Source organism: Cyprinodon variegatus, unplaced genomic scaffold (genome assembly GCF_000732505.1).
Source record: "Cyprinodon variegatus isolate N-32 unplaced genomic scaffold, C_variegatus-1.0 Scaffold71, whole genome shotgun sequence".
In the NCBI taxonomy this organism is placed as follows: domain Eukaryota; kingdom Metazoa; phylum Chordata; class Actinopteri; order Cyprinodontiformes; family Cyprinodontidae; genus Cyprinodon; species Cyprinodon variegatus.
The window spans coordinates 60,892-132,295 of NW_015150524.1; the positions used below are offsets into that span (position 1 = coordinate 60,892).

The following is a 71,404-nucleotide window of genomic DNA, read 5'->3' on the forward strand; positions in this document are numbered from 1 at the left end:
ACTCTTGTCTTTTTCCTTAAATTTGGATATTTTTGTTGGACCTGACAAGCATTTTATTTTCTCATTCTTCTTCTGCTTTGAGATGCACTTGTGGCTGGTCTTTGTGATCCATCTTCATGAATTGGTGTGCCTATTCTCACCCTGCGGCGAAGAGTCAACAAAGTAGCCAGGTAAACGAGAGCATGCAGCCTGTTGAATTACATTCATGTTTAATACTGATCTTGCATGCTGCACACTTTCTTTTAAGTTAAATGTTTGTTTCTTCAGCCTACAGAATTGTTTTTATTGAATATTAAAAAGGTTTTGGGGTAAATTTGATAAATGCGGTCTGCATAGATCCCCAAAATTTGGATTTGAATGGCTTTCTTTGTTATCACTCCTTAGATTTTCTTGAGTCAGAGCATGATGAGTTGGGTCTTTAGATGTTACAGCCTTTTCCATGTTGTCAGACAGGCTGAACTGATCCTATTCAAAATAATTTCTATGTTCTAGAGTGAAACTACTGATTTACATGAATTTGCACAAGTGGACGAACTTATTTGGGATGTGGCACCAAAATTGCTTCAAGCCCAGGTGCCTTAATCCTCCCTGTGCAGCCGTGGATCTTGAACAGTCATCCATCTCCTCCAACTGCTGTTAATGGGACTTTTACTTAGCACACAAAACATTGCTCAGAGTGATGCAAGCTTCATCGGAGAGACAACTTGTAGCATCTAAAAAAACATTCCAGCAGTGATCTGTTGCAGAGATTGTAGCCTAAGGGAAGTTCATTCGAGGGAGCTTTCAGTCTCTCTTACTTGAATAGGTCTTTTATTTGCTTAGTTTTTTTTTAAGGGGAGATACTTGAACAAAGGCCAACAACAGGAGATTTCTTGTATGCTGATGAGAAACAAGGGAGAACAAACTGTATTTAAGTGTGAGTCAGAAAGCAACAATTTATGTGTTTTGAAGGAGGTGTTGTATAGCAGGGTCTTAGCCTGTCAACCTTCCTGGCAATGTTTAAGGTGAACTTGTAGCCACCTTAAAAAAAAGATGCTACGGTATGTATTTTTTATGAGGACATGTTCTTCCTGACAAGCAGATGTGAAGCTGTTTATGCTGAGACAATTTCGGAGCATTTTTTTTTTCTAAAGTCTCTTCGATCAATGATTTTGCTTTTAAGCCTGAATTGAGGCAAAACAGAAACCAAATGCAATCCAGCATTAAATTCACAGCACCTTCTTTTTTCTTTCTTAAGCTCTAAGTGACATTATACTAACAGTGATATGCAAAGGTTTTAACACTGGTAAGATTTGTTCGCATGGAAGTGGAACAAGAATTAGCCTGCAAAGGCAGCCTTAAATACTTTTTCAGTGAAGTTAATGAGTCATATTTGGGAAGAACAGATGGGAGCCATGGAAACGTTTTGACACCCTAATGCCATAAAGCTCTTTACTATGGTTGCCAACTTCCGGACGCTGAAAAGAAGACCACAGATAATGAGATGATTTTGAGAAACCCCTTCTAATACTATTCCAAATATCAAAACCATATTTATCAACATTAGAAAAATTACTTAGCATTAATTATCTATTAACATTTTATACCATGGTTCACTTCATTGTACAGCAAAAGACCGAGCCCTCAGACTTAAATGTGACATGAACTTTTTAAAATCTTTATTGAGTTTTTTTGTGTTGCAAAAAAATCCTACCTTTGACTTGATCAACTTTAAACAGGTTTACATTAATGCAGCCTATTGAAAAAAATGTGTTTCTTGTTAAAATATAGTTGGATATATCACAAATAATTTACCTACATTAGATACTATTCAAGCATTACCAATGCCTTTTGCCCGTAGACAGCTGGAGATAGGCACCAGCACCCCTCGCAAACCCACTTGGGATTAAGCATGTAAGAAAATGAATGGATCTTCTATGTCACATGTCATGTCAGATACTAATGATCTAACATCAGGGGCACCCTGAGGCACTATTCTGGGGCCCATTTCTTTTTTTACTGTACAAACACTCCATTGGTCAGATCATGATACATTACATAAACTCTCCAATTACTTTGACGCATATTAAATTCAGCTTTTCTGCATCGACTAAAATGCTCAATTATTTAAAATGTCTGAAATACTTCAGTTTATAAAACGAAAACAGATCTGATTCCTTGATTCTGAGGATTAACTGATAATTAGTCCAGAGAGAAAGCCTTCCCTCCAATCAAACAACCGATTGGAGCCAGTCTTTAAAAATGTGTTGTTTTCATCAGTTAACATCTTCTAGATTTAACATTCAACACCTTGTCTAAAATATTTCTTAAATACCAGTTTAATAATGTGTTTGTTTCATCCTTTTTAGACTATTGTAATGCCATCTGCACATTCATCAGCAAAAGTCCAAGTTGGTCTAAGACTCTTAGAAACCAGAGAAGAGTTTATAACTCTTGTATCTGTGCACGGGCTATTTGCTCATTTTAGAATTCATTCTAAAAGCCTATCCCAAAGTTTTGGGGCTCAGCTTGAATCAAACTCCTTTATAGATGACTAAGCTGATAAAGTTGGAAACCCACCTAACTAAAAAGATAATTCTAGCGCCTAGTGGGATCACATCTAAAAATCAATTTAATTCTCTCCTGACTGTTGTACCTTGAATGTCGAAGTAATTTCTCTCTTTAATTTCCCTTCACTACTTTTAAATTCAGTTAAAAGCATCTCATATTAAAATTTGTTTTTACTTAAGCCCTTTATTAATAACACCTGTGTCCTTTCAGAGGAGTGATAAAAGCCACTTTCACACTTTGTGTGGTAGGTCAAGCCGAACACCAGCTCAGGTTTTAACATTAAGTAGTCAGATATTCATCTGATGTCATCTTTACATTTAATGTGAAAGAAAAGCCAATAAATGCAATTTTTTGAGTCATAATTAATAGGCTCCTTTATGAACAGTCCCATATAAAAAAAAAACTTGTTAAGTGCCTCATTTCACAGGTTAACAAACAAACAAACAAAAAAAAAAATGTAAATTTAAACTTGAAGTGAAAAAAAAATGGACAAATACTGGACAAATCTTAAGTGCTATTTTCTGATGATAAGAGAACACACATTAAAGAAAGAGCAAACAAATATATTCATTTTAGGAAATACTGATCACCTTAGCTTTGACTTTGATTAGCTTAAAGCATGGCTCTTTCCATTAGTTCCTGTTTGGCACAATTAGACTTGGCTCTAATCGATTATTTTTGGTTACGGTCTTTTTCCATCCTAACGAAGTACCACCTCTGTGTTGATGGGGTCTTCATAGCAATACAGCATGAAAAGCACAGGTGTCAATTAACTAAATGCTGTATTTAAGTAGCTTTTGTACTTTGAGTTTTTATTTTTCTAAAAAGTTTTAACTTGTACTCAATACATTTGAACACAATAATCTGCACTTTGTACCACTTACTTTCTTAAAAGCATCTAATTACCACTATACATATCGATATCATTGTGACATCATAGCTGCAACAAAACAGATGGAAAATCAAGAGCACTGAGATAATCTGTCCCGTTAGAGCCCAGTTTGTTTGTAGAAAAACATTGATAACGACATGGATGAAGACAAACAGAAGGGAAACATTGCAGATGATGGATGACATTCAGAGATGCAAACCATTCCCCATCCATTCCCTTTTTATTAGATTTTACATTTACATGATAATTATGTTTCAAGTACTTTTTCAATTTTGATGCCATTTGCAACTTTATTGTTGTAAATAGCAAAGCTCTAAAAGTATGCAGCGGCTCATGCAGGACTTATGATTTGATTAAGAATGAAGTCAGACTAAGTCAGTTTTTTTGTTAGTATTCTCTTTACCAACACAGTTTGCAAAAGAAAAATAACAAATTTTTTGTAGATAAAGCAACTTTAAAGAACAGTTTTATTTCATGATCTTGGCGCTGATGACTAGCTTAATGGTTCATTTAATTCACCTGTCTAGCTCCGCCCAGTTTAATTACCGTTCATCTGATCCACCTGCTCCAGTCTATTTAACCTGCTTGCTCCCAGTCATCTGTGCCAGATTATTCAAGCCTTTGGTGAGAGTTCTCTCATATACCTGTTTGTGTTGTGATTGTCTTATCCTGACCTGTTCTGAATTTGGACCTCTTAGCTTGCCTGTTACTGTTCTGATGTGTTTGCCTTACACGTCTTCAGACTCCTGCTGGATTCTACTTGTGGACTAAACCTGGATCTGCCTCCTGACTTCCACCTGAATTTCCCTTTGGTTCCTCTTCAGATCTCTGATCTCCTTGCCTGGACTCCTGTGAACCTCTTCGGCACAGGCTTTGGCTTTGCTTTGAAAGTGCTGAAAAGTCTTGCCTTTCTTATCTGCTCATCATCCAGTTCTGCAGTCTTCGAGGCGTCAGCATCTGGAACACTGCTGGTGGCGTTCTCTGTATGCTGTTTGTAGCCATTCGGCTGGAATCCACTCCTTCCTCTGGGCACGGACTGAATTCTAGGACCAGCTTAGTGAGTCATGAGTTCGTCATCATCCTCCCTGATATTAACATGTTCACTAACCTGAGATTTCCCTCTGCAGACGTTTTTGCCTTAGATGCCCCAGCTGCTGAACTGCAGATTCGCTATTTTTTAATAAACGCTTTGAGAAGTCCACCAGTTTGTTTGCCTTAAGTTCTGAGCCCTTTGTTCTGAGCCTTGACATTTTAAAGGCTTATTTTGTATCCTTTTGTTTAATTTTTTTTTTTTTTTTACACAAATATCTGTTATTTCATCTACGTAAAGAATGTGAGTATTCTTGACATCTCTTATAAAAAGTGACGGGACTTAAAATATCATTTACATTATTAATATTCTCTTTGGCTAAGAGAAACAAACTGCTGCACCTTGTCATTGGACAACAATATTTCTCTTTAAAATTTTTCTTCAGGCTGAGAAAATGCTTTGCCACTGTTGTGATTTTGAAATAGAGGAATTTATGTTTGTAATGGGATCGCACTCATGACTCAGCCAATGATTCATACTCCTTAACCATCAATGACCAGAAGTCATCTGACTTCACATTTCTGATACTTTAAAGGAGCTGGTAACTAATAAGTACATAATGGAAATTCCAAAAAGACTGAATGCAATTGAATGGAGCCAAGTAGGTAATAGTGGAAAACAGGCTTTAATTAGCGTTTTAGTGTCTTGACTTGCTTGGATTAAAAGCAGAAAATTTAAACAAACTTGAAGTTTTTTTTTTTGTTTTGTTTTTTTCAAAAAACATCTTTAACTGAACAACAACATTTGAAGGTTAGACTGAGCGAGTCATTTCAGAATTTTTTTTTTCAGATCATACAAAAACTGCTAGTTTTTAAATAGCTGATATGCTTACCAAAGAGTAACCTGTAACCATGCAGAAATATTTCCTCTTTTTAAGCTTAAATGTATATGATAAAAAAAAAAGAATTTGAATGGAATAATGACATGAATTAAACTAAAATGCTCAGCATTTGTACATACCTGTAAGGGATTTTATATCCCATAATAGCCTTGATGTGTTTTGTTCCACCAGCTGCAGACTTATGACAGCTACATAGCACCTGAACAAACTTAGAGTCTCTAGATTTACCTTTTTTTTTTTCACCATTTTTCTTTTTTTATGTCAACACTGTGCAACATATCTCATGACCCCAGTGCCTTCAACCACTCAGCTTTGCGATCCATGACAGTCTGCTGATTTGTTGGGAATAGGAAGTAATGTCTTAGGTCAGATCATTTTCCAGATCTGGGTCTTGATGGAGTCAGAAGGGGGAAAACAGAATCGATGTGTGTGGAGAACAGATGGCTCCAGAGGCTGGATGAAACATAGTCTGTGGGAGGGGCTGACCATGAAGCAAGGCGGGGCCTGAGTGTGTGGCACTCTGGAGAGGGAAGGTCGACAACGGAGGAATGGAAGCAGCAGCGATGGACAGTTGACGATGAAGAAGGAAGGAGGCCATAGGTTTGCTCAAGTCTTGGTTCTTTCGCAGAGTAAGTCTTATCTACGGAAAAAGAGCAAAATAAACCAAAACTACCATCAAGATCTTATTTTTTGGCATGTAAAAGTAGAGGGGCACAAGAGAAAAGAAAATGGGGGAGTGGTATCAATAGTTCCATTGGCTGTTTGCTTACAGTGTGAATGCCTGTCCCATCATACTAAAGCAGGAGAAGAATGGAAGTACATTTTATTCGAAGATAAGAGAAAAAAGAAGCTAAAGACTGAATAAAAAAAAAAGTTTGAAAATGTCTATTGGCTTTATGGATCATTTAAGAGGAACTATTTGAACACCAAAGGGGGAATAGAAACCCACATCAGAGTTTTTATTTTATGCTGGTTTCAAGTCAGCAACGCAGACCCTGATTTTACACAGTGAGTCACAGTGCTTTATCATTAAAAAGCCAAACAAGGTCAGGCTTCCCTTGGTCCATCAGATTCTCCAGAGATGCTCCCAGTTTTGGGGACTGTGGCTAGCTTGTTCTCGCTTTCAGCAGTGCTTCAGTCTGACCAGAACCGTAAACTTTCTACTTCGACAGCTCCTGGGGAGCTTCGACAGGAGACAGGAGATCAGAGCGAGAACACAGGCAGAGAGTGTCCTAGAGCTGAGTAGGGGCAGCTGGCCTTGCCCCACCGGGAAGTAAGGGATGACATCGGACAGTGTGCACTAGTGCACTGCAAAGGCAGCAGGCAGCCGAGGCCATCACTAGAGTTACAAGATGTGGACGAGTTAAAGGTGTAGTGGAGGATTTTCGTGCATTTTTTTTTAAAAGACCTGCTCTCTACAAAAATGCACATGGACAACCATGTGTCACAGTCTTGGTTTTCCATTTGTTGTCCTCTGCTGCCCTCTTGTGTCCTCTTTCCCTAGCTCTGTTTTCTGCTCTTTCCTCACCTGTTTTCAATCCTCTCGTTAGCCCTCTCTTTGTCTCTGTCCCCTTTAAAAGCCTCCCTCTTCAGTTCCTGTTTGCTGGATCCTCGTCTAACGTCTGTCTGCTTACCTCGTCTCTCCCTGGCTCCTAGAGTTTGGTTTCCCCTGATGACTCCTTGGTCCTGGTTCGTTTGTTATTTTTGTTGGATCTTTGATTCCTGCCTCCGTACCTGTAAACCTCATTAAACCCACCTAAATTCACCTCTGCCAACTTGCCTCTGCTTTTGGGTCCTCAATCCAACACCAAACCTTGACACCATGTACCCACTCCAGACAGGGAATGCTTATTGAAAGCGTGCAAGAGCCAATTTCTTCGTTTCTCAAGCGTGCTCTGTTTAAAAGTTGCCGTTTGCATCGCTCATACAAGCTTTCTTTCCACAAGAAGATTTTAAATTTTTCCTCTATTACAGACTCACCACCGGTAAGTGAAAATGGAGACGAGCACGTAGGATGGCCTTATGTAAACATATCACCACAATGATAGACAATTAGGAGGACCACTTCTTTTGAAGATCCACCCAGAAAAAGAACATCCTCCACTATTACTTTAATGACTTAGCGGTCCTTCTAGGGCTAATGTAAAATTGCTTTTTTTAAAAGCCACCTACAAACATCTTAAGAGCATTCCTTACTTAATCCAATGTCAACATAATTTTTTCCATCTTTCATAGTCCCTAACTGAAAAAATGCTTCTGATGCTGCACATCCATCAAAGCTGTTCGTCTGTAATCAAAAACTATGCCTCTGCAGCAAAGGATTAATTTATTTTAACGTCTTTGTTAATATATATATATATATTTTTTTTTAATCAGAGGTTCCTATAATTGAGTAATCTGCTGCATTTAGTCACAGTGTCTTATTTTAAACATCAAAGCAAAGCAGAAGTAAATCAGTTTATCCTTCATTCTCATTGCTGATGTTTTGGTTCACTGAGTGCAGAGAGTAGAGTTTCCTAGAAGGGACTTCAGAGAATCAACTGTAACCAAACAATGATGAGAGAAGAAACAACAGTGAAACAGCAGAGTACTCACAGCCTGGAGACTTTGAAGCCTCTGGGTGGGAGTGTAGGGGCTGAACTTCGGCTTGGCTGGTTTACCTGCTGCTCTATCCTTGTGTCTTCTGCTGCTGATATGCTGGAGTACAAAGTGGAAAGATAAACATACAGGAAATTACATCCAGACACAGGAAAAGTGTTAAAGATTGAAAAGAAAAATAGGAACGTCTCCCTTAGTTTTAAAAACAACCATTTTTCTAAAAATGCTCATTTTTAGTATTCAGAGAGACTTTTTTTTTTCATCTGTTGGTTCTTTTTGATTCACAGTAAACAAAACGGGCTGATATGAAGGACCTTTTGATTTGATTGACCAACACTAACAGATGGCTGAAGCTTGCATGGCTGACAATCAGCACTAAGCTGCTAAATATTCATGAGCACCTGGCCAAAGTTAACTTTGAAACAGTTAGGTATGGAGACCAACTCTATGCAGTCATATCACGAACAGAGAGGGCAGCGTCAGAGTCAAATGCTCTCTGAAATAGAAAAAGCTCAGTAGCTTTGTACTCATTATCTTGGGAGATCGGTGATTTTATCTCACCTGCATCGACAGGTGTGAGATGTTCCCACTGAGATTTGGAATTAAATATGCAGAGTCCGACATATCCTCCTACATGAGTGTAATTCATGACGGATAAAGGGATGGAGCTGTTGAACTGTGTGGAAAGCAAATGTGGGAGACAGCTGACCTTTTTATAGAGATTAGAGTACATGAAAAAGATGTCTGATAAGCCAGGATCTCTGATGTCTGCTTGTGCTTTATTTGAATGTTATTGCCTAAAGTATAGTTACTAGAAAGAAAGAAAAAACAGGGTTTAAATTTATCAAAGATTGTGTGGGATCTATACTAACAGTGTATGCATACTGAAAAGCTTTAAAATTGGTTATGAAAAACATATTTCTGATTCATCAAAACCATGTACATTTAATGCAAAGTATAATCATTTTAAATAAGTTATATAGTTTAGATACTTTCACAGCTATACAGCACATAACCTCACAAAAAGAGCAGCAAACTTTCATGCTAAATAGCTCAAATATATACAAATGATAAAGAGTTAAGTGAATTAAGATATGGTTATTAAAACAAATACTGAATTATTTAGTGCTTTTAGTGGTACCATTTAGTACCATTGGTGTCTATTAAACATTTTTTTTAACTAAATGATGTTCGCAAAGTTACCGTGTTTCCAAAACATCAGTGGTATTAAAAAGCAATAACTCTTTCCCTAAAAACATGTTTTCAAAAGGCTATTTTCTATCCAGATGTTATACATACAATCATGAACAACTAATTGGAATTTGAATAGATGTAGTGCAACACTATAGCACTGATGGCTGTCCTAATTGCTCCCTCCACTCACCTGTCTAAGTCTGACGGGTTGTTCATTATTGCTCATCTAATCCACCTGCTGCTGCCTCTATTTATTCAGCTCAGTCCAGCCATTGTGGCCAGATTATTGCTCTTGTTCATGTTCTTGTTCCGGGGGAGGTGGCCAGTGGAGAGAAGGTTTTTTAGCCCTCTGTAGTGTTTCTGATTTCCTGATCATGATCTGTGTCTCATCCATTGAGCATCTCTGTTGCTGTCCGGTCTCAGTGGAGAGAGCAGTTTTTAGCGTCACGTAGTGTTCCTGATATCCTGACCTGTTCAGCCTCTCAACCACTGACCCTGCCTGTTCCCATCTGAACATTCTGCCTGAACCGCCTGTGGACTCTTGGAACCCTGAACCAGCCTGTTCTGGTTCTGATCCATTTCGCTGACCGGGCTCGGACTCCTGCATATTCTCTGGGGCTGCAGCATCTGGGACACTGTGGGCGGTGCCTACCACATCTTGTTGGCTGGATCCTACCTAATTTTCTGGAGATGCACTGAATTGTTAAACCTATTTAGTGACTTGAATGGATAAACATCCTCCATCAGATTATCATGGTCCCTAATCTGTGTTTATCTCTTAAACCAGAGTTTCCTGTGATGGGTGGTGCCCCATCCTAGCTGCTGATACTGCAGATCCACAGCCCAATCTTGATTTTAATAAACGCTTTGAGTTATTCCACTGTCTGTCTCGCCTTATATACTGTGTCCTTCTGTCCTGCATCATGCCACTTGGTGCCAACCTCTTAAAGCGCTGCTTAAATCCACCAGCTATGGTCAATTAAATAGCAGCATTCTTCAATTTGTTAACATAGAGCATGTTGCTTTATTTTGCTCTGTGTTCAAGTGTACCATATGAAACTTCTATAATAATTACTGTTTATTAAACGGTGTAGTATGTTCAGAAAGGAAAAAAATAACAGCTTCTTGATAGCAGGATCTAGTGGTAATATTCCTTTTTGTTAAACAGTGTTTTTTCTCAGAGTTATTTGGCATGAATTAAAATTCTTAATCATTATTCCTTCAGAAATATATTTCCATTTTAATCACTGTTATCAAATTACTCATGCTTATAAGTAGTTGCAGGTATGGGCAAGAAAATGGTAAGATTATGCCAAATTTCCAGCAAGAGTCGAAGAAAAACAGAGCATAAACCTACGTCATCAACAGCACAACAAGTCAAACCTTTTTTCAGGTTTCCTTAAACAGTCAAAATTGATTATTTTGATTGAAACCCCAATGATAAAGGCTTATTGAGCAGAGAGATACATTTTATATATGAAATAATATTGTGTAATTTTAACTGTTGCAGCTCAAAAGACAAAATTCTGTGAACAAGTTTATATGAAGGCTCAAATGTTACTACTTTCACCATCAGTTAACGTACAATTGAAATAAGGAGAGATACAAGAAGCTGTTTAAAACAAAATATGTAAGCAAACTGCTCATTAGTGGGTACATGTCTGCTGTTATTCAATCAAGGTTTAGGAAAAAACTTTGAAAGCCAGTGGCTAGCAGCTTCATCAATCCATTTGCCTCTTTTACCCTTTAAAGAAGGCAGTTAAATCCAATAAAGATTAAATAAGCTTCAATTTTGTATACCCTTTTTCTGATATAAGCAGTATGTAAATATTTACATAATGTCTGTATGTGGTTCTTTATAATTTTACTGGATTGTTTGAAATAATTTTTTTAATTTCTTCATCATTCATTCATTCTGAAATAATTCACAATTTAATCTTAAAAGTCTTTAAAGAGCATGCAGTACAGCTCACCTGTTTGAGCTGAGTCTCAGAGTTCACATGCACATCGCATATCTCACAATGAAATGTTTTGTTCTGCAGTCCAGTTGGTGGCTCAGATGGAGCAACCATCTTAGCTTTGACCCCTATCCTGGGAAATGACTTAATGGCTCCATCACCGCTTCTAGCCTCCAGCATGGTTTTGTGCTTGGTACCTGAGCACACATAGTGACATTGGTGAAGACCCAAACATAACACTCGTATGTAATGTTAGACGACACACTCACTATTTCCTACCGCTATTGTGAGCCTGTAGCTGAGAGGCAGAATTCACAGCCACCTTGCAGAGGGAGCAGTAGAGAAGGCGTTTTGCTTTCTCCTCCTCTGTCTCTCTATCTGGAGTCTCTGCTTCTCCATCTTTCTCAGCTGTCCTCGGACTGGCTGGCAGGGAGTGGTTGGTGGGCTCTTTCGATGTCTCAGGGAGACCAGTACTCAACGATGTGTCTGAAGAGGAGTTTGGGGCTGAGGGCTCTAAAATCAGAAATAAAATTAAGTGAACAGATGTCGCTACTCAAAGAGATGGCTTAAAAAGAAACAGATGAGGCAGCTTGAAGTATTAAAAGATGTTTACAGAAGAATAATGGGTCAATTTGACACGTTTGGCACTATTCATTACTTTGGACTTCAGTAAAAGGACTCGCCAGGATCTATACTAGTGTAGATGAGTGTGTACTCACAGCAAAACTGAAAAATCAAGCTGTGCCTCAGAGAAGTATTGGTTATTTCTGGTATAAAAATCAAGATTAAGATTTTAAGTTGGGCAAAGTTGTGTCACTTCAATAGCTTGAATCTCATGTGTAATTAATATCATAAATTTTTCTTAAGTTGATTAAGTTGTCCTTGAAGGCAGCTCATGGAACGTTGTCAAAACCTAGAACTAAGTTTAAGAAGGCGACAATTTGCTTTCAAAGTCATGATTGTTTTGTGGGAGATTTTAAAAAGGTAAAATTTGAAATGCAGCCCATAGTTGATTGTGCTTTTGGGGGGAACTGATGCTGAGGTGCCTGACAAACTGAATCAGTTGCACAAATTCAGCGGTTAATGTGACTTTTTTCATTCTGAATGGCTATATTTAATTTTATGATCAAAAGGATTTTGATAGACTCGTCTCTAAATATTTTTTCATTGGAGACAGCTGTCTCCTGCAGGCCCTCATTCAGCCTTCCAAAACATGAGCAAAGTAATTATGTTTATGGCAAGTATGTTGTTAAAAGAGCACACTGAACAGCATAAGTGATTATTTGGGTGAAGACACTGTTTATTGTTCTGTGTGACTCATAGATTATAATTAATAATTGGTTTTTGACACTGATAAGTAGAAAAATATGTCTATGCTTAGGAATGTTGAGTTGAGGTTCTTCCATAGACTGATACTGTAATCCTACTTTACCAGAATCACTCTGGCATCTTCCTTGAACTTTTATTTAGTTCTTAAGGGAATTAAATCTTGAATAGATCTGGAGAGTTATACGATTTGTTAAAAGTACTCATTTGGTCACAAAGAATAAAAATGAGAACCAAACAATGAAAAAAAAATGGAATTTGACTCTTTAAACAAATTATCTGTTCTTTGCCTGATTGTTAAAGTATGTTTTGCTCTGTTGGAATTTTTGTCTCCTTGTAATAACACTTCTCAACCTTTTTTTTTTTTTTCTTCAACATTCCTAAGACTTTATCTTTGCAAACATCCCTAAAGAGGAAATTTTTTCAGTGGAACGCCTAAGCTGCCTTGTTCCTTTCCATTCACTGGGGAACCTCCTGTCATTACAACCGGCAGGACATTATTTATCTGTAGTCATTGGAACATTGTCTCAGCTGGGAATTGAAAGTCATTCCATCAAATATCCAACGCACCTGCTGCTTCCTGTCATTCCTTAGAGGAGTAGGTTTCAGGGAGGGTAAATTTATTTGCATTACTTACACATTTTTAAGCCATTTAAAAATGTATAAACCATAACACTGATGACACCACACTGAGAGTTCCACTACTGAGGAAGGAATGAGACCAAAGAGAAAACAGGGAACCCAGAGGAGAGAAAAGCTCTGTCTGTGTGGAACAATTAAATGCCATGGAGGAGCATGTGTTAGGGGTAAAATCCACATTATAGTTTGCTTTTTTGTAGTTTCTACTGGTGCATACAGTTTAGAGAAGAGGTCCGTCCTCTTTTGGCTCACATGCAACCTGTTAGTTTAAATATTTTCGGTTTGGCCTCTGAGTCATTTCGACCAGTCCCTCTGTCTGACCAAGAAGTTTGCCAAATACAATCAAACCTTACTGAGGACTGGACCTAAGAAAGCCGGGTTCATTTCTGGAGACACTGGATAAGAACAGCTGTGGAATAGGGACCCTAAAATCCTTTTCCTTACCCTTTTATATCACATGAAGTACAAATCACAATGACTCAGAAATCTTTACAAGTTTTCACAAAGGTATACTAGCTGTCACAGCTTTGAGGTCCAGCCATCCTGACCTTTGCTGAATGTCTCCCCGCTCTCTTGTAACCCATTTTCTTGTCTACATTCTTCAAAAACAAAAACAAAATAAAGGCCACTAGAGCCTTAAAAAAATTAAAAAATCTAAAAAAGTTTTCACAAAGGTTTTTATGACCAGATATTGTGATACGTTAATTTATTCTTTAGTTCAGTCCCTTTTATTCTTTTTTAGAGGTTTATTATTTGTTTGTCATATTCATCTCTATGTTTGTCAGTTTTATTTATTTTTCAATTTTTTTCTCATAGATATCTTTGAATAGCACATCGTTTGATTTGATTAATAGTGATTTTAAAACTTATTTCAGTTATTAGCCGTTTGTGGTTATCTTGTAGTCAGTTTTAAGGTTACTTATTGGTAAATAGAGACTAATTGGATGATTAGGTGTGTAGTAGTATAATTGAATATCTGCCAAATCTTTAAAATAAACAAAGAAGTCCTTTTAGCCCACATTTAATGACTCGCTGTACATACACCAATACACTGCTAAAGCTCAAACCTGACCAGGCAACAGGTAATTATGAGTGTTACCAACTTGTCTAATCGAACAACACACATTATTTCCCCTTGGATTTGTCTGCAAGCTACTTAATTGACAGTCCTACATAAAGATTAGTTGGCATTGTTATCTTTAGTGAGAACCAGCTGGTCCTGGAGGAGCAAAGACTGATTGAACGCATTCACTCTTTGCTATTAAGAATGATTAGCTGTGTGGGCGTCTGGTTATTTTCACTGATCCCTCTTGGTCTATGTTCATCAAGTGCTCAACCTGAAACTCCATCCTGAAGATGCTCTTTAAATCATCCTCAGACATTCAGATCTACCCATTTTTGCAGGGTTAGGTATGGAAATACAACCTTTCTTGCTCTTAAGTTTGGTAAAAGCTGCTGCTTTTGTGTCTTAACACCCACACAAGGCATCAGCATGGAGAAAAAACCCCGAACAAATATGCTGGAACGCAGTTAATGCTTCGACACACCTCCACAGTAATGCTGACATGCCTCCAGATACACATACTCTTCAGGCGCACTGTACAGCTGCCTACAGACTGCATTCAAAGCATTTTTCAACACGCTTTTGATCTTAGGAGGCCACTGAATAAGGTTAGAAAATGTAGAGATGAAGCAGAGGAGAGGATAATGCTCAACCTTTAATCTCTTCACTGTGCAACCCAAAGCAGCAGGAGAATTCTCACATCAAAGAGTTAAAGTCGTGACTTAGGAGAGAAGGTTCAAGTCATACGTTCATATATCTAATGCTGTCATATAACTAATACCCATACACACAGACACATGAGCACAGAGGAGCATGCCTGCCTTCAGAGACAGACCTTCTGATGTCGTGTCAGAGCCAGAGGGCTGCAAGCAGGATGACGAGAAGATTTGCGATGTGGTTTCCTTGACGACTAGTTCAGAGGTCTTGATCTTTGAATCTGAGGAGTCCACAGCTTTGAGATTTTTCTCATGCCTTGTGCCACTGTAGTTAAAGGATGCTTCAGCCTGTATGTTAGAGAGAAAGATCAAAATTCTTAAAAGCAGCACAGAATATTTCACATTGCAACACTTGTACGTGGGAAAATCTTTCAACAACATAATTATAAGTCTGGTATGCTGAACTGAATAAAAAATAAAGGATTCTTCCCCTTTCATAGATAAATGCCTCTTGAACGTTTGGCTTTGTATCATCAATCAACTACAAACCTCAGTGTGACTTAACATAAATTTGTGTGGTTGACCATGGTAGTGTAGTACATATTTAATTACGATGGACAGTAAAATATGGTTTCTCTGGATTATTTTAGTTTCATCTGCCACTAAAATACATAAGAGATATGTTGTCATTTTATCAACCTCCCAGACCACTCAGATCTTCTAGTCTAAGTCTACTCTCTAGACCCAGAACTAGAACCACACATGGAGAAGCAGCATTTAGTTCCTAAGCTCCACTTATCTGGAAAAAACTCCCAGAAGACTGTAAAAACACAGAAAACCTACGGTATTTGTTTAGAGCTGCCTTTGACTGTTGAAGTCAAACTGTTAGCTGAAGTATAATTTATTGGATTTTATTTCTTTTACTGCCTGCTTTAATCATTTTTTTTTATTATCATGCATTTATATTTGCTTTTATTTTCCTTATCTTTTATTGTTAAATTCAGGTAAAGCACTTTAAGTTGTCTTTGTACTAATTGTTCTATACAAATAAACTTGCTTTGCCTCCACAATGCAATGGAACACCCTTTTGCTGCATTTAGTCTTTTAGAGTGTGTCTCCATTAATGTAAATTAGCTCAAGCTAAGTCTGATTCGATGAAACGTTGATTTAAAAGTCAGTCAGTGTATGATGTCCTTCCAAGTCCATCTAACCTTTATACCTGGGGCCTTGCAGAAGCACCAACATGCCCACTGTGCCCGGCTCATGGTTCCCTGGAGCACATCCTGAGCTGCTGCCCTAAAGCACTGGGAGAGGGAAGGTACACGTGGCGCCATAACCAGGTGTTGAAGGCAGTAGCAGACACCATCTGCACTGGAATCCTGGAGTCAAAGCACCAGTCCCCTTTGAGGCACAATACCTTCTTTGTCAGGGCAGGGGAGAAACCTGAGAGAGCAGGTAGGGGCACATCTGGACTGCTAGCCGTGGCTCGGGATTGGCAGTTGCATGTGGACATTGGAAGGCAGCTAAAGTTCCCAGAGCACATTGTAAGGACGTTACTGAGACCAGATCTGGTCTTAACATCTGACTCAACGAAGCAAGTTGTGTTGCTGGAGCTTACAGTCCCCTGGGAAGACAGGATGGAGGAGGCTCATGAAAGGAAGAGGGCGAAGTATCTTGAGCTGATTGAGGCATGCAGATGCCGTGGATGGAGGGCCCGCTGTGAGCCAATAGAAGTGGGCTGCAGAGGCTTCCTAAGTCAGACTGTGCATCGGGCATTCAGGCTCCTTGGCATCAGAGGGTTGCTTGAGAGAAGAGCCTCCAGAAACATCAGTGAGGCCGCTGAGAAAGCCTCAAGGTGGCTGTGGATCAAGAGGGGAGACGCATGGAGTAGCGCGCTGCTTGAACACAAACTGGGGCCTGATCAACCCCGGTTGGGTCGCCCAGACGAGGGTGTCTGAAGATCAAAGACCCGAAACACCCTATGACCCTGGGTCCTTCACTGACGATGTGTTCAAGCTGCACCGGCTAGGTGTTTCAAAATCTAAAAAAATACTTTTTATAGGTAAGAGTTCTCTGAACTTTTCCACAATGTTTGGACTTTCATTAGGCCATTTCAGCAAATTTATATGTTTGGATCAAATCTATTCCATTGTAGATCTGGCTTTATGTGGAGGGCTGCTGTCCTTGGTGGAAAGTAAAACCTTAATCTTTTGCCACCTTTTAATGTTTTTCTTTAAATTTTGTCCATAATTTAGCCCTTTCATTTCCCTTTCAGCTGTGCCAGCTTTCCTGTCTCCCACTCAATAAAACCATTTCCACAGCACTTTTCCATGTTAGACGGCGTTACTGATAATGTTAGCTTTCCTTGACATGTACAGTAGCATTTTGCGGGCCCTGCTTGGGTTTGATCTCATCAGATCACCTTCTTCCAGATGTTTTCTGTGTTGCATACATCGTAGCAAACTTCAAACAGGACTTATGTTGATCTCTGAGGCTAGCATTGTCATTAGCGTTTTTGCTGCATTGAGGTCCAGCTCTTGTTAGTTTTGCAGCTGTGCCATGAGCACTTTTTTAAATTATTATCATTTCTCTTACTGTCTGAAATATTTGTGTCAATTACACCCTAGCCTGATTTTATCCAAACTTTCTTTTTTTAAGACAAACATTAAGGGGTGCTTCAAACCAGCCAATTGTTACAAAAGAAAGCTAAACTTCCTTAGAGCCAGTCAAACGGCTTTAAAGCAAAAGCAGGTCTCTTCAGCTGTTCAACTGTCATAAAAAGGGTGTGTTTAAAGAAACAAAAGGGCTGCAAGGGAGCAACATCTTAGCGAGAGAATTTCCCATGAGACACCACCCACCTCAGGGGTGAATCTCACTCGACAAACACCACAGGAGCTGGGTTTCCTCTTCAGGGGAGATGTTAACCCAAAGCTAGGTTGATCCATCTGCTGCAACAGATAATAAGGATAGGCGTTACATTAACACTTCATGTGAGAAATAAAACTTTACATTACAAAAATGATGAGTGTTATAACATGCTGTTAGTATGACTCATTGAAGAGGGAGAAAAAAAATGCAAAGAAAACATTAAACACATCAGGTTTATATAGACATTGCCTAAAAAAAGAAAGATTGCAGGTTTAGCTTAGTCTACTCATTTTTATGATTTTAATATTCAACAACTATAGGCTTAATAACTGGCACTTAACTCTACTGTTCTCTGGCAATTTTCTTTAAATTGAGACCATTTGATACAGAGTTTTTCAATCCATTCCCATGATGTAATATTGTTAAAGTAATCAGAAAAGCACTGTTCATGCAAGAGCATTCTCACAAACAAATATAGGTGCTTGGCTCCAGGTTACTTAGAGATTCACTTCCGTACAGAAAGCCCATATTCATATCTTCACTTACCACAGTATACATGTCAGATTAAATAATATTACTTATACTTCAGGTATAGTGTCTAGGTGTTACTTTATTGTATCTTTTATACTATATTCGTTGGTTGTGCTGTTATTTTTACATCTCTTTGCAGGTGATGAAGCAGACTGAACATGTTTTATCGTTATCTCCCTTTTATTTTGCCTTTCTTTAATCTTTTCTCTTTTTTCATTTTTCCTTTCCTGTTGTACTTACATTGCAGTGTACATAAAATCTGTAATACTCCCTGCATGAATTCTAATAAAGCTATTTATATCCCTAAATCAAGCGGAACACTATGGCAATAGCCGTACTGCTCCACTTGTGAAAATAAAAGCTGTTGGGCTCTCTTTTTGGCATCAAGACAATTATTCTTATTGCCACATCGCCAGACAGGACAATGTTCAAGAAAACAAACAAAAGTAATCAGAAAAAAACAGCAATATGTTTACATAAATGTGGTAAATATGTTCTTTATAATGTGCAGCCTTCATAAACCACTTTTCATTTGGAAAAAACTGCGCCTGATACGATCCAAATGCTTATAGGTAGAAATGTTTCTGTTAAAGATGTATAATAGCCCTGAAAAACATCTAAATTTTATTGTAGCACCACAAACTGTAAAAAACAATTATAAAAATCTTGTCTTTAATTCCATTGAAATTTCGTTCACTAACAATTTCTTCTGGTAATCATGAGTCTGGAATTGGCTCCCCAAACATAGTTACTAACTATAGCTTACCCATACTCGAAATTAGAGCAAGGATTTAAAAGTCTCAACAGCACTGGAGAGTTGAAGAAGAAGGGTTGATGTAGACAAAAGTTTTTCTTGACGTCACATTCAGTGAGCATGATGCCAATTTCATGCAATCACTTTTAAAGAATTACAGTTTCAAAATATTGGTTCAATCAGATGAGAGTCAAGTTAAACTTTTTGGAGGGAAACCCATCAAGGGGGGTTTTGGTGTAAAACCTAATTATCGACTCCTATTCATCTTTAGTTAATTTGTTTTTAATTAAAACTCTTCAACTAGCACAACTGAACTTATGTAAAATAAAACGCAACATAATAAGTAAATACCATTTTTTTTTAACCTTTGACATTTTTCTATATTAATCTGTGCAGGGTCAAGTGTTGGAATACATCCTGGAGGGATTTTCAGACAATCAAAAGCAACCATACCAAAAGGCAGTTGTATGAACCCAACTGAACAATCAATTTCGAACCATGTAAGGAGCCCGGAATAATTAAATTAAATTCAGTTCATTTATGTAACAGCAATTTACAACATATGTCATCTCAAGGTCCTCTACAGAGACCATTCAACCAGATCATAGAGTCAGATTGGATTAAAGTTTTCTATCAAAGGAAAACCAGCATATTGCATTGGCTTATTGACTTGAAAGCAATTCCTCACACCAAACATGCATGTAATAACAGTGGAGAGGAAAACTCTTAACAGGAAGAAACCTCCAGCAGAACTAGACTGAGCATGAGCAGCAATCTGCCGAGGCAGACTGGGGTCGAAGGAGACAGAAGCAGACATATAAATGATACCTGCAGAGATACAAAAGGTAACTGTTAACCTGCTCCAAATGTGGCCCCATCCATGAAAGACAAAGCAAGCAGATGAGCTCTGAGCCAGCTCCTGTGTAAGAGGATGAAAAAGAGTACATATAGCTACTCATAGTAAGAGAAACAGGACTACACTGAAAAAAAGGCCAAGCTCCAACATTGGTAAACAACGATGTTGATGGAAGATGAAAAGTGGTCCCTATGTCCTCCAGCAGTCTAAGCCTGTGGAATTAAAATGCATATCGGGCAGAGTTAAATTACCTGTAGATAATGGGAAAGGTTTTGCAGTTCTATGGTAGTAGAACAAAAGGCAAGGTTCTGGGGAATTGTTAACTGCCCAAGGAGAAATTTTTGATCAAACGCTAACAGCTTTAAAGATAATTAGAAATCAAATACTGGAAAATTAGCTCAAACAAAGTCCTCTTCTTCTCCATGAAAAAAAAAAAAATCAAATAAATAAATGTAATCTAACAAAAACTTCCAACTGTTTTTAATATTCTTTTTTTGTTTCTGCATTTTTTATTTAATTTAATTTATTTTTTATCTATTTCTTTTTTAGTTTTTTTCCTACTTGCTTTGATTCTGTTTTATCTTCCTGTATTTTAATCATGTAAAGCACTTTGCATTTTCTTTGTACTGAATTGTGCTATACAAATAAATTTGCCGTGCCTTGCCTTGCCTAGCAGCATACCTATAGAGATTGTTGAACCAATCTCACTATAAGCATTATAAAAAAGGAACATATTAAGGGACCAGAGAAAACCTCAAGCAGAAAGGTCCTAACTGGGATTTAAACCCAAGGCAACACTTTATGCCCACTTTAAACAAGGTCATCAGGCCTGGCTTGAACTTATGGCAATATGAATATTTTAAAATGCATGGAGATTAATATAAAGACCAGGAGTCTGATCAAGGTCATTAAGCAAAATTATTCTTGCTCTAAATGTTCCAACTTTAAGCTATGCAATGGGAGCAGATTTTTTCTTTTCCTGTTGGCAAAGTGGGCTTGCAGTAATGCAGTAAAAAAAAAAAAAAGAGGTCTTGGAGATTTTGTAAAAACAAGCAAAAAAAATTTCTCTTTAAATTAGAAGATCTCCCCACTCAGAATATGTTGCTGCAGTAAAAGGCAAATGCAATTTACAGAATTTTATATATTTTTACATTTGGTTCCAATAAATGTAGGTGGAATCTGTTCATTTACCAAATAGATTAGCAAAAACGCTGCATAGAGCCTCCTGGCACAGCTGCATCTCAAACAAAAAAAGAAGAATTTTAACTTGGAGCATTGCAATCAGTGGGGTTGTCTGGTTTAGAAAAACTTGATATTTGTTTCAGCTCTGAATTCTTCCTTTGTTTAATGTCTTAATAAACTGAAACAGGTGGCGACTTCTGCTAAGCAGGATTGCCTTTAGCTATATCATCCAGACTACGCTCTTCGTCTATAACTACAGTTTGGCAAGGAAGCTTAGCCTTAGTTTGTTTCTAAACAAGCAGGGGGCAATGGGTTTTACAGGTAGTGAGTCATTTATGCTTACATGCACATGTCTAGACTTCCTAAAGAAACAGAAATAGGAAAAGTAAACTCAGATTTGGACTGCAGATCACACAGTAAAATTTCATGATCAGCAAATACTGTATTGCTCGTGTTCAATTCTATAGACCATCAATTCTGGTGTTTGAAAAAAAGCATTGGTATGTTAGTTAAACACAAGGGTCTCAAATTACCAAAATAAAAGAGTAAATCACTAAACTAGAAGACACAGAAGTAACACAAAGAATGCATTTTATCTTTAAATATAATGCAGATTGGAAAGTCTCCCATCCCACTGTCTGTGCCCAGTTAACACAAGGGGAGATGTTCACACAAGAACCTGATGGTACCTCTGAAGGAACAGCAGAGATCCACAAATCAAACAGGAAAATCTGTCCATATCATAGGTGTTAGTCTGGCATTGCATTCATCTCTCCTTTATGAAATACTGTCAAGAAAAACATCATTGCTGAAATATAGCAAAAATAGGTCCGGTTTACAGTGCACCAAAACCTCCAAGGAACCAACCATGGAACCAACCATGATATAACTTTTTGGGCTGCAAAACACCATGTAAGACTGGAAAATAACATCAGAAGTCACCTTTAATATAACATTCTGATTGTGAAACATAATGGTGGCAGCATCATGCTGTGGAAACCTTTTTTTTTCCATCAGGGAAGGTTTTTAGAGTTGGCAATTAGTTGAAAGGACCCACATAGGGGGCAGAAGAAACGGGTCTAGGAGAGATTTGAGCAGTGTTTCCAGCAGGATAACATCCCAAAATATTCAGACAGAGCTACAATTAAATGATTTGAATCAAAGCATGTTTATGTGATAGAATGAATTACTAAGTACAATATGAAATTCTTTAAAAATAAAGCTCAGCTGCTTTACAAATAAAAAAGATGTCCTGCTCTAGATGTACAAGGTTTGCAGAGTGATACCTTAAAGAGCTGCAGCTTTAAGGGAACACAAACATCCATATATATCAAATATAAAAATAAACAATTGCTTGCTTTTTTTTTTTTGTTTATCAGATAAAATTACTAAAAATAAATTTAAGAGTGTATACAATAGGCCAAATGTAAAAAGCTAAGTTAACGTTATAATTAAGGTAGCTACATTTGCCCTTTACCAAGTACAATATCAACAGGTTTAACTTTAAAGTGAAATATTTGCACATTCCCTAAATGCTATTTACAATATGCAGTTCTTTGATTTTATTTATCCTTTTTCCTTCTGGACTGGAAATTTGGACAGCCCAATTCTCTAAACGCCATCAGAAGGTTATGCAGATTTTTGCCATTAGAAGTGTTTCCCTATAGAAGTAAAACAAGTTTACAGAACCTCAAGAACATCATGTCTAATACCTGAAAATATTGGTGCACCAATATGTAGAACACATTACAAACTGCAACTATTTCCAAACGGTGGGACCCTGGGTAATAGTCTGTTTAGTGCAAATCTAAATCTTGCCCTTTTTATTGTTATTGGAAAGTCTCTATAGCTAGTTTGCCCATTTACCTTGTGTCAGAAAGATCCAAAGAACTATATTGTGGTAGATCAGGATACAGAAAATGGGTTCAAATGGTTTAGTCACATAGTTCAAAATTATGTCCAGAGCATTCATTGAGCTTCCAAGAAAGTATGGCCACCTAAGATTTAGAGATCTGTTACAGAATGGGGTTTTAATTTCAAATTGTTTAAAGATGCCCTGAGTTTGTTTTCCTTTATGACTTGACTGGAGTCCATTTGGACCACCAAGAAGCAGTGGTGACCACAGCTTCTGTTAGCCATTAAACAAACAGCAACCTTTTTAAGGCACCTTTTAAACCTGCAGGAGTACCTCTAAAGGACTGTTCCAGGAATACTGTAAGACATTTTAATTTGAAGAGCAATTGTGTAGCAATGTTTGCTCTGCTTTATAAAATCCGAAAGTTCCAGATCCTTCAATACATGTGTAGTCAATAAATGATCCAATTATTTTTATTTTACATGTTTTCTTCTTAAATTTTGGGTTAGCACTCCACCTTTGTATCAGAGCACCTCCAGGCTCTTTACTGAAGCTTGGTGTAATAAAACCAAACAACTGGCCTGCATAGAGGAAAATCTATTAGCTAAAGAAAACTTGGACACGTTTATACAGCAGTCTTCAAACTTATTGTGAATGCTGGCAAATATACATGTAAAGCCTTAAAATAAGATTTTTATCTACCTCTCCATGGTGTGTTTCACAAAAACACTCTAATTTTTTTTACTACCAGCACCAGCTATTTTAAACTTAATTACACTTCAAACTTCACATCTGATCAAACGCGCATAAAAAATATTTTTTGTTTTGCTCTTTAATGTCCTTGCATAGATATACACATAAGAATAAGATGAGCTGATTGATTATCAAAACCATTTTCAAATAATGATTTGGAATTTTAGAGTGAAAAAAGCTTCCCAAGCCAACATGTCCAAAAAAGAGAATATAATCAGTCCCGTTGTTAAACTGTAATAAAGCTCCTTTTTTATTTTAGTTTGATTAGCTACAACCAATATGATATCAGGAAACCACTCAAATAGAAACTGACTTTCAACATAAAAAAAACTTTCAATAGAAAAAATAAAATAATTATCATGCCAGCTCAAAGAAATTAAAAACTGTAAAGAGATCAATGGAGAACAGGGGTTATAAAGTAATTTGTAAGGTTTAAGGAATCCAGTAATGAAGTTGAAGTCTTCTACTACAACTAAAAAAAAAAAAAAGCATAAAAAAATTTTTTTTACTATATGTGGATAGCATAAAGAGCATTTAAACAAGATGGTGGTGCAGGTTTGGGACAACCATAAATTCAGCTGCCTTGCAAAAAGCCTTCAAGCAGAATGCCATTTGTTGGTAGGTTTAGACAGACGTAAAAAAAAAATAATACAAAATTCATATTTTGATAACTACCTTTTTAAATCTTTACTCAGGATTTGTTTAAAGAACCTGGATTTTTAAACAGCGCTTAAAAGAAAGATGTTTAGCTGTACACATGAAGATCAGCTTATTGAATTTGAGTTGCCAAAAGGAATACGCTCTTTCAAGCTGGGTGGAAGTTTGAGAGGACCCAAATACAGACTGAGAACCAAGAATACTCACAACAAGATGGCAAAGAAATTACATCAAAACAGCAACATTGACTAAGCAGGAAGTGCATATATGGGAGAGAGAAACAAAGACTAGGCTAATCAGTAGATTTGGAGCAGGTGTGAACAGAGGAGTCTTGAAGGGAGCAAGGGAAAAGGAGACTGACACAAGAGGGCAACAGAGGGCAAACAAGAAACACCTCAGAACTCAAATAAAATCAAAAATAACTTGAATAACACAATGGAAATAAAACCAACAAAAATTCAAAGATAAAACCTAAACACAACTAAAAAACAATTTTTTTTAATTAAAAAAATTAGGGTTCACTTATGAATAATTGTTATTGAGGTAGAGCTCCTGGAACTTTTCTATGTGGGATCATGTCATTGTAATAGAAAATTGATTTATTTTAATCAGACATTGGCATTGGCCAGTTAGGATGATTTGTTATGGACACAAACCAGCTGAATTCCTATCAAGGCAAAGAGCAAGCTTTTGCTAGCTTTATATCCTTGTTGTCAGATGCACTGGAATCCTTATCTATGCTCACAGTTCTCTAACTTTCCCACATGAAGACTATTTTTTTGTCTAATTCATGAGAAGCTAAACTTTTCAAATAAGAATCTATGACCATATTATAAAAACATTTCAAGGAATGTGGTATTTGCATCTCTTGATGAGAGTGAACATCAGAGCTCCTGCAGTTCCCTTCACCTTCGATCACAAGTTTCACACTCCACCGCTCCATCTGTTCACCTCTAAACTCTCTGCCTCTCCCTTGGCTTCCATCTTATCAAAGTCACCTTCCTGTATCCCAGTGGTCTCACTCTCCTATCCTCAACTCCTTTCATGCACCTCATAACCGACAAGCACCTGTGGCAAAGTCAGCTCGCCCTCTTTTGCTCATGTCCTCCAATCTCCTACACTCACAAACTCACAGACACACACAGAAACCAAATCAGCAGCAAATGCAAATCCTCTAAATGAAGACTTCCGGTACATAACACAGCATCAATTATAATCAGTACAATCTTTGAGCAAACCCACTGACACTCAGCAGTAGTTGCTTTTCAGACATGCTCAGCTCCAGGGAGCCATTTGAGGTTGAAACATTCATCCAAGTGATATAAAGTAGATATGTTCAAGCTGGATCAAAATCAAGATTATACATGTATGATGAAAAATGATGTTATGATTTATTGCAGATTACCATTTGGATAAACTCCTGACATCATCACAAAACCTATTTGGCATGAAATAGATGCTTCATTTGGATGTTTGATATTTAAATAATAAATTTATTAGAATCAATATGTATTGTTCCAGATAAAAGAAAAAAAAAAACCTCAATCAGCAAAACTGATCGGAGAGCAAATGCACACCATCATGAGTTTAAACAAATGGGTACCACAGAAAACCCTCTGAATCAATATAGGCATGGTGGTGCCTACGAAAGCTTTACTGGAGTTAAAGGCTTAATAAGAGATGCAAATAACAATCCACCCTGAGAGAGGTCAGCTGTGCACCAAATCAGTTTAATTCAGAAGAGGAAACATCTTTTAAATATACTCAAAGAAAGCTTAATTTTTTTTCTCCTTTTACTGCATTTACCTTTAGTTATTGTTTTTTAACAAAGATTAAATATAAAATGTTATATGAATTTCCTGTAGTTGATATCTTCTCTTTTAAGCAAAACAGGAAGCATTGCACTAGTTCACATGATAAACATTCACAGAATGGATATGTTTGTTTACAAAAATACATCTATTGTGAAAATTTATTAGATGGATAAGTGTCTTTCCTCACAGGTCTCTCTGTCAGTACACAGTTTGGGCCAGGATTGTAAAATAAAAGCAATAACCCAGGTATAAAAAAAAATGAATAAATGAATAAATAGTACATGCCCTGAAGCCAGAACACTGAGATGATCCAAGCCGTTTGTGAGCATAAAGTTTATTAGGCAAGAACCTGATTTCATTTACAACTACGTTTTATTTTCTGCAGTTCATGTTTGATAAATTAAAAAGAACATAAACAAAGCCCTAATTGTGTGTTTAAATATGCATGACTTTTTTTTTGTCTGGGCCAAATGAAAAGGTCTCACTATAGCCTCCATCTGATTCTATATCAGTTTTCAGATTCTCTTTAAACCACCACTTGTGTGGTACTAAGTTTAAGTGACTTTTTTGTTAAACAATTTTATGCTAATACTCTGCTGAGTGGTTTGGTGGAACATGCTTGTTGCATTTTTGTAGACTTTAGAGAAAGAGGGCTAGTCATACATGGACCAACTCCTCTCTAAGAGATGCCAGAATTTTAGAGTACTAAAAGACAGTTTGTGTCACCAGTAGTCACTAATCTGTGTGGGGAAATGGGAGCAGACTAATTGCACCTTATTGGATCTTAAATTCCCCCAGTGGCTTACCAGTTGAAGTCTCAAAGCTACTTCACTTATACAGCAAATTTCGTCACATCGTCCTCCTCACTGAATCAATGCATTATTTTTCTTCACCAATCAAATTTAAACTGCAGACTTTTTTTTACAACTTTTGTTTTTGGTTTGCATTGTAGTTATGGTGTTGTATTTCAAATTAAATTAAATTATTCTTTGCTCACTCTTCATAGCATGCTGGATGGGTAGTGCTTGCTTGAGATTGATGGAATGCACCTGTCACAATCAGCTATGAACTCATCCAGGAGAATAATAGAACTGCATTGTAAAGATGAGACTGGCTGTGTCCAAACGTCTGCCCCCTAAATCCTTCAATCACTATATAGTGGACTGGAGTCACCAGAGAACCTTTCCAGATTGGGGGAAGGAATGAGTGAGCTGCTGATCAACTGGTGGACCACTGGTGCCATTTCCAGGTCGGAAAGATTGGTTACCAATAATCTGTTGTAAAAGTCCACCATTTGTTCGAGTCTTGGTTGGGGATGCTCAGCTGCTGAGAGAGGCTTCCGAAAGTAGATTTGTGGGACTGAATTTGTTGATGCTGGTCAGAGAGTTTTTTCCTGAGAGCATCTCCTGGGTCTGTTTGGCCTGAGGGTTCTGTCATGTTGTTAGGTATATATCTAACCCACATTCAGATGGATGGATGGATGGATGGATGGATGGATGGATGGATGGATGGATGGATGGATGGATGGATGGCTGGATGGAAATAGTCTGATATTCTGGCAGAGAAATAAGGGAGGGAGAAAAAATAGAAATATATCCCACAGACTGCCACTCTGGGTCTCTGAGCAAGATCCTTAACCCCACAATGCTCCCCGGGCGCCCCACGATGGCAGCCCACTGCTCCTCAAGGGGATGGGTTAAATGCAGAGGTAAATTTCTCCAATGTGAGATTAATAAAGTTAAATTATTTATTATTATTATTTATCAAATAAGGGTGAAAGGGATAGGGGAGAATTTAAGGTGCTTGGTCCTTGATAAATATAATATTTTTAGGCAGAATAGCAGTTTGAGAAAATAGCAAATACAGATACACAGCATTCTTGTGAAAATATGCAAAATGAATGTATCTCACCTTTCTTGTTGAAAGCTCAGAGAACATCCTGACCTGCATACATTACTATGTCTGTAAAAGCTTCTGTAAATATCCCTCTGGGTCACATCTGAGCAGATAACTATCATGCTAAAACTGACACTGAGAATGTAAAATCTATTTTAATTGTAAGTGCACGTAACAGGTTACTTGTTTTGCAGATGCAAACAGAAATCTTTATCATATTATTTCTACGAGCTAAAAATCTGATTTCATACATTGAGCAGATAGGATTAAATTAAGATATTAATCCTGATCCTCTCCTTGAAACCTGGACCTGATCTGTATTAATTCATTCTACCTTCACAAACACAGAGACGGACAGCTCTGAGAAAGGTTTTGCATAAGATATACCAAGGAAGCAGCTCTTACACCCCCCAGGATGTATGAAAATGTCACCACTCTCTGCATCACAGGTGATATATTTGGAAAGGTGTAGGCAGCATGCCCATATTAAACATTTACTTCCACGCATGGATGCAAACTAAAAGCACGACTCCCACTCTATGAAACAAAAATGAAATTTTAAAAAATTGTTTGAAGGAGGTAGAAATCTGAGGTTTGATTCAGTGACATTTTGTGCCATCACCCAACAATGACTGACAGTACTCACATTGGCGAATCCAGGCAGCAGATGGAGGGGGAAAAGAGCCTTGGGATCTGGGGAGGGCTGGGTTCTGCCCAGCGTGTGATGAGCCAGAGGTGGCAGGGGACCGTGGTAGATATTACCTGAGACACATCACAGCAGACATAAACACACAATAGAGTTAAATTCTTCTGTTTCACAAGAAAATAATAGCAAGAGAAGTTTGTTGCTCTTGGATAAGTAGTACTTTTAAATTATTGCCCAAAGTATTTGCTTGCGTTTACATGTACATGAACTTTGTTCTTAATCAATAGGGTCCAGTGAGCCCAGTTTCCTCAATAGAAATTTTAATTTCTCTGTAAAAATGGTTTAGATGTATCTTCACATTTAGATGGTAAAACTAAAAGTGCACCATTCAACCTAAATTAATCCGAATGGGTTCAAAAAAGTTAAAGCTTGATGATGGAGACTTTTTCCACATGTCTCCACAAAGCATGATCTTGGTCCTCCTGTATTTTGTAGAAAATGGATTACATTTGCTCATCCATAGATAAAAATTCCAAAACACTCATGCATGTCAGACTTGAATCCTCACACTTAATAGAGAGGCCTTAAAACTAAAATGTTGTCAAAGGGTTTCCTTTCTAGCCATGCATGTTGTAATATTCATTTATTTGACATGAATAAAAATGTCAGGAAATGAAAGGCCTTTTTAGGGACATCAGATATGTTCTGGTCTTAAAAAGTGTATCTGTCACTATTGATGCATACCTCTTCTGAATAGTGTACATGTACTGGGGTCAAAACTGTCAAGTTTGAAGTGCTCTGGTGCATTGGAATGTGGTACGCTACTTTAACTGTGACATCTTGTTTTTGTTTTTTGATGTGTACATTTTTACCTAAGAATTAGATTTATTTCTTAATGCTTCCAAAGAGATTAAATATCTACTATCCAAATTAATTAGAAAGTTGGTCTTCTTGTGAGTTTTTCTTTCTTTTTCATTGATAGGCATGTCAGGTTGAATGAAGCACATTCTTAACGTAGCATAACGTAGATAATGGGTAATACAATTATTGAGGTATTGCTGAAATTTTTGTTGTACACATTGCATCTGTGTACAAATGCTAAAATCTCTTCTTGAAATCTCCAATTACAATGTTACAATGAATTTATCTGGTAAAAGAATTGTATTTGCTAGAGGGTTAGAGGGTCTACTAAGGCTGTACTAGGGATTTTCCCCCTACAAATATTAAACAAAAAGCACATGCACATTATTATTATTTTTCTATTTGATTAGTAGGAAACAACCGCAAAAGCAGAGAAAGTTATCTGATATTCTTGGCATGAAATGGACAAAAAACTAGATTGTAAGCCTGGAAATGGATTATTCCACATTGATAACTGATTCTTTAAAACATACTCAAGCTGTTATAACATTTATTTTATGTGTAAAAGTGAAATAATTTTGCATCAGGTGCAGATATAAGAGCCATCCCTTCTTTGAGGCACCACCTAATTTTTTATTTGCTGTTATATTTTAGCACAAATCTGTTTACATCCTATCTTTTCAGAGCTTATCTTGCAACTTGTATAAAATCCATTTTCCTTTTTTATTCTTTTGTACCAATCCCTTCAACACTTTAGATATGATTAATGAAAAGGCTACTTGTCACTTCTTTTGGTAAAGTTTTTTTTTTTTTTCAAAGATTAATTAAAATAATGTATCTGATAAGTAGTTAGAACACACACAAACAGCTTGTAAACACACACAAACATCAAACACACACGCACACACATCTACAGATTTAGTCCAGAGGGTCCAGCGTGATAAGCGTCCTGTTTGCATTTCTGATTGCTCAGCCTCCACTTTACAAGTTTTCCCAGCTTGATTGCAGCTTGAATCAAGACCAGGGTGCAAGTTTAATCATCATCATCATCATCATCATCAAGATCAACCAACACACCCATCCGTTCTGCCATTACTCTGATTGCCTTCGGCTGACGGCATGCATGTGTGTGCATGCAACATTGTGAGTTCTGGGCATCTACTTTCCTGAGAAGAGATTTGTTTTTAAAATGCAAAACACAGATACTAAATGCGTCCAGATCCCACACTCCTGATATAAAGTCAGAATGAGTAAATAGTTTGAGTAGCTAGTGTATAAATATCTAGTCAGTCAACTTCTACAATCCTATGCTGCCTAAAACTCAGAATCTACACAAAAACATTCCTGCTCTGCTTTATATTTTTTCATTTCAATTCTATTGTTCAACATACATTCAATGAACCTGGAGAGAAATATAAATACTAAACTGGTATTTGTAAATGATGAGCACCATACATCTATCAGTATTTCTGCAAACAGAACATCTAGATATGCATGCAACAAGTGATTCAGCTGTGATTATGTCAGAAAAAAATAATCCATCCAAGAATAAAAGCGCAGTGCTGCGTTTACATACCAAAATACATGCCGGCACAGAGTGAATTCCCACAGCTCAGTGTTTGAATAAAGAGCTTTTCATCTCTGAGCAAAAATTAGGCTTTCGTTTCTCTTCATCGGGCTATGTTTCTCACTGCAGCGGAGCCGCAGGCTGCTCCTTCCCATATGGATTCCCTCCTCCTCCTTTTCCTCCTCCTCTTCCTCCCAACTGCCCACTGCTACTACTCCTCCTCCTTATCACCGTGCCTTCACGATCCATGTACAAATCTACTTCTGTATTTTTATCTCTTACCGATTTGCTCTGAGTTTAGTCAGAATTGTCTCTAATTAGTGCAACTGTGAGTCAATTCCCTCAGTGAGATCAAACATAAACACTTCTAAAGTAGGGCTACACAATATTTTCCAAGTAAATCATCCTTGGTATTAGAGTATGTACAATTTCTAAAACACAAAAAACTGTTTGGAATGCAATGATATTTTACATGTGTTATAAATGTGCATATTTGCTTATGTAAAATAAAGCTAGTTGGACAGAGTGTCACAGCAGCAGATGCTCACACCAGACACAAAGGACGTTGCCCCATATGAGTGTCGGGAGCAAAATGATTAAAGGCATAGTCTGTTACTTTTAGTTAGTAAAATAATTGAAATAATTATGTTTGATCATCAGACTCTATAAAATGAAGGTAATATGTCATCTTTCTTTCCGCTACCACAGTTATTACAACAGTAAGGTGACTAAATAAGGATTAAGGTGTTAATTTTCGTTACCACATTCTACCTCTTATTGTTGGGGTTTGTGGTTCTCTTTTTTTCAGCAGAGCAATGTTTTGGTAGGGAGTGTGGCTGATTGCACTGTGGTGCTGCAAACTGAGACACCAACAGCCCATCAGCTCATCGACTCTTTGTTTCAAAAGGCTTGCTGTCTCAGCATCACGTTGCCAGACAATTCTGTCCCGTTCACTGCTGCATAAGAATTTGATCTTAATTTTGACTAACTTCGACCTGGTGTCATGACCTGCTCCTGCGTCTGCCCAGGTCTACTTGGTGTTCTGATCTGCTCCATCTCTGCAAGTTGTCAAGCTTCCAGCATCCGTCTCTGCTTTGAGGTAAACTAGTGACCATTACACTCATAGAAAATTTGATTGGGAAAAACACCTTCAACTAAACCTGCTGTTATACGTTGACCACCTTTCTATATAGCTTGCATCAGAAATGCTTTTAAAAGGCAGGGAAACTTCCTGATCTACAAAAGCTCCAATAAATGTAGAGTTTTCTAAGTTTATTTGAACAGGTTACCATTTAACAAATTAACTGTATTTTAGAAAATCATAAAGATTCTTTATCAATAACAACTAATTCTATAAGTATAATACCATCAAAATAGACCAGCATGGTGTCATCTTGAACGCTAACCAGACCTTCAGAATGTAATTATAGTCTGTAGTTTTAAACTCAAGCTAACTTTGAAAGAGGAGGGAGGAAAAAGGAAGGGGTTTCTATCTCACATTGTATTTAATTTAGGTTGAATAACTGTTACAGGACTAAAACCTGTGCTTAATGGCTTATTTTCAGTTTTGGTTTTTAGCAGTGACACTCTGTTCACATGTTTAGGTGGGGCAGCTTTATCATCATCAGGAAGGAAGGAGGAACAAGGGGGAGAGCTAAATGCTTCAAAGTCTCCTCTTCCTCCTTATGTAGAAAAGAAAGGGACTTAACCTTTTAATGAGCAATAAGTGAAATGTAAACACTGTGTGGGCTGTTGAGCACTTTCTGTAGACCAAAACAAGATGTGTCACAAGCTACGCCTCTCTCCCCTTCTCCTCCAGTTGCAACTCCGTCCTGACGTTTCTTTCCTTTGCTCTAATTACCTGTCGCCTTATATGCGCATATTTACAAAGAATTATTATACAGTAAAACAGCATTACTTTTCAAAGGATCATGTTTGATGTCCAGATGTGCTTAATCCGATCCAGGTCTGGGGAACTGGCGGGCCAGTCCACTGATTCTATGCCTTCATCTTGCAGGAGCTGATGACAGACTCCAGCCATGTGAGCTCTAGCATTACCCTGCATTAGGAGGAACCTAAGGCCGTCTGCATCAGCATTTGGTCCCACGAAGGGTCTGAGGATCTCATCTCAGTACCTAATGGCATTCATGCTACGTCTGGCTAGCATATAGAGGGCTGTGCAAAAAGAAATGTAGCAGGCAGCAGATCAGTCTCCACTGTGTCTCCAGACTCTACATGTGTTCATGGTAAACTTGCTTTCATCTGTGAAGAGCACAGTGCGCCAGTGGAGAATTTGGCCATCCTGGTGTTCTCTGGCAAATGCCAAGCATCCTGCACGGTATTGGGCTGTGTGCACAACCCCCAGCTCTGGAGGTCAGGCCCTCATACCATCCTCATAGTTTGTTTCTAACCATCTGTGAAGATTTGTGGCGTACTGGAGGTAATTTTGCAGGGCTCTTGCAGGGCTCCTCCTGTTCCTCATTGCACAACTGCAGAGGTAGTGGTCCTGCTGCTATGTTGTTACTCTACAATGGCTTCCTCCACATCTCCTGATGTACTGGCCTGTCTCCTGGTATGGCCTCCATCCTCTGGATACCATGCTGACTCCAACAGTAAACCTTCTTGCCACATTGAACCTCACAACCTGAGTCACTTGTGTGGATCGTAGAGTCTGTCTCATGCTACCGTGAGTCTGAAAGCACCACCTTTATTTAGCGTTTGTCCTGCTAATTGCCAATAATTTCCATCTGTTGTCTATAACATTTGCACAACAGCATGTGAAATTGATTGTCAGTCAGTATTGCTTCTAAAGTGGACAGTAGTTCACAGAAGTTTGATTTGATTGAAGTTGATAACTTTATTAAGCATAACTACTAAGTTATTGAAGTTCAATAACTTAGTAGTTATGCTGTTTATTTGCGTTCCACCATTAGCATCAAATGGTGTACAGTCATGTACACCATTTGTCAAGTATAGAGAATGACACAAATATTTTATTTTCACATGATCTGCTGCCATCAGGTTTTCATGTGTGTATGTCAGATGTTGTTATCACATACAGAAATACAATTGCAATCGTATTATGAGTACCAAATGCTTTTGATGACAGTGAGTTAATGCAGCAAGTCAATATTTGCAGTGTTGACCCCTCTTCTTCAGGACCTTTGCAATTCTCCCTGGCATGCACTAAATCAACTTCTGGACCAAATCCTGACTGATAGCAGTCCATTCTTGCACAATCAATGCTTGCATTTTGTTAGATTTCCTAGGTTTTCGTTTGTCCACCCATCTCTTGATGATTGACCACAAGTTCTCAATGGGATTAAGATCAGGGGAGTTTCCAGGCCATGGACCAAAAATCTCTATGTTTTGTTTCCTGAGCCAGTTAGATATCACCTTTGCTTTATGGCAAGGTGCTCCATCAGGCTGGAAAGGACATTGTTCATCACCAAACTGCACTTGGATGGTTGGAACAGGTTGCTCTTGGAGGACATTCTGGTACCATTCTTTATTCATGGCTGTGTTTTTAGGTAAGACTGTGAGAGAGCCGACTCCCTTGGCTGAGAAGCAACCCCACACATGAATGGTTTCAGGATGCTTTACAGTTGGCAGGAGACAAGACTGGTGGTAGCGCTCACCTCGTCTTCAACGAACAAGCCAGATGTCCAGATGTCCCAAGCAATCAGACAGGGGATTCATCAGAGAAAATGACTTTACCCCAGTCCTCAGCAGTCCACTCTCTGTACCTTTTGCAGAATATCAGTCTGTCCCTGATGTTTTTCCTGGAGAGAAGTGGCTTCTTTGCTGCCCTCCTTGAGACCAGGCCTTGCTCCAAGAGTCTCTGCCTCACAATGCGTGCAGCTGCACTCACACCTGCCTGCTGCCATTCCTGAGCAAGCTCTGCACTGCTGGTAGCCCGATCCCGCAGCTGAAACACTTTTAAGAGACGGTCCTGGCGCTTGCTGGTCTTTCTTGGGCGCCCTGGGGCCTTTCTGGCAACAATGGAACCTCTCTCCTTGAAGTCCTTGATGGTGCGATAGATTGTTGACTGAGGTGCAATCTTTCTAGCTGCAATTCTCTTTCCTGTTAGGCCATTTTTGTGCAGTGCGATGATGACTGCACATGTTTCTTTAGAGATAACCATGGTTCACAGAAGAGAAACAATGATGCCAAGCACCAGCCTTGTTTTAAAGTGTCCAGAGGTGTCATTCTTACTTAATCATGACAGATTGATCTCCAGCCCTGTCCTCATCACCACCCACACCTGTGTTAATGGAGCAATCACTGAAACAATGTTAGCTGGTCCTTTTAAGGCAGGGCTGCAATTACGTTGAAATCAGTTTTGGGGGATAAAGTTCATTTTCTAGGCAAATATTGACTTTGCAGTTAATTGCTGTTACGCTGATCCCTCTTTATAACATTCTGGAGTATATGCAAATTGTCATTATAAAAACTAAAGCAGAAAACTTTGTAAATATTAACATTCCAATCATTCTCAAAACTTTTGGCCATGACTGTATGATCACAGTTAATCATGCTAGTAGACTGTTAGCAGAGAGTATATGCTAAGCAATCTAAGCTAGTTGCTCCTACACTATGCTACACTGATGTAGCATAGGGCAGACATGGATGGATATGGATGTACATGCACAAGCAGCTAGCCCAGCTCGTATACAAGAGACTGGAGAGCAACACAGATGAATGGCGTGTGATGTCATACCACATTTAAGCTAAAAAGATACCATTAGTATAATAATGAAGCAACCGAAAGATCTATTACAAAAAGAATGCTTTTTCTTCAAACAATTCACAAATATATTTCCTCTTGAAAAGGAAAAAAAAAAAACAGATTACATTCATCTCACATCAGGTTAAATGAATCTCTAACTCTGCAGCTGAATTTTCCTGTTAGTCCAAATGGTACATGTTGGTAAACCCCAAGTCACGCATACAGGGATTCGTCCCCCCGGCCCTGAGTTCAGGCACAAATCCCGAAAATCTACTTAAGTGGAGTGTTGTAAATATAAAGATGAATATTGCCAAGCCAAGATGTGTCATGCAGTTAGGCTTCTCATCAAACAGACTGGGTGCTGTGATCAAATCAAAATGTCTTTTTATTAAGTTTTGAATTAAGGATGTGCAAGCCTACCCAACCAAATTATTAGATTTACTTGTATTTTTTCTGATCTTAGACTCCCCCCCACTTGTTACATGTTAATTCAGATTTCTTTGGTCTCATTTTACTGAAGGGCTTGTACACATTAGCAAAACTGTGAAGGCTGTCTGTTTTCTCTTTAGGTGCTTTTTTGACTCATAATGCATTTGGCTTCATTCTTTCATTAACAGAAGTTAATGAAAAATGCAGAAGTTAAGACTTGCCTAACTTTTTTTGCAAACTTTTTTTTTTCTTTTTTTTTAATGAGAGAGAAAAGATCTGTTCTCTCCATCTGAAGAATATATTGGTGCTGTGCCATCCATGATGCTGCACAATATTTGCCATAGCTGAAAAAGGCTAGTCCTTCCCTTACTGACAAGACAGAATTTAACTATCAAAATAGGGCAAAATTAAATTATTAGGATTAAGACATATATATGAAAATATGGACCAATCAATAAGCAAGCTGATAATAGAGAAAAGAAGTATTGCCTTACGTGTAAAAAAAAGAAAAAAAACATATTTTCTTTTATTAAAGAATTCTGCATCATTATTATTCTCTGTTTTCTTTTTTTTCCCTTCAACCCACCCCACCCCCACCCCCCATAATGACCTTTCCATCCCCTTCCAGTCACAGTCAGTGCTCTTGAACCATCACGTTCTATTTGTACATAACGTCAGACAGAGCAGGTTGTTTTTTATGTTTTGTTTATGAGAGGAATATGTTTAGAAATAAATAAGCCTGAGCAACTAAGAGTTTGCAGTCCTGGCCTCCAGGTTACTCTGTTTGTTCCTATTGCACTTCTGTAAATGATTTTCCCATCTTCATTTCTTTTCCTTTCAGCCCGGAGGTATTTTTAGATGCATCCTTTAACATTCAAAGCATACAGAGGAAACTGGACAGGACGCATTCAGTAATGGCTTCCCATCTGGACTTCTGCATGCACATGAAAAACGTCCACATGTAATTTCCGTTTTGGTAACACAGCCTCAGTTAATCTTCATGTCCTCGAACCCTAAAAAGAATGTGAACAACAACACATGTTTTCCCACAATACAAAACTCCAGGGAGAGATCTCACTAAGGCTGTCAGTTTAACACCTGCTAGCTTCTAAATGACCCCCCCTCTTCCCAAACACACACCCTTTATATCATGCTACCATTATGGGGACTTTTCATTGACTTCCAATCATTTCTATGGCCTAACCCAGACATTTTCCCAAACCTTAACTCCTACTCCTACCTAACCCTAAACACAACTTAAACTCAATTTGAACCTTAGTCCAAAACAAGAAGAGAACCAGTCGACTGCTCTCCACAAGTACACGTAAATGCCCACAATAAATATTCCTGGAAAATTGATCTTATATCTAAGGTAAGAACTACTTGGCTACACAAACATATGCTCTCAGTAAAACCACATCAGCAGAACCATTGTGTCTTCAGCAAAAATAGTATTGTTAATTCAAGACAGAGGCTTTTTGTCTGGACTGCACTTCCATCCAGGAGCCACATGCAGGAAAAGTTAAGGGAGTAACACAGACATGGAAGTATTTACTCATAGATTCAATTACCATCGCTTTATTTTCTGAAAGTATTGCCATGCAGTTTGTATTTTGTTTGTATGTCCTTTAGTAGTTTCTCTAACAGGTTTTGGCCTTAAGACACAAACATTTCTGAGCTTTGGGGAACATATTCTAGTTTACATGTCTGGTTGGTTGGTGTTAAACTTTGTTCAGATGGTAACAAAGTAATTTAAACACTTACGCTCAAAATGCAGCATCAGAACTGAAAAACAAATACAGAATACATTTTTCAAATGGTTAGCAGAGCACAAAAATAATAAAGGAAAAAGAAAAACAATAGTTCAGCTCTAGTAGAACTATGAGAAAACAATATTGTTTAGTCTATTTGGTTGGTTCATCTATTCATGTCTTAATCTCGTTCCAATAATTTGGCAACTTTATGGTTCCATTTTAGACAATTTTAAATTGTGATACTTCCACTATTGCATATCTACACTATTTGTTCTTCTTGGTAGTGGTTTTTAATTTTTAAAATTACGTGAATTGTGAAATAGCCAGAAAATAACTATGTTAAAACTTTCTATTGCACATTAGTTTGCCTTTATTACGATTCAAGTGTCATTTAGACCCTCTAACTTTTATAAAAAAGGAAATTAATGATCAGAAGCAAAGAGCAGCAGGTAGATATCATGGATTGAAATCGGAGAACACCATCGTACTTACATCAGACAATGTGGACATTAGTTTTAATAATTACATCCATCTTCTTCTGCTTATTCGGGGTCAGGTCGGGGGGGTAGCAGCTTCAGTAGGGAAGCCCAGACATCCCTCTCCCCAGCCACTTGAGCCAGCTCCTCCGGGGGAATCCCAAGGCCAGCTGAGAAACATAGTCCTTCCAGCGTTTTCTGGGCCTCCTCCCAGTGGGACATGCCTGGAACACCTCACCAGGGAGACGCCCAGGAGGCATCCTAACCAGATGCCCAAGCCACCTCAAGTGGCTCCTCTCGATGTGGAGGAGCAGCGGCTCTACTCTGAGTCCTCCCCAGATGTCTGAGTTCCTCACCCTATCTCTAAGGGAGAGCCCAGACACACTACGGAGAAAACTCATTTCAGCCACTTGTATCCGGGATCTCGTTCTTGTGGTCATGACCCAAAGCTCTTGACCAGAGATGAGCGTAGGAACGTAGATCGACCGGTAAATCGAGAGCTTTGCTTTTTGGCTCAGCTCTCTCTTCACCGCCACAGACTGGTTAATAATTACATTTGCATTGAATTATGCTTGTGGGTAGGCATTGACACAACTGGAGTAGCTTAATTTGGAAAATCCTGAGATAAGGCAGGAAATAAGGACAAAAACCAATAGAGAAAAAGTCTAACATCAACTATTCAGAAAATAAATGTAAGAAAAATTGTACTTTTGAATGTAGTTGAACATTCGTCTAATTGTTGTTGATCATCAGAATTTCTTAAATCAACAACAACTGCTTGAATTGTAACCATGCAGACAAAATGAAATAAAACCAAAAAATAATAATAAAAAAAAAGACTGAAGCACACAATGAAAATCAATTAGCACTAGATTTGTACTTTTTTACAGCACTAGGGGCTTGTTTTTCTCGCAGTAGGCTGACAGGAAAGGGGGCATGAGAGAGGGGGAGAGACATGCGGAAAGGACCGCAGGCGGGATTCGAATCCAGATCGGCCCATGTCGGGGACTAAGGCCTCAGTACATGGGATGTGCGCGCTAACCACTGCGCCGCCTGCACGCCCTAGATCTGTAATATAAAGAAGGCTCCTTTTCCAGCTTCCTTTTAAAGCTAGCTCTGCTGGATTGCTAATGCTAGCTTCTTCAGAAACAAGAACAAACAGAGGTTAATTCAATTCAATACAGTTTATTTATATAGCTCCAATTCCCAACACGTCATCTCAAGGCACTTTGCAGAGACAATTCAACCAGATGATACACTCAAATTGATTCAAGGTTTTCTATCTAAGGAAAACCAGTTGATTGCATCGACTCATTGACTCGAAGGCAATCCCTCATACCAATCATACTTGTAGCAACAGTGGAGAGGAAAAACTCCCTTTAAATAGAAAGAAACCTCCAGCAGAACCAGGCTCAGTGTGAGGGGCCATCTGCCGAGGCCGACTGGGGTTCAAGGAGACAGAAGGGAACATATAGAAACCCGCAGAGATACAAAGGGTAGCTGTCAACCAGCTCCAGGCAGACAAGCTACAAGCCAGCCCCACGTCAGTGGACAAAGAGAGCACATCCAGCCAGTTACAGCCAGAGAAACAGGACTACATTGAAAAACAGGTAGAGCTTGAACATCTATAAATAATGGTGTTGATGGCAGCACCACAGCCGACACCCCTCCCCAGGATGGTGTCACAGCCAAACAGGAACAGACCAAATGAAGCTACTACGAGAAAAAGCAGAGAGAGCATAGCATTAGAGATTGAACTAACAAATTCTGCAGAGTGGAATTATAGAGAAAGAATGAAGCAGAGTGATGAAAACGGGGTCCTTATGTCCTCCAGCGGTCTAAGCCTATAGAAGCATAACTATAGAGATAGCATTGGATAACCTGTGCCATTCTAACTATAAGCTATAAGCCTACCCTTAAAGGTAGACAGGATGTCTGCCTCGCTGACTAAAACTGGTAGTTAGTTCCACAGGAGAGGAGCCAGATAACTAAAAGATCTTCCTCTACTATACTATACTTTTAGAAATTCTAGGAACCACTAGATTAGCTACCACCTCAGTGCTTATTTACTTCCTGTCTGCATAATAACTGCACCCTTAGTTGATTCTTTATCTATTAAAATTTTTTTTTTATGCCTTTTATTAGAATTTGACAAAAGTTACTATTTCTTATAGTCATCAATGTGGCAATAGAGCTATGATGTCAAAAAAAAATTCTGGCTTTGTGCTTTTCCTAGAGTCAGGTTTCAGGTGAGAGTATTCTTTATGCTCTCCATTCATTGATCTCTGTCCATCTAACAACAGAGCCTCACAGGTAACCTCTGTGGATGTCATTGCTACAGGCATGAAACGGGCAGAGACTGAGCTTGTTGGATCTGTTGATGACTGGCAACATGTCTGATTGAAAATTGTAAAGGAGCCATGTGACATCAGCAGGGCTTTGAATGTGAAAAGCCAAACACCACAGGCCTTGTTATGAAACAAGACGTTCTCAAAGGGAGTTAATTGACTTGAGTGGGCATGTATGCTGTGACGAGCAAGTTGTTTCAGCCAAACACAAGGTGGCAGACAAATGTACAAACAAACTGTTATGGAAACTGGTTTAAGCCCATTTTAATGTCATAACAAGCTGAGCTGAGACTAAACAGCTTTCAGTTTTCATGCAAGAGTGATAAACACACACTCAACATTTTGTCTGCAATCTGCAAACGGGCGATAATCAGCCTCTCAGCTTGTTTGCCATTTCCTTTTTTTTTTTTTTTTGTGGCAGTGTTACAATCTGAACACACACAGCCACCCATCAGCTCACCTCTTCTTTGATTAGTCTCCATAACAACATCACCATGGCGATCAGCGTGCAATGACTTTGGCTCTATTTCTGTAATATTGTGAGCTGACGTGGAAATGTTGAAATCAGCACACTTTTAGCTGATGTGCGCTGACAGATTCAGGAGGATAGGGGCTCCTGTCACGCGCTCGTGCTTGGACTTTGGCTTCCTTCATGTGTTTTTGATTACAGCCAGAGCCCTATACTCACAGAGCTGGATGCAGTATTGCAATGTAAATCTGTCAGCTTTAACTTGATCCTTCAGTATATCTGCCAAAGTGAGACAGTGACCTCTGAGTTGAGAAAAGAGCAGCACTCTGCGGTTGGCTTACGTGCAGGTGTTCTGTGCGGTTTGGTAATCACTACAGATTGTAGTAATTCACATTCACAGCTGCCTGGCCTGTCAACAATTACTAGATTTTGTTTTTTTAGTTTTCAGCTGATTAGCCTGCTTGCAAAATCTCTGGACTGAACTTATCCAGGGTCTAGTTTGGACTCAAGGATTGCCCGGCTAATCTCAATCCATCCCTTCTGGACTATTTCATGGCCATGTTCCTGAGGAGGGTTTGAGGAATGCAGTTTGTTTCCAATGCTTTAAAACACACTGAATATTTTAGCACCATTCAAAATGTGTCCCCGCTGCTGCCTTATAAATATTCTTATTAGTGAATAAATATTTCTCTAAAGTGGATAGGAACGTTGGTTATAAAGAGCAACTTTATATGGTTTTTAAACAATGGTTTAGGATCTTCTTAAGGAGATTTTGAAGGACAAAATAACTGCACGAGTGATCAGAACTTCCCCAGCTGTATGACACATGACATTACCATTACCACATCCCATTCTGCATTAGTGGTAAGATTTATATTTATATAAGATTTATACATATTTGTTTATATTTTTTTGTCTAGATCAAAAATAATTTACAATCATGTGTTAAATATAAATAAGAAACGGAATATGAGCATGGACTGTATAAGAATGTTGGACCGGTAAAACTGTGTGACAAGCTGTACATCCTGGGATCCCCAGGTGGTCGTCCATATAAAACCTTCCTCCAAAAAAGCAAAGCCTTCTTTATTTCATGGTCCTGAATTGGGTTACAGAAAGAGAGGCTTCGCTTCTTCAATGTTTGATTCAATGTAAGTAAGAGCTGCTTCCTAAGAAGTTAAAATGACCACAACAGACAACACAGAACAAGCTGTCTGCATCTTTCTCTCTCTGAGGTTTGCAGGATGCAGCTTTCTCCTTCCACTAGAGTCACAGAGCTAAGGATCAACATAGAGACCGCTACAGGGTTAACCCTCTCTCTTTGATTTGAATTTTGAATTGGTTTAAACACATTCCAATTGTTCCAAATGATCTTTAGACCTAATTAAAACTTATTCCAGATGTTTTAAGATTAACTTTAGATCTTAAGATTAAAATTCATTCCAAACTGTGACATATTCTTTTTCTGGTAATGGTTTTTAAAAACTTTTGTCTTTTTCCTTCTCTGTCAACAATAGGAACTATTTACTTTGGTTTGATTTCACATGCTTGGTTAACAATTTTTAACTGAGAAATGTTTAAACTGGAATTGAATTACTTTTGTTCAACAATTCTTATAATTCCAATGAAAGTTGTGAATGTATTCTATATTTGTGCATTTTATTGATCAACAATGATTGAGCTCAATCGCTTTTTTTATCCTCTCTCCAAACAGACAGCCATTTGGTTATGTTTTTGCTGGACAAAATACGATATTCAATTATTGGATTAAATATTCTGTTCTTTTTTATTTTTCTTTATCTTTTTTCCATATAATAATGACTGACACCATAGATATCATTCTTAGAACTGTAAATATTTAAGTTCAGAAGTTGTAAAAATCAAAGTCAATTTTCTGTCTTTATAAAAGTATCTTACAATTAAAATTTTTGTTTTAAAGCATTAGTTGTCACACTTTGAAAATCTTATAGCAGTCAAAGAGTTAAAAATCTTGAGGGCAAAGCAAAAAAATAAAATGGGAAAAAATCATTCTGGGAAGAAATATCTATTTTTCAAAGCCTTAGGTACTAATCTTTGCCTGAGAAACAATTTATGGAAATAATATATATGATCTTTGTTTATAATTGACATGGAAAAAAAATAATGTTCTGAATTAGAAAATTCATCTGAAATACCCACTGAAGTACACCTTAGAAGTACATGCTGAGAGCTAAGAAATACCATTATTGCCCCACAGTGAGGAAATTAAATTGTGACAGTGGCAACATCAGGTTTAAAAGAAGAAAAAAAAAGTTGCACAGAACACAAAATCATATAAAATGAAATCAAACTGGGAAAAAAAGTTCTATTGTAGAAGACAAAAAGAGAAGCCCCTCAGGCAGGATAAAAAAAGAATACTGTTCAGATATTAACAAGCAAAATATTAACAAAATAAAAATGAGCACACGGCTAATAGAATGATACGAAAACGGTTCAGTGAACATGACTGCAGATAACTATCAGCTCTTGAACAGATAAAAGAAATACTGCAAACAAATATCTTCCTTAACATCTGTTCATGGGATTGCAACTAGTAGTATGTTTTTAAACACTATTTGACCCGTTGGAAACAGCAACAATCATAAGAAAAACACAGCTGGTTTCAATATGGCTTTAATATGAAAATTAAATATGGCTGCCACATGTAAAAAGACTAGTATTGTAATAGCTAAATATAAGAACTCTTTATTTGTTGTTTTCCCTTTTTTTTAAGTTCAAAGCTAAAAAGTGTAATGTGTATTTTTAGGGTGTCGTTTTCATCTGTTTCCCACTAGATAAAATCCAGCAAAAACAATTTTTTCTATTCACATTGTTAGTAAATAGGGTTCACATGTATGTAATTGCAGCAGTCAAATCAAGCTGTTCTGTGACTTCTCAGATGTCTGTAAGAGAACATTTTTTAAAAAAAAAAAAAAAAACACGGTGTAAATAAAAACAACCAAAACGAGTCAAGAGTAAAGTTTTAGATATTTCTAAAGTATAAGGTATAAATAAGAAAACCCTCTGGACTTTCACAGGGAAATGTTAAGTCTATTTAAACAAAACATGAAGAGATTCATACACCAGCAAGCCTCATAGGACATGTGTTCCTAAACCAACCTGCTGGGCAACTTGCCCTTTGTTGGCAAGATGTAAGAAAAAAAAGCAGCTGTTGAAAGAAAGCCATATTAGTCACATTTACAGTTTGCCAAAAGCCATGTGCTGTTAACAGAAAACATGGTTAAAAAAGTGTTCTGATTTTTTTTAAGCAAAATGCTTTGAGACATAGAAAGTAAACATTACAAATGACCCCGAATTCACCTTTTCCACTTTTATACACGGTGGTGGCAGCATATCTCTATGGGAATTAATGGTCAAATCAATAGAGCAAACCTCTGAGAGGCTCCTACAGAGGAAAGAGAGTAAACATTGAATTTAAAGGAAGAGCTGTCCATGTCCATGTCAGTCAAAATTTAGACCTAAATCGAGATGACAGAATTTTTCCTATCAGATGTTCTATTAAGATGTTCAATTCAATCTAAGGTCCACATTTGTGTGACCATCTTTCTATAATCTTTTTGCTGCTGTAAACACCAGAATTTCCCCATTGTGGGCTTTTCTATTCTATTCTATGCTAAGTATGTAGGAGCTTATGCTATTTGACAAAGAAGAGTTTCAAAACTATGTATCTGTAGAAGTTTAAGACCAGTGGAGAGCAACCATGCAACACTATGGGGAACTGTATGCAATTAATTGTATTTATGGGTGTTAGAGAAAAAGATTTAAATAGAAATGGGTGCTACACTTTATAGATTTATTTATGTAAAATGTTTGAATAACTTGCCTATATAGTTCCTTCGGTGTCACAATTATGGACTGAAACCATTACGGTACATGAAACTCCATTCAATTCAAAGTCTGAGTTTTTCATAAAACCTATTCGAAACTGTAAGCCATGAAACAATGTACACTAAGTTTGTGGGTGATACTGTGATAACTAGTACTAGTAATGACAATTGAACACAAACACAAGAAAAACAATACAAACCTTAATAAAACCAAAGGGCAACATGAGACATTTCAAAAGCAGGATCCTTTCGCTATAGTGTCAAATGTCTACCAAAAATAAAAATATCAAAATTGAATCCCTGCAGATGTGGCGCTGCAGCTGTAAATTCCTGGAAGATAAGACTCTAATCCCTTCAGAGACGGGAAGCGCTTGGAGGCAAAAGAATTTTAAATGGCAGATAAACAGATCTGTGCTGGGGTCAGGGGTGATGGGTCTCTGACATCCAAGTCTCGTTCTAATACTCACTTTTACAAGTTAAACATGTCTAGTACCATGGAGTTAACAGCTGTCTCACGTATGCTCTGATTTCAATTATTTCCAACTTCAGTGAACTGGTTGCTTTGAAGCAAGGAACAATACTTCCACAAGTCAGGATTTGTTTGTTAGAACCGGAGAAATTTACCTTTTTTTGGTCGAACTCATCTCCCCGACTACTCCCAGATTTCATGACCATACTCTCAACCTGCATAGATTATTAATCCAGATGTCTTTCCCTTCCAAGCCCATAAACTTATCTTCCTTTAGAGAATATAATTAAACATTTACTGCCTGCACCAGAGACTTCCTATCATAATTTCACAAGAGAGGGTTAATAAAACTGTGCATTTGTGGTAATTCTACTGTGACAAAATCATCAGAGGAACCTTGGTTGGAGGGAGCTGTGCCTCAAACACAAGCAGACACACTCACACCACAGTACAGCAGCATGTGCACATCTGCAAGCCAGAGATAGAGGCTCTAAGTGTCCAGCATGTCATTAAACAGTGCTGATGCAGATTTATATTCTCTCAGTTGTGCCATATGAGAGTGCATGGTCACATCCAAAGTGGGCAGATCTATTAAACATCACATACACACATTTCACATCAAAGCACCCAGTCTAAGAATGGATTTTATATTATTGAGGGGGAGCAAAAGTTACAACATCAGTACTACCATCTGCAGGCTGAGTGGTGACACAACACCTTTAACTACTCGAGTCATGACGGCAGTTTCTATCATGTTTTTAGCTGTGAGGCCTTAAAAGTAAAACTGTAGTTTACTTTACATGAGGAAGGAACTAAATAAACTTTTATATGAACTGAAAATGATCATTTAAATCATTTAGTCACTAATTGATGTAGAAAAGTGAAATTAAGATATTTATTAAATGTATAAATGTCAAAAATGTATTTCTTTAATTTGGAAATTTCAAATCGATTTAATAATGACTTCAGATGATTTTCATCACTGGGTCTGGTATATCTTATTTTCCGCTTAGCAATACTCTGTATAATTGCGCGGCTTATTGGTCAGGTGAGTTTGTTTGCTAATCAAACACAGGAACACAACAGTCATTGAACCAGCTTTTGGCACATTTTTAAAAGTGGGCAGGAATCAAGTCCTGTTGGAGAATGAAATTAGCCTCTCCAAAAAGCTTGTCAGCAGAAAAAAGCATTATGTGCTGTAAAATGTCCTGCAAGATGACTGCTGTGACTCTGTGATTAATCACAATGGTTTAGAAATCATAAATGATTGTAGAAATTCCACTTTGGACTTTAAGCAATAGGGATTTCACGTCTCTCCACTATTCTTCCAAATGATGGAAGAAGCAGAAAATGTATGGACAGTCCTCAGTGTCTGATGAGCAGTGATACATGGAAGTGCGGATGGCTGAGCTGCTATATATAGGCCTGCCAGGCGATCGGAGTTGTGCTCAAGGTGGGGTCCCTGCTGCTGAACACCATTTCCAAAAATAGGCCACATCCATTTTAACACCATCTTTGTTTAAATAAGTCCAACATAAAGAGAAACATTTAAATAATTTATTCCAAGTCAAAATTCTCCCTTTTAGAAAAAACAACACAACTTTGCAAAGCAGATTTGAAAACACACAGAGAGAGAAAAATAGAACCAAATAAAGTAAAATTTCCCAATAACCCGCAGAGGAAATACTACATATGAAATATGACTATAAAATATGGATTCACTTAATATCTGAGCATTAAATCAATGACCTAAAAACTGTACAGTTTCCGTATTGAAAAAAAGGTCTATGACAGGCTGCAGTGCCTCACTATCAGACTGACAGAGAGGCTGAGCTTTAACTTCAGTCAAGCATGGTGTTGGCTCAACACAAATCTGTCTAAGAGTGGGAGTCAGTCCTTTAGGAGCTCTTGCAGCAGCCTTTCCGCTCCTCCTGAGCATCTCTTGCAGCACCCAGTTGACTGGACAGGGTCACGGCACTGATGGAGCCACGGGTCACCTCTCTGCTCGCCACCTTCTTGTGAATCGCTGCAGAAACCAAACATTTTAAGGTAGCATCTTAAGCTGTCAGTACATTAAATTACAGATGCGGTAGAGTTATCTCTTTTTACCTGTGAGGACTTCGTTGAAAGCAGCTTCTACATTTGTAGAGTCCAACGCTGATGTCTCCATGAACATGAGGCCTTTCTTGTCTGGAATGGCAAAAATTGTTTACTATTGAACTAAAATCCATGCAGCACATAATAACATGTCTAAATTTACCTGCAAAGTCTTTGGCCTCCTCTGTGGGGACGGTCCTGAGGTTCTCCAGGTCTTTCTTGTTTCCCACTAGCATGACCACAATGTGAGGGTCTGCGTGATCATACAGCTCCTTCAGCCATCGTTCTGCACTCTCATAGGTCAGGTGTTTGCTGATGTCATACACCAACAACGCTCCAACCGCTCCTCTGTAATATCTGGACCAACCAAAGAGCAGCAGAGTTTAAATTTACTGCTTGGATTAGTAACTGCAGGTTAAAAAATGTTTTCCTCTCTTCATTTTCTGAAATTATGTCTAATTAAAATCAACTCTGGTTTATTTTCTCCACAAGGATAAACTATGTATTATTATTCCTAAATAAAAATCCAAAAAGTGTGTCATGTTTCCAGTAGTGAGGGTGAACACTGCCATGTCAAGAAGAAAGGTGCATTATAACGTTGTCCCATTTGTAGTGTTTGTTTTCCACCTACCAAAGGATTTAGCATGGAGGCTAAAACTTCCTGTAACTGACTTTAAACAGTGACTAGCATGATAACTGAAATTCAATGTCAAGTTTAAGCAAACCACCTTTGAGCGATATTTTATTATCAAACTCTGCTTTAAATTTCTCCATAACTTTTACCATGACCTACCCTCAGCATTCCTTGATCTTCCTGATGCTTTTTCCTAACAAATGCCTTAAACCACTGAGGTCTTTCAAAATGCACAGGTGTACACATAAATTGTTCAGATCAGGGATGCAACTTAAAAAAAAAAATGCTGATTCAAATGCATGGATTGCTACCACTATTTTTCAGAGCTGAACATAATCCTTTAAAGGGAATTCAGCCATTTGTTTCAAGTGTGTTGAATAGGTGGTGAATGTCAAAAAGGAGACATTCCAAGTGTAGTTGAAAACTGAAGGCAGCAGGTTAAACTGGAGATTAAGGGTATCATAACAAAGAGGTCTAAATAATTCCACACATTTAATTACCATTGCCTATTACATAAAATGCTTAGAAGCTTGTGGTTGTAATTTGATAAGATGTGGAAATCTTGAAGGGGTGGGGATCCTTTAGCAAGGAGCTGCATTTAAAAAAAGGTGTGATAAGTACAGAGGAGGTGCAGCTGGTAATAAAAGCACAGTGTTACTGAAAGTGGCACACGTGAGCTGGAAATTAGCCGCTCACTTTATTATTCTGTCCATTTGACTGTACAGATTTACTAATCTTGTCTGTGTGTGTGAGTGTGTATAATTGTTTATGTTATCTATTAACCCTCTGAGGACCAACAGGCCTTATGGGGACCAAAGTCTCGTCCTAATGTGGAGGACCATTTTTAACCTCAGTTTAGAGGTAATGTGTGAATTCAATTTAGGTTCAAGTTAGGGTATATGTCAGGTTTATATAAAAATTTGAAAAATAAAATAGGTTTAAGTCAATTTAAAGTCTTAATATGGATAGAAATACAAAGATGGGTGTGTGTTCTTTGAATTTGGGTTAGGTTCAGGACTAAGGTGTGAATTCAGTTTAGGTTAGGGTTAGGTAGAGTTTTGTAATGGCTAGTGTTAGATATTTAGGGCTAAGGTGGGAATTGGGTTAGGGTTAGATTGATATAGGTAGATGCATTGGTAAAGGTAAGGTTTAGGATTAATTTTAGAGCATAGAAAGAGTTGAAAATGACTGAACATCAATGGCAGTCATTGAGAGTCAACACATGGTCCTCACTACATATAGCAGAACAAGTTTGTTTGTGTGTGTGTGTGTGTGTGTACCCACGCTGAGGTGATGGCCCTGTAGCGCTCCAGCCCAGCTGTGTCCCAGATTTGGGCTTTGATGGTGAAGTTTTCCAGCTGAACAGTCCGTGTGCTGAACTCCACACCGATGGTGGTGCGGCTGTCGTGAAGGAACTCATTCTTGGTGAAGCGGGACAGAAGGTTGCTTTTTCCCACACCGGACTCCCCTATCAGAACCACTACACAGACATGCAATGAAGTTCCTATTAGTTTATTTTAGGATTAATTGAAGACATTTATATAACCGTATGTTTCCTGAAACCAAAATGGATCAGATAGCCTTTATCTAATCTTACATTTGCAGACTTTCTGTCACACTCACTGGATGCCTGACAGTGTGACATCACACCAACGTGGCACATCTACACTGAGTGTGACTTCAGTCTGGAATAAGGGAAGTAGAAAATCACTGCTGCTCTCAGAAGAAATACTAGGATACACTGCATATAATCATCTTGGTTACATGGGGAGTATAAGAACACATTATCCAGAAGGTCAAAGGTCATATAGATTATGTAAATACACATCCAGTATTCACTTCCTTATTTCTCTGCTCCATTTTCTTTCTTAGAAAAAGCAGCAGCAGCATTCAGCTAAACTCTGCTCTACCTTTAGCGGTTATCTGTAATTCTCTTATTTTATTATTATAACTGAAGTAAAAATGGCTTACCTTTAAAGACAAAGTTGTAAGAATCATCAGAGCCCATGCTGCATTCAGTGGCGATGGGTCACTCTTCCTCCTGATAAATATCCAGAAGCCACTTTGGGAATATATAGGATATATTAAAAAAGAAAACAGAAAGCGAAAGTATTCTCTCGGATTTAATATAAAAGCAGGGAAAAAAATCTAAGAAATAAAAGCAATCTCTGTTCTTTATTCAAGCAGCTCCCATTTGAAGACTGAAAAAGCAGGACTCCTGATTGCTCATCAGCTGACACCCAAAGGAGGGCCGGGAGGAAGGAGAGCAGGTGGAACAGGTAGAACCGCTCGCAGAAACAGACTCCACCCTCTGCTGCACTCCCAGACTCATTTGTATGACAATAAACCTCACCCTGCAGGTGGATGTGTGTGAGTTGGGACACGTCACCCTTTGACCACCGGTCTCATGTTTACTAGGCCGGAAGAACAGCTCGGTTTGACCTGATGCTCCCATTTCCATGTTCTTATTATAACGCAAGCTATTTTTATGGTTAATAAATTAATTGTAAATGGTAAAATGCTTATAATGATGTGTCAGGCTTATATGTAAAGAGGTAAGTTCTTTTTAGCAAATATATGGTCATCATATGCTTGAAGGTCATTAATGTTTGGCTTTTAATCACTTATTTACACAATAGTTTAAGGAATAACAAAACCAAAACTTTGATAAATTTTTTAATTAAGAATCAGGTTAATGGGAGATTTTCTGTTGTCCACCCACAGTATCAACATAATGGATTCAGCTTAAAATACTTACAAACGTACTTTATGCATCCTCATTTTGTTAACATTTTCTTTCAAAAGTTGAAGTAAAACCACAGTTATCTGTAGCGATTATTACGGTACATTTTCTAGAATAACTCTGGCTTTGATGTACAACATGCAAGAACTCTTTCTTTAAGTCTAGCTCCATCTAACTTTCCACAGGATCAAAATCAGGGCTATCCCAGAAGCCTGCCTTTTCCAGTCCAATCCAGATCTGATGTTTTTTTTTTTCCAGGATCAGCATTCTTTCCATCTAGTTGCATATTTGGGTAGGGATTTGATAAATCTAAAGGTAGTTCTCTATAATTCTATCCACCTTGTGTGAGGCAGTCCCATGCCGTTTATTAGACGTAGATCTCATTAAGTTTTTATTATAGGCATTGCCTATAAACATCTGTTCTGGTTTGAGATATGCTGCACAGACTGGTTAAGTGGGGGTTTACTTTATAGATAAGCCGGGTTTTAAATTTTTTATAATAACTTTTCACAATTTGTCCAAGTCAAATGTGGGAAATTGTTTTGAGTGGAACAGTGACAGAAGTGAAAGTAATATCTATCTAATTAGAGCCTCTTCCTACGCAGTCAGTGCGACATGGAAAAAAATCGTATCGGAGATTAAAGTCGTACGCAACCAGTGTGTTCTGGCCTTTAGTGATGCTAACAAAAACTTCCAAAGCATAATGGTGCCATCACAACGCTAGAAAATAGTGAGTTTATGGGTTCAAAAGCTAGGCATCGACCCAGCACTGTGGCCAAAGATCATCTTTGTCTCACCTGAATGCATAACATGTAATCTGGAAACAAATCTTTATGTTAAAGGGTATTCTTAAAACCTGTTCTAACACAAATATGCAACTTACTACTGGCAATCAATTGTGTTTAACATTTGTTATTGAAAAGTTTTAAAGAGGTATTACTACTTCATTCTAGTTATGAATCTAACAAATTCATGCTTAAAAGTTAGTTCCATATACTGAAAATAAAACCAAAGGAATGCTTCCATATCTGGTTAGAAGAGTGACCAAACTTCCTGCCAGTGTTATGCTATGATCCCAATCTGCAAACTGCTAGGGGACATTTATTCAAATATCAGAGGGGATGTATCCAGGTTTGTTTTTGTTTTTTTGGCATGTATGCAAATCTGCATCCATATGGACCGGAGAAAATGCACAATAGATTTAAATGTGTGCAACCAATTTTTGTTTTTATTTATAGTAAAAAAAATAACTATAAAGAAATTCAAGTTTATATCAAGTACTAAATTTTTGTTTCTGTACTTTCTTGAAGTAATTGTGAATTATCAACAATCCCATTTTTTTGGGGGGAAGCATGTTTTAAATAATACATACCAGTGTTAAAGATAAGACATATGATTTAATGAAATTAGTTTTATTAAACAGTTTTAAGGTTAATTGTTTGACACTTGTCTAAAGTCAGATTTATGGACATTCATAACTGTGAAGGGTTTCCCATCATGCTTGGAAGTGGATGTTTCCCTGACTTTCTAGAACTTAAAAAAAAATCATAGCAGCTCTACTTTTGAAACAGTAAAATGTGTTTCAAAAATCTAATCTTTATTTTTTGTTTTTACATTGATAAAAAAATCAAAACTGACCTGCAATTCTTACACAAAAACATGCTTTGATTATATCTTTAGTTCTGTTGTACTGCAGCAGCATGAACCTCCAAAACCAGTCAAATGTCTTGGGGCTCCAAACAGCTTTTCTTCCAGAATTGGTCAGTGTTTAGGTCCCTCCAACCTCAACCTGGCTGGAAAAAATGCACCTCTTAAACACAGTACTGCCACCACCGTGCTTCACTGTGGGACAGCGTTGTTAACGGGTTGTGATGGAATTTTTTTTGAGTGTGTGTGCAAACTTCATAACAAGGATTCTTTTAGTTTTGTTTCAACATTAGCCATCCTCCTGCCACACTCTCATATTGGAAATATACTGGCTGCCGTAGTAGCAGATCTCTAAATCTCTTCCATTGTTACGTTGGACTCATTAGCTGCTTTTCTGATTTCCATTTTCAGTCAAAGGATTGTTAAAATCTCTGTTCAAAGCTTGAAATATTGTTTCAGAACTGCGTCCAGCTGAGTTCCTCGTCTTGGAACTCAGCTAGATGCTGAGTTCTAAGGGAAGTGGTGGCCTAGCGGTAAGAGCGTTGCACTTGGGTCTCAGAGGTTCTGAGTTCAAGTCTGGGTCCCTGAGTTGCACAATGGCAGCTCACTGCTCCCCAAGGGGATGAGTTAATAGTGCATAATGAATTTCATTACTCTGTACTGTGACAGTGTAAGGACAAAAGTTTAAAAAGAAAAGATTAACTTTATACATTAGGCGACATCTGATGAAAATTTAAAATTTAAGACCTAAACTAGATTTCTTTGACCCTTGATATTTATAAACACTTGCTCTTTCCATTCTACTTTCCAACTATTACATGAGGTTTTTAGTCTTTCACATAAAACACATTGAAGTTTGAGGTTTTAATATTACAAAACGTAAAAAGAGCCTGAATATGTTTTTCAAGGCTCAGCATCCGGATGTGGATAGAAAATTTTAATTAATGTCCATACTTCTGCAGGCAGTGAAGACAGCCAGATTACTTACCGTTATATATCAAAAACAAAGTACAAGGCAAATATAATCTTTTATTTCACAAACAACATTGCAGAACCTTTAAACCTGTAGGCCATCACCACTCTGTAATCAAAATGACACAGGGGCTAACGGTTTTTGACCATGATTTATTACTTTTTTTTAGTACAGTACTGTTAAAAGTTAGTTCCAACATTATCAACTGGGAGATGGATTTCTTTATTTTAATTCAGCTGAGGTCAACAGACAAAGCAAAGCTATTGAAGCAGTTGCCAAGTTCACCACAACTACAAATGCTGAGAATTTCAAAAAGGAAAAAAAAAAATGTAGTAATAAAAATAATAATAACAACCTAGATTTTTTTTTGATTGGAGCAAAGAACGGTTCCACCATATGAACAGTTATCTTAAAGCCTTTCCATTATGTCATATTTTGACTCGGGTGATTTCCACATGTAATTTATGTGAAATAAATCAAGATCATATCTAGGTACTAACTGTATCTCAAACAGAATGAGATAACAGAAGGATTAATCAAATTTTAATCCAAATAAAAAGGATGGTTTGACAGCAGCCTGTGCTTCAGGGATGCGGATGTGAAAAACAAATAGGGTTCCAGTTTGGAATGAGAGTTTAATCAGAGATGGAGGAAGTCTCATTTCCCAACTGAATGAAGCTGGTATTTCCCAAGAATGAGCTCACTGGTTGGAGCGGGACAACGGGACAAGCAATGGCGGACTCAGGGAGCTGGGGGCAATTTTTAAAAGACACTGCGATTACATCTGGGCACTTTGATCCGGAGAGACAAATTAAAAGTTTTTGAGGATGAAAATGTGGAAGGCGCTTGCAATAAATAGTGAAAGCGGTTGGGCAAAACCAGCTGTGTGTGGAGATGGTTGAGAAGATGGAGGGAAGGAGGCCGGGAAGTCTGAAAGCCTGATGACTTTCAGGATTACGGCCTATAGACCAGAAGACTATACCAACCTGCCTCTTAGGAACGACACAAAGCCAACCGCCTGTCATGTCGCACGTGTTGCATCTGTTTAATGTAAATGTTTGCCTACAGAGTGCTACTTTAGATTGTTGTGAAAGAAAAAATAAATGAAAGAAAAGAAAAAACAAATGGTCGGGAGTCCCTTTCACCTTCACATCAGTACACCCTCTGAGGACAGAGTGGTTCAGTCCGACCCCTACAGCAGAACTTTTCGGGTGAAGCTGGTTGAATGTTGCTGAACATGAAAAGCGAAGGGGGGTGGGGGGAGGGAATGATCTTAGAACAGATGAAGAATGAGGGTCTTTCAGTTCTTGCCCAAATTTCTCCTGCAACATTTGGGACAATACACATACATTTCTGTTGGTTCTCTCTGGATTTTGGGTGTGTTACGTGTTATTCGTGTGTTTGTGAGGATGTCTGCATGTCATTATGGTACTGTATGTTTACGAGGGCTGTGAACCCAGCAGTCTCTCGATAGCGGCATTGATGTCTCCTCCAGTAGCAATGAGGGCCTGCAGGTTGGCCTCACGGTTGATGAAGCCCATGGCGTTCAGCTGGTCGAGCTGGGTCTGGAACCGCACCTCTGGGGTTTGGGTCTAAAGGAAAACAGTCCATAAAGATTTAAATATAACCAACAACATTTCCTGTACCACAACACAATTGTTTTTCTGTGGTTGTGTACCGTTGCGCTTCCTCCTCCACCTCCTCCAGCAAACATCTGGAGCATCTGTTGCATCAGCTGCTGCTGAGCAGGGTTTGTTGCAGCACTGCTGGGGGGAGAGGCAGGGTTCTCTGCGGGAACAGCGCCTGCTGTGGGCACTCCTGGAATTCCACCTGTCATCAAACTGGGTCAAAAGAAAAAAATAATTAAATGAAAAGCCTTTATTTAAAATGTGTATTTGTGCAGGAAAAGAGAAGGCATACCTGGGCATAAGGCCGGGGGCTTCTGTTTGCAGCGTCTGAAGGCCCTGCTGGATCTGCATTAGAGCTTGCATGGCCCGGGGATTGGTCATAACTGAAAGGGCTTCAGGGTTCTGCATCTGAAAAACAGGCACATTTTAGCAGTTTGACCTATAAGACTAAAAAAACAGCTAGATATGGGAAGGATTTGTTAAACATTGTAATATCTTATCCCACTTAGATACAACCTATCAAACGTACATTACGCTGGATCAACAACTGAAACTAAAAGACTTTATATTTCTATTAAAAAACAAATAAAAAAGATAAATATTTGTATGCTGATGAAGGTTCTCAGTCATCCAGGTCATAGTCATTCCGTAAAAATTCAAAAAATATCCACTGGACTTGGTTTTCAAGATATTTTCCGTAAAAATTCAAAAAATATCCACTGGACTTGGTTTTCAAGATTTGAAGACGTTTCGCCACCTCTCCAGGAGGCTTTCTTAATTCAAATGTCTGGATCCCCAGTGACAGATTTTTTTTCTATTTCGTCTTATTCTTATTTTTACTTTAAATTAGTTACAGAAGAAAAACTTAATTGATGAAATTCAGCTTCATAGCAACACTGTGTTAAAATTGGCTTTAAATAAAAGTGGTAGAAGGTGGTAAAAAGAAATGATTTCATTTTCCTAAACAAACAGGATTAAGTTAGTTTAAGGAGCGGCGCAATCAAATTCCTAAGCTGGGAAGGTTGTGATTGAAGAGGGAATGAAAGAAGGAAAAGAAAAAAAAATTATACCTGCTGCAGAAAAACGGGCAGCTGAGCTCTAAACTGTTCCTGCAGCTGTGGGTTTCCAGCAAACAATGGATTATTCATCATTACCTGGATGAGAGAAAAAATATAAGGCATAAATCATGTGGCTGAGTTAGCAGTCTACACTGCCTGAACAGAAATGTTAAATGTTACAGGTTATGTTGGATCGCAAAGAATTTAAACCAGTGTAAGTACAGGAAAAAAAAAAAAAATGGAGAAAGACACATTTGTACCCCAAAGAATGAAAAGGTAATAATGTGCACACATGCATGTGTGTAAATACATCCTTTAGATTCTCACCTGTGAGGCTAACTCTGGGTTTTGAGCCAGTGACTGCATCATGCTGCGCATATACGGGGCAGATAGCATATTCTGCATCAGCTGAGGGTTTTCCGAGATCTGTTGAAGTAGACTTTGCATTCCTGGACTGTTGAACATGCCTGCAGTACAAATGGGAACAGCTTCACAAGTGGACAAATCCAAACAAGGATGTAACGACACACCAAGCTCAGCAGATGAAAAACAGGAAAAATCCAAAACCTGATTCACAGGAATTACAGGATATCACTGCACAATCCTGCTTTAATCACCCTTCAACTGAAAGCTTTAAAACTAAAAACTATAACAAATAACCTGTGGCAAATTTAGCAGATTCAATTTTATGTCTATGAGTTACCATGTATTATTTTGATAAAGTCCCAATGCCTAATATAGTAGTACCCATTTTTTGTATAAATTTTGACAAATAAAATCAAAATTTCAAAGATCCCAGCCTGTGCTTAAAAATGTAAGCAGTTTAGCTCTGGTGTGTTTCTAAATAAAGTGTAGTAAATAAATCCCAGTCACTTTAAATAGCTGTTAAAGACACCTTTGAGTTTTGCATCTATAGAAAGCTGAAAAGGAAATGTTAGGGTGGCAGTAGCTCCTAACTGCTTTATTAATCAACTAAGTTATTATAACACGGTAACAACAAGAACTACTTCATCTCCTACCTTAAAAGAAAAGTCTCTAACATTGACATGAACGTTTGAGGTTAAAGAAAGCACTTCCAGGTATGGGAATCATGAAATTAGTTTACAGTTATAGTTGGCACTTTTAGACAGAATTCTTTAGAGGTGAAATATTGGGAGGGTTTAATTATCTAAATAAGTCAGGTGTGTTATGTTGAAATAAAACACTAGCAAACTCCTCCAGCTCACCATTTCCAAGGCTCCCAGGATTGATGCCGAGAGGGTTGGACACACTCGGGTTGGTGGTCCCCGAAGTACTGGTGCTACCTGTGGTCCCCCCTCCGCTCTCAGATGGGTTCGAAGAATTTGGGGGCCCCCATGGATTAGGTAGGGGCTCTCGGTTCTCTGTCCGCGACGGTTGAGCGCCAGACTCAGAGGATCCACCGAGAGCTGAGAACGGGTTGTTTCCAAACTACAGGAAAATGGTTTCATTGTTACACAGGTTTTCACAAACTTCAACTAATAACAGACTGTTTCAGTGAACCTCCTTGATTGTGCAACAAACTTGGCTAATAAAGCTGGTTCTGAAAACAGATCAAAGTCCTGGCTGACTCAGTGATCTGTAATATTTCCTCACAGATACCTGCTCTCTTGCTGCGCTGAACATGGGCTCCTGGATGTCTGTGTACATCCTCCTCAATGCGTTGTAACCTCCTGGAATGCTCTCCAGGTTGCTCAATGCGCGGTCCTGGTTTCGCATCATTTCTTGCATCATGGCTGGGTTTCTGGCAAGCTCCATGGTCTGGGAGGCAGGATTAAAAGGGAAGGAAAGCATAGCAGACAGAGGCTTTATGAGAAATACTAGACCAAATGTTTATTATGATCGTTATCAGATTGAAGCATCAGAATTTTCCCCAGCTCTTAAAGCTTCATTTTTCTTCACCTGTCGCATGAGTTCAGGATTATTAAGCATATGGGATATCTCAGGGTTGCGCTCCATCAGCTGCTGCATCTGTGGGTTGGCCATGATCATCTGCCTCATCAGGTCGGGGTTGGACATCATGTTCTGTACCAACGGGTTCTCCATGATCTGAGAGAGCATCTCTGGGTTGGACATGAGCTGCCTCTGCATCTGCTGCTGCAGCTCCATGAAATTACCCGAGCCCATACCCAGACCAGATAGACCGGCCAGGTCACCAAAGCCACCTGGAGAGGGTAAACGTTGGTTAGGTATTGAATATTGCCCAGTAGAGTGTTTTTATAAGTAATAAACAGGCTGACTCACTCATTATATTAGGCGTCTGTGTGGGTGCAGGACCTGACCCGGTGGGGCCTGCTGTGGAGGCAGGGTTGGCGGTTGGACTAGAGGTGGAGCTGCTACCTACCTGAGTGGAGGCTGAACTAGAGGCTGAGGTGCTACCGCCATCTGCTGTCCTAAAGAGAAAATTTTAGGGTCACATGAAAAAAGGTTAAAGCAACGGCAATAAATTACATACAAGCCTAAAAAAAATGTCTACAAAACTGCGTCCATACTTGTGTGCCGTTTTAATGACGAGGTGTACTGTCAGGCCATCTTTGATGCCATGCTGGCTCAGACTATCGCCGTCCTTCAAGATCTTCCCTGCAAAAATCAAAACCAGCTGGTCCTGTTTGGCTTTGAATCGCTTTGAGATCTCCTCTTTAAACTGGAAGACAGCAAATACAAAAACAAAACAAAAAAACCATTAAGGCTTTAGAATGAAGTGACAGTAAGATCATTAAAATAGCTCTCCAGTTAAGCTGTTTAGTGTTTTTAATGACGAACAGAAAGGGCTAATTGTTAAAAAAAGAGACACGTAAAAATCCCTTTTGACAGTTGCTATGATTTAAGATATTTCCAAATTCCAACAGTGATCAGTATTTACATGGATTAAAGTCTCCTACAATTGTTTGTTGCTCATTGAGTCACCTGGCTAACAGATGGCTCACAGTCTTCTAGACGCCCATCATTACGAGTTCAATTCATGAACTTTATAGCAACATGACAAGAAATGTAATAAAGCTTTTCTGGTTTTATCTTTAAAATTAAGACATTTCATTTTATTATATACATCAAAAATAATGCATTTGTAAAACCGTCTCAATGTAGTGTCCGATTAAAGAAACTAAGTTGTGTCTCATTTTCCAGTTTTGATCACTTTTTTCTGTTCAAATAGATTGGGCTTTGGATAAATTTTATCCAAAGCCCAATCTTCTGTTTCCATTTAAGTAATGAAAAAAGTTCTGAATATCAAGAATTAATTTTATAACACAAAACGAAACAGAAATTGGGATGTTAAAAACAAAAAAAAAAATGCAAACACTAAAACCAAAGAAAATCAGCAGTGGAACGCTTTGGTGACATCTTGTGGGGGGATAATAGTAACACACCATCACATTTTTATATTTACCAGTGAGCACCACTGGAGGCTGAGGCATATATTACATGTTCCCCACAGATATTAAGTAAAACATATCTAAGCTATAAGTATTTATTGCAGGGAAACAATTGATTTAAACTTAAAAAAAAAAAACATTTTCTGTTTCTGTTTCCATCTGACTGAAACCCTTTAAAGTGGACCCATCTAAACCATACCACGGGAAGTAACTAGAACAAATTCATCATGTGATTAGGTCTTAATATTCAGACCATAGAGACTAACCACAACATCAGCATGATTACCTTAAAAGTTTGATCCATTTGGCAACAAGAAAGTTGATCCAAAGAGTATTTGGATATGACTGTTCTCAGGCTTTAGCAATAGCAAGTTAAATATGATTAACAACTATAAGAAAGGGAAGTCTTTAGTTTAAAAAAAGTTTTTTAATGGTCCTTTTTAATGGTTATAAAAGACAATGCAAAAAATAAAGATTAAAAGCGTAATAGGGGTTAAAAAACAATATATTAAAAACGCAGTTGAATAATAATAGGCCCTTAAAAACAACAGGTACTACAAACAGACCCAATGTATGACCTTATCAGACTGATGTTATTATAGAGAGATAAGGATATAGTTTCTTTCAAAGTAGAGCCCCAGTTAATCTAGATTTATATTAAGGGCATTTATTTATTATAATTTTTACAGTGGTGTCCTAATGTTGCACCCCAGCATTTAGAGCAAGAGGCTCAGGTCTGGACTTTGACTAACGGATTGCAACATCTTTATACTTTTCTTTTTCAGCCATTACGCTGCAGTTTTGCTGTTGGTGTGCTTGGGTTCGTTGTCCTTTTCCATGACTTGATCTCAGGCCAATTCCACCTGTCATCCCTGGGCATTTAGACCACAGAGGTAGTGGATAATGGCCAATGCAGTGACTGCAAGGAGTTTATCCTTTAATGGAATGAAACAAGCCCCTGGATCATGTTAAACTCTTTTAATGAGCTGGGTGTGCTGTCTGTCCAAACAACATTTAACAACTATTCTTAATACTTTTCAGATGCAACTTGCAAACCAATTATTCTATGCAGTTAGATCTTCATCCAATGACTGAAAGCTGATCAACACCTTTGTTGTCTGGTAACTGTCAAAAAAATAAATTGTTTAAAGTTGCCTATTTACAAGTACATGGCTTTTTTTTTTTAAATCAAGCTTTTCTGAAGACAGTTTGTGCTTCACTCTGTTTGAATTTTCAAAGCATTTTGTTTTCACATACAGTGTTCACACAAAATATAATACAGTACATACATTCAGAAGGACAATGTAAACCTGTGAAATTGTGTAATAGTTCCAACAGACTGCCACTGTGGGGCTCTGAGCAAGACCCTTAACCCCCGATTGCTCCCCGGGTGCCCCACGATGGCAGCCCACTGCTCCCCAAGGGGAAGGGTTAAATGCAAAGGTAAATTTCTCCAATGTGAAATCAATAACATTACGTTTTTTATTTATTTATTATTATTCCAGCTGTCAAACTGTATAAGTTAAAATAATTATTTATGATAAAATTAGGTTAAAAAAATCACAATGTATTTTAGTTCTTTATTTCTATCTGCAAAGTTTGTGTACATAAAAAAGCTACCAGGTAAATACAGAGCAATGTGGGTCTTAAAAAAAAACCCATATAAAATAAAAACAATAATTGTGGCAAATTGGAACTCAATATAGAAAAGTTGGATCAATCTCTTTCCTAACAACCCATTTGATGGCTGTTCCAGGGATTTTGGAGAATAGAAAGCATTTGTTGTTTGTAATTTGTTAAATAAAATCTACTTTATTTAATGGTATTCTCCAATCTCTAATTTCTCTAATAAGTATTAAATCTTGCTCTCACTTTGGTCTTCATACCCTAAAATTTACTACATTTCTCTATGTTTACGATGCAAAATACGACAGCTGATGTGGAGTCTTCAGCAACAGGTGGGGAAGGGTTGGCTCTGCAGATTGAGAAAGCTACAGTCTGATATTTGTTTTCTATTGGATACCAAATTTTAGGAGCAGGATGATGGCAAAATGTATTGGTTGTAAAAACAAAGCTTTTAAAGACCTTCACAGCCATGCTCTGAGGTTTAAGTCAATCTAAAAGTTTCTAAAACTGGTCAAATATGTTTCATTTAGATATGTTTGTAAGAGGACCTTCTTAAAGACAGCATTTTTTTTTTTTGTTTGTTTCAGTAAAGTATGTTATTAGAGCTAAACGGAAATTAAAGTGGCATGCCTATACTTTAGGAAGTCCTTTCTGAGTCACCCTATTGTCAAAAGCCATTTAATTTAAACAGTGTTTGTGATATTATATTGATTTAATAGTAAATATATAGAATAGTTTAAAAAATATATATATATAATAAAAAGCATATGAAATACCCGAAATGTAGCAGATGGTATTATCTATTATTAACTAAGAAGCTGCACTAATAAGCCGCGCTGAGTAACCTGCTTTGGATGTGATAACATTAAAGCTCCCTGTGTTTCCAGCTGGGGCCGTCACCAAGCCAACAGCAGCACTGAGAATACTAGAAATCCCCAAGAAGCCTGAATGACTCAGGAGCAGCAATGAGAATGTTCTAGACTCAAAGCCAGTTTGGACTTTATAATGAGGTTATGAAGCTAAAGTAGGAAATGAAAGCGATACACAATTGATCAGCTATCTGTAACCACTTCCATGGTTCTGTCTGAGTGTTACGGCTTCTCACAGTTAGCACCGTAAAGCGCACCCGTCAGCTGACACTTGTTTAGCTACATAGTAGGTCCGAATAACAAGCTAACTTAGCTCCCCAGCTAGCTGTTAACTGGCTAACCGGTTAGCAATTTCCGAATCTTGGCGCCGTTATTTCAAAGAGATAATCACACAAACAACGCAACCAACCAAATGGCAGTCTAATTAATAATATATTGATTTTAATTAGCCGTTTTTATGTTAGACAGTCCCAGTTAGCCGGTAAGACTGGTGACACATGCTAACGGTTTAGCTTTGTAGCCGAAGTTGTGGGCATGACGTTAGAGCGAAGCGGTGAACAGCATCCGACCAACCTGAGTGACAGAGGCGTCCTCTGCGATGGCGATCTCTTCCTTGTCCTTAGGTGTTTTCACTGTGACCTTAATAATCGTCCCCTCTGAGGCTTCGGGTTTATTATTATTGTTGTTGTTAACAGGATCTGCGGCGCCTTGCTCAGCCATCTTTACTCCGCCGATGGATCAGCTCGGGTCTAATGTTTGCTTCCGGTTCAAACCAAGTCCAACCAGGTTCAACCGATTTTTTTTCTTTTTTTTTCTTTTTTCTCCCCCGGTCGATCCAAGTAGTTCCTGTAGGATGTCGTCTGTGAAACGCTTGCAAAATAAATTGTTAAAATATATTAAATTGTTCTAACAAAAAATATAAGTTGACACAGTGTAAGCCATTGTATGAGCTATACGCTGTTTTTAAAAGGGCTACATTTATGGGATATTGTTAAGGTCAATAATTTTTCAAATCAACCGACTGAAAACATTTTCTTACAAAAAATTAAAATAATAATACAAAAATAAAAAAAATCACTTTTTGATCTCTCTCTGTTTGGAATATTACAAATAAAAATGTTATAACACTGCCAAGCCTCCTTTTTCCTAATAATTGTGACATATTGTTGCCAAGATTTTTTAAATCAATACCTAACCTACCCAAAATCAGTGAGGATTGGAGATTTATTGTTCATTTTATCTTTGATTTGACTCATTTTTTTGTCTGTATGTATTAAATCTTTTTTATTTTGTACTGCAAAGCGTCCATCTTTTCAGAGTATATGTTTGTTTGCATTTTTTGCACTCAGACAGTTTTTTCCCTTTATAGTCATTTTTTCAGGCTTAACATATGTTTTCATTAGGTTTTTCCATAATTATCATACATGTAATCTTTTTATGCATTGTTTTTTGCTGCTTTTAACCTCTTCTTTCTGTTTTCCCTTTAATTGAAAATGTTTCTCATTCCCGTCAGTATTAAGCCCATAGAAATTAGCCTTGTGTCAGTGGTTCTTTGTTTAGAATTCGATAAAGTGAACTAAATGATATTTCTATTCTTTTTTTTTTTCTTTTTAGATAATTAATTGGTAGCTTAAAGTATGTATTAGAGTAAAATTAATGTTTTTAGCTTTGAACCCTCCTGTGTTGCCCCCATTCCACAGGGCATTCACTTTTTATGTGACTCCCCTTTGGAGCAGACCTGAAAGAAAAGTGTTTATTTCAGCAAATTGCATTGACACTGTTAGTCCTGCATATCTATGCACATCCCCAGTTCTGGAATATACCATTTAAAAACAAACAAATGTCCCCATCTCCAAAAAAAGGTTCAAGAACCGCTGAATTACCCCTTCACTAAGGCCCCGTTAGGGATTCACTAACATGCACAGGTCACATGCACTGTAGGGTTCTCATTCAAGTACAGCCATCACCAGTGCTGGCGCTAAAAGCTTTTGCCTCCATCAACAAAAGAATAAAAGAGAATAACCCTTTTGCTTGTTAAACTCTCTTCTCGTACCTCCCTCCCAACGAGAGCAAGAGCCCTCTCTGTTTTTCATTCTTTACCTCTGCAAGGTGGGACGTCGAGAGAGAGAAAAGTTTCCAGAAGCAAGGTAAGGGAGTGTTTCTGAGTGTGATTCCAACAACCATATCTGAGCAGGATTGGACAGAGGATGGCAGAATAAGATTTAACCTGACAGTACTGATATATGACAACAAACAGGGTTAGGATACAGTGCCATAAAAGTGGCTTTTAAGCAAGTTTGGTTTAGCTTGGTTTAGTCGTGTTCATCTTTTGGAGCAATGTCTTCGATTAAGCAGAGGTAAAAATAGTTTCTGATGATTTAGTGTGCAATGATAACGGTTGTCTTGCAAATAGAGAGAAAGTTTTGATTATTTTATAATAGACCTATAGGCAGAAAACATTTTTTTCCAATTTTTATGATTGGCCTTGGATTGATTTTATCATCAGTTTGTACCAAACATTTCTCAGTTATGCATAAATATTTCTTCTTTTTGCCAGATCTTTCTGAAAACTGCTTGATAATCTGCTGCTGGTATATGTTTTCATATTAAGAATTTGTATTCTATAGACAAATGTTTACCTTTTCAAATCACAAATGTGAAAATGTTTCAAATCTTGTATTTTAGTTTAGTTTATTTTAGTTTTTATGGGAGAAACATATACATTATCATGGATAAATAACATGTAAGGGAAGGTTACCAAAAATCCTCAAAGGGCTTAAAAGTGGTAACCCCCATTAAAAAAGTTTGTCTTTAACCATTAATTGAAAAATGTACATCTTATGTAGATAATAGGGTTACAATACAACAAGTCTAATAGAAGCTGCTACAAGGGAAAAGGCAGTCATTTCTTAGGAGACGTTTTGATTTTAAACTGATTTTGTGAGACCTCAGTAAAGGTTAATACTTAGTTTTGTTAAACAAGTTGTTCTTTAGTGTCTGCAGTTTGCCTCTGTTCTTGCACAGTTCCCCTGGTGCTGCCCCGTTATCTCAGCTCAAGATGTACAGCTTCATGGGTGGGGGTTTGTTATGTGCCATCGTCGGTAACATCCTGCTGGTGGTCTCCACGGCCACCGACTACTGGATGCAGTATCGTCTGTCTGGAAACTATGCCCACCAGGGTCTCTGGAGGTACTGCATGTCCAACAAGTGCTACATGCAGACTGACAGCATAGGTAAGGGTTCTTTCTGTTTGGAGATATATATATATATATATATATATATATATATATATATATATATATATATATATATATATATATATATATATATAGTTTGTAGACTTTTCTCTGTTGTTTTTTATTATTTTTGATGTGACAATTATTTTTGATTGATTCTTTCTTAACAAATATTTCAAACAAACAATATTATACATAATAAACATTTTTTTAACACCATAAAGCTTACTGACTTACTGACTAATAAGGATTATTGGATTATTTAAATTTTCTTGTTTAAAACTCCCTAACTTACCATGCATGTTTTCACTGGATATCTAAACTGCTTGCTTTTGCTGAAAAATACATTTTCTGAATTATTAATTCATTGAATATTATCCATATTATTATTGTAAGGCACCACATAATCAAAAAGTTGAACCACCTTAAAGTTTTTTGACATATTGATCTGCATGACTTTCATGATCTGGCACTTACAGTATAGCACTTATTTTATTCATTTTATATTCTATTTGTGTTTCTTTTTAGGATGAACTAATTATGATGAGGGTATACTTTCAAATAACATTTCTTTGTGCTTCTTCCCAGGCTACTGGAATGCCACCAGGGCCTTCATGATTCTGTCAGGAATGTCCTGCTTTGCAGGCATTATCGCCAGCATCATGTCATTTTCACATTTCTCCTCCTTTGAAAGATTCAACCGCTCCTTTGCTGCAGGAATCATGTTTTTTATCTCCAGTGAGTTTTTCTATTATTTCACAATATTATAAAGTCAAACTCGATATCTTGAAATGTAAATGGGCCACAGAAAGACTGATATGTACATTTTGATTCTCAGCTTTCTTTGTACTACTGGCTATGGCCATCTACACTGGTGTGACGGTGAACTTCCTAGGAAAGCGCTTTGGTGACTGGCGTTTCTCCTGGTCATACATCTTGGGCTGGGTGGCCATGCTCATGACATTCTTTGCAGGTGTGAATTGACAAAATGTATTATTACTTAAAACTTAATCTCTTCATCCTATGAGGTATTAGCCAGGCTATTAATGCAAACTATCAAACCAATATAAGTACTGTCTGTTGCAGGTATTTTCTACATATGCGCCTACAGAATATATGAGGGCAGGAGAGGAACTAGTCCACGCTAGATGTCTGCAGAAATCAAAGGACACTCTTTGTTTGGATCAACAAGCAGACAGCATCAAGGCACACCCAATAAAGACACAACATCCAATGGAGATACTTTGATGCTCTGCTTGACTTGTTTTTGCCAGCAGATGGCAGCACTAGCTCAGCCTACCATGGCCTCAATCTGTGGCAATTTTTTTTTGTATATTTATACTTAATTAGAATATTGCATTGAATAAGCTAACAAACGTGTTATAGAGAGAGGTTTTTTTTTTATCATTAATGTATAATCTGAATTATTTGAACCTCATATGATGAAGACACAATATCTCAATGCACAGTCTTTTACTGAGAAATACTCTGAGGGAGCATTTATTGTGTAATTTGAATTAAATAACAAAGGTCTGTGTGCTGTATGCTTGTCTTGTGCCTGTTGCCTTTAATAATTTTAAACAAAGTAGGTAAAAGCAATAATTAGAGATAGCTTTGAGGTTTCTGGGAAAGGCTTTAGCTTCAGTCCAGCAGGATGTTCTTATCATCTTCCTGCTTCCAGACTCTGCTTTGCCTTTAGATTGATGGTAAAAGAAAAAAGTGGACAGAGCTGTTTGTGATAACTACATTAAACTCTCAAGTAGAACATGTGGAGAAGATCATGTTCCCATATCGGGGAAACCTGGGTGGGGGTCTCCAGCTACTGATTATCTAACTTCTTTTTTGAGTAGATGCAGCTTCCTCCTCATGCCTGGTATTTGTTCAATTCCCTTCATCAGCCCAGAGAAAGTGAGAGCGGAGGCTGAGGTAATGACTAGTTTGGCTATTTTGTGACACAGAAACTGACATGTAAAGACGTCTGCACACAGATCCAGTATTTCATACTTGCTGAAAATGGCTGCTGTAAATAGATAAACTATCTAATAAATCAAATTATCCAGTAAGTGCAGTCTAGAAAATACAGCAACAAAGCTATATATTTTATTTTAGTTATCTCTTTAATCTTGAGTAATATTATTTATCGTGGTGAATGGGGGTTGGGGGCGTGTTGACATGCACATTAGCCCAGGCATTTACCTGACAAGGCGCCGTTCGCATGCATCTGACTCTGGCACCAGTGACACTTACAAAATTAACTTAAAGGATATTTTTTAAATAAAAAAATCATAATACATTCCCTATCACTAATAGAAAATCAGTGCCTAAACAGAAAACAATAATTAAAACTCAATCTGGTATGTTTTCATGTTTCCTACTGAATACATTATGATGAAAATATTATTTCTTATAAAGCACTATTCAAAGTTCCTTAAATGACGGGAAAAATATATATTGTCAAAAGTATTTGCTAACCTGCTTTGACTCATATATTAACAAATAACATCCCGCTCTTAATCCATATGGGTTCAATATAATGTTAGCCCATCCTTTGCAGCTGAAACAGCAGCTTTTCCTGGAATGCTATTGATGATGTTTAGGAATGAGTTTATGCAAATGTTTTTATCATGTTTCCAGAAGTACATTTGTGAGGTCACAGACTCATGCTGGATGAGACGGTCTGGTTCTCAGTCTAATTAATTCTGAAGGTGTCATTTTGGGTTAAGGTCAGCAGTCTATGAAGGGCAGTGAAATTCATCCACATCAACCTCTCTTATCCAAGTCTTTTTGGGCCTTACTTTGTTCCCTAATGAACTTTCATTCTGGAAGCGATCAGCTCCAGACTTTTCCTACAAAGTTGAGAACATGCGATTGTACAAACTCTCTTGGTTTGTTGAGGCATTTGGAGTTCCTGTCAAAAGATCAAAGCGCCAAAGCCCATTTTCTGGAAAACAGCCCCTCAAAACATCCCCCCCTCCATCAGCTGCTGGTCTGCTGCCTCCCTCTACTGGTGAAATTACGTGCTCGCCCCCAGTTGGCTATAGTTTTCTGCACATGCGCTCTTTCGGGCGTATATGTGTGGTGAGCTATAGTTTCAGACAGTCGTTGAAGCTCACTTTTACAACCCCGGTTCTATAAAAATGGCCGAGGGTCGTAAGAGAAAAAGTGTCTACGAAGAAGGGAAAGGCCTCAGAAGAGAGAAACAAGAGCAGAGTGTTTTTGGGAAATTCTTTCACACAATGGCGTACGCTGAAAGCACAGGTCAGGCTTCTTACTGAGGCCTCGGTTGCGAAGTTTCTACTCGACAAGTAAAGTTTGGCATGCTATTTGGAAAAATCCATTTCACATCACTGCTGGAAATGGGCTCGTGCACGGGTTTAATAGGCATTCCCTCTCAGGGGCGGGTACAGGGTTGTGCATGTGCATTTATTTTTTTAAGTTGAAAGGGTGGGATAAAAAAAAAAAAAGCAAAAATCTTCCACTATACCTTTAAAGTTTTACAGGTACTGCATAGATTGAATTAAGGACACCTGGGCTCACTGCCACAATTAGTAACATTTGGAAATTGGTGAGAAAACTTGAGCAGTTCTGAAGAACTTTTAGGTCTGGTCGATTTTGGCTCCCCTAGTGGACAAAGCTGTATGGTTTTGCCTGAAGTAAGACAGCATTTCCCATGATGACCAGGAGCTAGAGATTGTCCAATTCGAAATCGGCCCTTGACAGCACTGCCTACCTAGCTGACCCACACAGAGATAAAAGCTGGCACAAGGATTCAGTCAGGGCTGTTGTACTTCATGTTAAGTATGCCATAGCTTACCCTTACTTTACACTCAAAAAAAAAAAAAAAAAAACGTCCATTGACTTTCATTGGATTATTTTGCACTCTGAGTGGACACAGAACAAGGACAGATATTAAAATGTACATTTTGTCCAGGAATAAAACTGAAGCGTCACTGTTATGTTTCAGCAGCTTTTTTTCCTGTCTCAATCTTGGCTTTTTTTTTATCTTAACACACAGCTTCAGTAGGAGACATTCAATAGTCACGTCAGTAATCCCTCCATTATGTGCTGCATTGCACATTGCTTGACCATCCAGACATCACTCCGTGCTTTTCCATCTTTCTGCCAATTCATGCCTGAAGCGGAGACGAAAAGACCTTAAAGATCACAAGACAGGATGAGAAAGACATTCCTTTTGAAGTCAAAGCAAAAGCACAGCCAGGATGTAATCTAAGATACAAGGAAATAACAAACTGAGTTTTTCTTTTCAAGTTAGATGAAGCTGAATAAAGAAGAAATAATGATAAAGGAACATTTAAGGGATCTTTTTTTCAAAAGAAAGGCAGGTGAGACTTTAATCCATTATTGTGGTGGTTTTACATACAGTCAAATACTAAAGCGTTTCCACAGTTTGTCAGGTTACAACCACAAACTTCAATGTGTTCAGTTGTGATTTAAGGTAAATGATCAAAGTACAACATAACTGTATCTTCAAAGAAAGTTTCACATGATTTTCAAACTTTGACACAAAGAAAAATCTGAATATCTGTGTGATGTATTTAAGTTCAACCCTCTCATTCTGTTACCGCTTAATACAATCCACTGCAACCAAATACCTTCAAAGGTTAATCTAAGTAGAGTCCTCCTGTCTGTGATTTATTCAAAGTAAAAATATGGCTTATCAGTAAAGACCTCAAATGTTTGGTAGAGAACAATATTGGGCATCATGAAGACCAAGAAACACAGCAGAAAGGTCAGAAGGAGAAGTGATCATTTTAAAAGAAGATGTATTTTTTTACAACAAAATCCACTCTCAACTGCCGTCCAGCCTTCCTGGAAGAGTAGAACATATTAAAATCTTTAAAATGAAACCTTGTTTTCTTCAAGCCAAGATGTGAAAAAAGCTGCTCTGGTCAGAGGAGACCATAATTTCAGTTTTTGATCAATAAAATGTGTATCCATTGTAAAACATGGCGGTGGAATCATCATGTTGTAGGGATGTTTTTCTTAAGCAGGAATAGAACTGAGAACTTGAGGCAATACTGATTTCCCTGCTGTACAAAACAGACATAATTTTCTTTCTACTTCGCAATTATGCTGAAGTTTGTGTTGGACTATCGCATAATATCTTAATAAATACAAGTTCACCTGAAAAAATGAAAAAGTTCAAGGAGTGTGAATACCTGCACAGCACCGTTTAACATAAAACATTTAAAGACAAATACAGAAGCACAGAGGGAGATTTAGCAGCAAGTGATCAAAACCTTTTAAAACTAAAAAAGCTTGACATAAAAGTAGAAGAAGAGATTTGAGGAGTTTCATACACAGATTTTTTAAAAACATATATATAAAATATAATTTTAATGTATGAACACAACAAAAACTGTAACATTATACACAGAACAGTTACTGTAATTGAAACAATGAATTTGCAGAGAATAGCTCTGCCTCAACAAGGTTCTGCAGCCACTAACCTTTTTATTAGAATTGGTAGGATCAAGAATCTTTGCTTTCATTTATAAATTAATTGCTGCATTGAGGTTTAGATAACAGCCAAACCATTTACCGTATTTTCGCAACTATAAGGCGCATATAAACATCTTTTTTTCCCCTCAAAATGTGCGGCGCGCCCTATAGTGCGGTGCGCCCTATGTGTGTTGTTACTGTGGACGTTTGAGACCACCATGAGAACGTTAAAGGGGGAAGTGTGGGCGTGGATTGTGTATAAAAGAACAGGTATGTGCTTTATGCAGAACTCCTCATCTCCTCATTGAGGAGATGATGAAAGAGTGGCTGAGGGAGGTGTATGTAAGGAGACCAGGTAACTTTTTCCACTCATCACCATTGCTGTTAATCTGTGACTCCATGCGTGCCCATCTCACAGGCGATGTGAAAAACATGTTGAAAAAAATTAACG

General features: G+C 37.9%; 4 protein-coding genes across 6 annotated transcripts; 1 reads left to right on the top strand and 3 right to left on the bottom strand.

Moving 5' to 3' along the window:
* Positions 1 to 5,268: 5,268 nt before the first annotated feature.
* Positions 5,269 to 31,178, bottom strand: LOC107083252 (zinc finger protein 385D-like). Of its 2 annotated transcripts, none has more exons than XM_015372288.1 (8): positions 31,057 to 31,178; positions 28,620 to 28,735; positions 17,666 to 17,752; positions 14,987 to 15,155; positions 11,403 to 11,636; positions 11,139 to 11,320; positions 7,969 to 8,070; positions 5,269 to 6,013 (listed from the first exon to the last, which is right to left on the bottom strand). In XM_015372288.1, the coding sequence occupies exons 1-8, from the start codon at positions 31,064 to 31,066 to the stop codon at positions 5,774 to 5,776; spliced, it is 1,140 nt and encodes a 379-aa protein (XP_015227774.1). In that variant the 5' UTR covers positions 31,067 to 31,178; the 3' UTR covers positions 5,269 to 5,773. The 2 variants fall into 2 exon arrangements, with proteins under 2 accessions (XP_015227774.1, XP_015227773.1); XM_015372287.1 differs by having other exon boundaries at positions 17,666 to 17,755.
* A 15,963-nt stretch (positions 31,179 to 47,141) lies between these two features.
* Positions 47,142 to 50,541, bottom strand: LOC107083238 (ras-related protein Rab-25-like). The gene is made up of 5 exons (XM_015372268.1): positions 50,290 to 50,541; positions 49,603 to 49,798; positions 47,848 to 48,041; positions 47,697 to 47,777; positions 47,142 to 47,613 (listed from the first exon to the last, which is right to left on the bottom strand). Exons 1-5 carry the CDS (start codon positions 50,324 to 50,326, stop codon positions 47,486 to 47,488), a joined length of 636 nt encoding a protein of 211 aa, XP_015227754.1. The 5' UTR covers positions 50,327 to 50,541; the 3' UTR covers positions 47,142 to 47,485.
* A 4,161-nt stretch (positions 50,542 to 54,702) lies between these two features.
* ubqln4 (ubiquilin 4) lies at positions 54,703 to 63,016 on the bottom strand. Its single transcript, XM_015372393.1, has 11 exons — positions 62,828 to 63,016; positions 58,878 to 59,029; positions 58,630 to 58,778; positions 58,288 to 58,550; positions 57,988 to 58,146; positions 57,594 to 57,816; positions 56,695 to 56,834; positions 56,380 to 56,463; positions 55,602 to 55,717; positions 55,360 to 55,522; positions 54,703 to 55,273 (listed from the first exon to the last, which is right to left on the bottom strand). Exons 1-11 carry the CDS (start codon positions 62,972 to 62,974, stop codon positions 55,121 to 55,123), a joined length of 1,749 nt encoding a protein of 582 aa, XP_015227879.1. The 5' UTR covers positions 62,975 to 63,016; the 3' UTR covers positions 54,703 to 55,120.
* A 1,153-nt stretch (positions 63,017 to 64,169) lies between these two features.
* LOC107083256 (lens fiber membrane intrinsic protein-like) lies at positions 64,170 to 66,754 on the top strand. Of its 2 annotated transcripts, none has more exons than XM_015372293.1 (5): positions 64,170 to 64,401; positions 65,279 to 65,487; positions 66,079 to 66,228; positions 66,329 to 66,463; positions 66,577 to 66,754. In XM_015372293.1, exons 2-5 carry the CDS (start codon positions 65,313 to 65,315, stop codon positions 66,636 to 66,638), a joined length of 522 nt encoding a protein of 173 aa, XP_015227779.1. In that variant the 5' UTR covers positions 64,170 to 64,401; positions 65,279 to 65,312; the 3' UTR covers positions 66,639 to 66,754. The 2 variants fall into 2 exon arrangements, with proteins under 2 accessions (XP_015227779.1, XP_015227778.1); XM_015372292.1 differs by lacking the exon at positions 64,170 to 64,401 and adding an exon at positions 64,437 to 64,611.
* The last annotated feature ends 4,650 nt before the right edge of the window (positions 66,755 to 71,404 follow it).

Bases quoted from the DNA above. Each gene is read 5' to 3' on its own strand.
- LOC107083252 (XM_015372287.1), bottom strand. The intron at 11,637-14,986 runs GTCTGTCTCTGA...TTCTGATTTTAG, and splicing joins CTCTGACACGACATCAGAAG to AGCCCTCAGCCCCAAACTCC. The intron at 6,014-7,968 runs GTGAGTACTCTG...CTTTTTCCGTAG, and splicing joins GGCTTCAAAGTCTCCAGGCT to ATAAGACTTACTCTGCGAAA.
- LOC107083238 (XM_015372268.1), bottom strand. From the start codon at position 50,326: ATGGGCTCTGATGATTCTTACAACTTTGTCTTTAAAG. The intron at 47,778-47,847 runs GTAAATTTAGAC...TTGCCATTCCAG, and splicing joins GGAGGCCAAAGACTTTGCAG to ACAAGAAAGGCCTCATGTTC. The intron at 47,614-47,696 runs GTAAAAAGAGAT...TGGTTTCTGCAG, and splicing joins TTTCAACGAAGTCCTCACAG to CGATTCACAAGAAGGTGGCG.
- ubqln4 (XM_015372393.1), bottom strand. From the start codon at position 62,974: ATGGCTGAGCAAGGCGCCGCAGATCCTGTTAACAACAACAATAATAAT. The intron at 58,779-58,877 runs GTATGGACGCAG...TTTTCTCTTTAG, and splicing joins GTCATTAAAACGGCACACAA to GACAGCAGATGGCGGTAGCA. The intron at 58,147-58,287 runs GTGAAGAAAAAT...CCTGCCTCCCAG, and splicing joins ATCCTGAACTCATGCGACAG to ACCATGGAGCTTGCCAGAAA.
- LOC107083256 (XM_015372292.1), top strand. From the start codon at position 64,592: ATGTCTTCGATTAAGCAGAG. The intron at 65,488-66,078 runs GTAAGGGTTCTT...GCTTCTTCCCAG, and splicing joins CATGCAGACTGACAGCATAG to GCTACTGGAATGCCACCAGG. The intron at 66,464-66,576 runs GTGTGAATTGAC...TGTCTGTTGCAG, and splicing joins GCTCATGACATTCTTTGCAG to GTATTTTCTACATATGCGCC.